The 70173-nt window shown below is 44.1% G+C and overlaps 5 protein-coding genes, 1 non-coding gene and 1 pseudogene across 7 annotated transcripts in view; 5 read left to right on the forward strand and 2 right to left on the reverse strand.

Annotated features, from left to right (window-relative positions):
• The window catches only part of LOC100483632 (zinc finger protein 677-like), a 14978-nt gene extending 8752 nt beyond the window's left edge, over nt 1-6226 (reverse strand). The window contains exons 1-3 of one of the 2 annotated variants that reach the window (XM_011235175.3): nt 6114-6226; nt 5529-5643; nt 1787-1913 (exon numbers count right to left, since the gene is read on the reverse strand). In XM_011235175.3, the coding sequence (XP_011233477.2) occupies nt 1787-1913; nt 5529-5543 (142 nt within the window). In that variant the 5' untranslated portion in view covers nt 5544-5643; nt 6114-6226. Of the gene's footprint in view, nt 1-1786; nt 1914-5528; nt 5644-5865 lie in introns of both variants that reach the window. The other variant, XM_019808292.2, reaches the window with a different exon arrangement.
• A 15814-nt stretch (nt 6227-22040) lies between these two features.
• LOC100484387 (vomeronasal type-1 receptor 4) lies at nt 22041-22952 on the forward strand. Its single transcript, XM_002927586.2, has one exon. It carries the CDS (start codon nt 22041-22043, stop codon nt 22950-22952), a length of 912 nt encoding a protein of 303 aa, XP_002927632.2.
• Nucleotides 22953-27234: 4282 nt separating this feature from the next.
• Nucleotides 27235-27338, forward strand: LOC117795366. Its single transcript, XR_004619334.1, has one exon. It is a non-coding gene; the product is annotated as a U6 spliceosomal RNA (small nuclear RNA).
• Nucleotides 27339-38154: 10816 nt separating this feature from the next.
• LOC100484640 lies at nt 38155-39097 on the forward strand (annotated as a pseudogene).
• A 10335-nt stretch (nt 39098-49432) lies between these two features.
• Nucleotides 49433-52961, reverse strand: FAM90A26 (family with sequence similarity 90 member A26). Its single transcript, XM_034639155.1, has 5 exons — nt 52902-52961; nt 52092-52260; nt 51434-51630; nt 51167-51275; nt 49433-50000 (listed from the first exon to the last, which is right to left on the reverse strand). Exons 2-5 carry the CDS (start codon nt 52209-52211, stop codon nt 49539-49541), a joined length of 888 nt encoding a protein of 295 aa, XP_034495046.1. The 5' UTR covers nt 52212-52260; nt 52902-52961; the 3' UTR covers nt 49433-49538.
• Nucleotides 52962-63540: 10579 nt separating this feature from the next.
• The window catches only part of LOC117795106 (protein FRG2-like-1), a 12345-nt gene continuing 5712 nt past the window's right edge, over nt 63541-70173 (forward strand). Inside the window, exon 1 of the mRNA XM_034637872.1 lies at nt 63541-63572. The gene's annotated coding sequence lies outside the window, so the exon portion shown is untranslated. The remainder of the gene's footprint in view (nt 63573-70173) is intronic.
• The window catches only part of LOC105241266 (vomeronasal type-1 receptor 4-like), a 27858-nt gene continuing 22854 nt past the window's right edge, over nt 65170-70173 (forward strand). Inside the window, 1 exon segment of the mRNA XM_034638971.1 lies at nt 65170-65755. Coding sequence (XP_034494862.1) covers nt 65170-65755 — 586 coding nt within the window.

Genomic DNA, 70173 nt, shown 5'->3' on the forward strand with positions numbered 1-70173 from the left:
TGTATAGTACTGCTGACTAACCATCTCAGAAGACCCACCCCAGGAGCGCCTGGGTGGCTCAGTCATTGGGCGTCTGCCTTCGGCTCAGGGCATGATTCCAGGGTCCAGGGATCAAGCCCCGAATCGGGCTCCCTGCTCCACTGGGAGCCTGCTGCTTCCTCTCCCACTCCCCTTGCTTGTGCTCCCTCTCTTGCTGGCTGTCTCTCTGTCAAATAAATAAATAAAATCTTCAAAAAAAAAAAAAAAAAGACCCACCCATTGCCTGGTTATACTCTTGATGTGTGGCAAAAGCAGGACAGACAAAATGGCTAGGAGGCCTTGAGACAGTCCCATGCAGCCTTGGGGCCCCAAGTGCAATGGGGGAGCAGCCAACGTTTTCCTATCTCCCAAACATAGGAACTGAGAATGAAACCTGGACAGGTCCTGGAGTAAGGACTACAGAGGAACTGATGGATCAGTTGGAATCAGATGGAATCAAGTGTGGAAGGAGAGACCAGAGGAAACGAGGACCCCTATGAAACAGCCCTCCTAATCCCTCTCAAAGCCAAGGGACCAAAAAGGTCACAGCAGCCTGATAATAGTGTTGCAGGTCATGATAAAGACTGCCATTGTCTCTGCCTCAGTTGGAATGCCCTGTCTGCAGAACAGAGTAATGGGGGAGATTTCCTTTGAGTGCTCACAAGTACTTTTCTTTTCTTTTTTTTTTTTTTTAAGATTTTATTTATTTGACAGAGAGAGAGCCAGCCAGCGAGAGGGAACACAAGCAGGAGGAGTGGGAGAAGAAGCAGCAGACTCCAGTGGAGGAGCCTGATGTGGGGCTCGATCCCAGAACGCCGGGATCACACGTGAGCTGAAGGCGGACGCTGAATGACTGAGCCACCCACGTGCCCCTCACAAGTACTTTTCTTTTCTCACAGACCTCTCCTCTTTGGGGAGAGTTTCTCAAACAATATTTGATGAAGCAGTTTCATCTCTGACCATCTCAGCTGTTACCAGTGTTCACATCTTTGATATAGTCCCACCCACTTGGTTTTTACACTATTTTCACCTCGCCCTCCACAGCCCTCGGCTCTGTCCCTTGCTCCAAAATGGAGATAATGTTCAGGTCAGAGAAATTTCTTTTTTTTTTTTTTTTTTTTNTTTTTAAAGATTTTATTTATTTATTCGACAGAGATAGAGACAGCCAGCAAGAGAGGGAACACAAGCAGAGGGAGTGGGAGAGGAAGAAGCAGGCTCTCAGCAGAGGAGCCTGATGTGGGGCTCGATCCCATAACACCGGGATCACGCCCTGAGCCGAAGGCAGACGCTTAACCGCTGTGCCACCCAGGCGCCCCCAGGTCAGAGAAATTTCTGCTTATGAGAAAGGAGAGTTACGTGCTGGGGCTTTTCCAGAATATCATCCCAGCCCTTTGTTCAGCTGAGGATGGAAGATGTTACAGATAGGTCTACATTAATTTTGTCCACTGACTGGCTTAGGAAATATTTCACATATATAGACATCTAGCTTCTCTTCTGGAATTACTGACTCAGATGCATAGGAGTAAAACCAGGGAATCCAATATTTTAAAATTTTGCTACAAGGTTTTGTGATTACTCAAACAGTAAAAGCAACATTAATCTAGTGAGGAGTGGGCAGATCATCTGAAGAAAAGAGGAGACGAAAGTCCAGGTACCACCTCATGAAGCTTTCAATTCAGAGTCAATATAGCTTCAATCACAGTCTAGCAGGGCAGGGGCCCCCAAGAAACTAGGCAGATCCCAACATTTAGAGGGACATTATCCTCACCCAGGGAGACCAGGTTCCTGTAGTTCTCCAACATCACGTCCCTATACAAGGCCCTCTGAGCAGGGTCCAGGCACTCCCACTCCTCCGGAGAGAATTCTATGGCCACATCCCTGAAGGTCAACAGCACCTGTAACGAAAAACACATTTCACTAAGAAACCACAGGGAGAGTTCTTATCTTCACACAAATTATAGAAGAGAGGTGCAAGGACTGATTTGGCTGCAGTGACATATCAGTGTAAGATCATTTTGAGCAAGTCATAGATCCCTAATTTTGTGTTATTATACTTCTCAACCAGAGAACATAAATCCACAGAGTCACTGTGCATGCCACAATTTTGTGAACAAAATATACAAACAAAAAATGCACCACAAGGTGGACTATACAGAAGTGCTAGACAGTACATCTTACACACCAATTATTCCTCTGATGAGCCACACTATGAGCAGTGTCTGTAAAGATTACAAAGTTCACTGTGCCTTTTAAGAAAGTATAAAATCTGGGGCGCCTGGGTGGCACAGCAGTTAAGCGGCTGCCTTCGGCTCAGGGCGTGATCCCGGCGTTATGGGATCGAGCCCCACATCAGGCTCCTCTGCTATGAGCCTGCTTCTTCCTCTCCCACTCCCCCTGCTTGTGTTCCCTCTCTCGCTGGCTGTCTCTATCTCTGCCGAATAAATAAATAAAATCTTAAAAAAAAAGAAAGTATAAAATCTAAGAATGTGATGATGATTATAATGGCAGAAACAAAAAGTTTTTAAACATTTAGGATGTGCTAAATATTACCCAAATGGGTATTATTTTGTGTAATAACATTATAGAAATATCTGTGTCCATCTTACAGAGGAGGCAACTGTCAGAGAGACTCTAAGAAACTAGCCTTGGGTCAGAGAACTAAGAAATGGTAGAGTCGGCACCTGAACCAGGTGTTTGGAATTTAGAATTGAACCTGAAGAATCACAGAGTTAAGTAACAGATGCAGCTTTAAAAGTACTTTGATAGCAGGTTTCCTAAGTGAGAAAACATGAAACAAGTCTGAAGCTAAAAAAACATGGACCTGCAGAAAATGTCACTATATACGCACATACATAGTATGTTACTATTCTTACCACTATTAATTCACTAATGAGTTAGTGTACAAAAGAATTTAAGGCCATGAAAAACTCCTATTAACAATTTTCAAAGGTTAAAATAAATATAAAAGTTATTTATGAAGCAATGCATCTTATATACCATAGGTTTCTGCTCACATACAGCCACACACACATAAACACAATTTCAGTAAAAGTAGTCCTGCCAGATTTTTGGGATGAATTTTTTAAATCTTTTTTTTTTTTTTTTTAAAGATTTTATTTATTTATTCAACAGAGATAGAGACAGCCAGCGAGAGAGGGAACACAAGCAGGGGGAGTGGGAGAGGAAGAAGCAGGCTCACAGCGGAGGAGCCTGATGTGGGGCTCGATCCCATAACGCCGGGATCACGCCCTGAGCCGAAGGCAGACGCTTAACCACTGTGCCACCCAGGCGCCCCTAAATCTTTTTTTTTTTTTTTTAATTCATGTGTATTTCAGTATTTTTGGTCAAATGGACATTTAGAAATTGTTCTTATTTTTAATTAGGTTGTCAACATTACTCTGTACTAGCCCCGTTAAAAAAAATACAAAAATGAAAATAGAAAACTTTACCTTTTCCACTAAATACTTATTTGTAAATCAAAATTTTGTCCATTTAAATGTCCATTTAAGCGTAAGCCTAGGAGAGTTTATCCAATAATAAATCAATGCTTGAAGATTATACAAATTTATTAATGTTCTATATTAATTTAATCAATTAAAATAGAAAAAATATGAAAGCATTAGATCTCTTAAGAAATAATTGGATAACTAAAAATCATGCTGAAAAAAAAATTAGAGGCATCAAGTAAGGAAATTCCAGTAAACACCATGACTGACAGTAAACAACAGAAGCATTTTCACTAAAACTGAGGCTGACACAAGGGATGATGGCCAGGGCTCCCGCTATTCACCACTGCACACAATGCCTGGACACTGGGAACCATGAGGGATACATGTGTCTTTATTCAGAGAACGTTTTCATGAGGATCTAAAGGAACAAGTTATTTCTGTGTTTATTAGCATGAAAACAACTCCAAGATTTGTGTGCAGAATGAAATATCACAATATAACATTAACTGAAGAATCTTAACTAAAATCACCTAATGAGAGGTAAATGCATTTTTATGAGACATACACTTAAAATCTTCCGCAGAATAGGCAATAGCGATTACAAATTTGATGAGTGATGATGGAGGGCATGACAGGGAAGGAGAAGTTTTACTTCTTAGTCCAAAATGTGCAATACTGTGGAGTTTTACCTCAAAACAGATATATGGCATGTAATGTTTAAAACAAAAGAAATGTAATATTTTAGTAACAATTGGTGGAAACAGAATTTGGCTCCAGCCACTCTGATGACAAAGACTAAGTTTTTGCTCCAATGTAATGGCTGAAACATTTTTAGGTAAAACACCTGCTACACAAAAGTCCGTGAAAGAACAAGGGTCTTCATGAGATGGATATGCTGTGAGTGATGTTAAAGAACTTACTGTTAAAACAAATTATATAATAAAACATCCTTTATCATTGAAGTGTTTCAGAACTTTCTGTTCTAATCCAAATCATTAATATTTTAGAGCCAGAAAAATGCTGATTCACTTGTTCAGCTTCAAATGCCTCGTAAAATCAGGGACAACAGGTTTCCCCTTCTCAGTCTTATTTTCCAACTGTTCCTGCCTATTAATATGGCACATTAATGTGTAGTTCTTTTTTTTCCTTCTTCAAGTTTGTATTTAAGTTCTTGTTAGTTTACCTGTAGTGTAATACTGTTTTCAGGAGAATTTAGTGATTCATCGCTTACATGTAACAGTCCGTGCTCAACAGGACAAGTGCCCTCCTTAATACCCATCACCCCATCACCCACCTACCTCCCTCCATCACCCACCTACCTCCCTCCATCACCCCTAAGTTTGTTCTCTACCATTAAGAGGCTCTATGGTTTGCTTCCCTCTCTCTGTTTCTCCCCTTCCCATATGTTCATCTGTTTTGTTTCTTAAATTCCGTATGAGTGAAATCCTAGGATATTTGTCTTTCTCTGCCTTATTTTGCTTAATGCTGTTTTTTTTTTAAGATTTTATTTATTTGACACAGAGCGAGACAGCCCAAGCAGGGGGAGCAGCAGAGGGAGGAGGAGAAGCAGCCCCCCCTCAACCCCTAAGCAAAGAGCCTGACTTGGGACTGGATCCCAGGATCCTGGGATCATGACCTGAGCGAAAGCAGACGCTTATCCAACAGACCCACCCAGGCACCCCGTTAATGCTGTTTTTCATAATGCAGTTCTTCTTAATGCTGCTCTACAAGGAACTGAGTGCATTCACACTCATCTCCTAAAACAATCCCCTTTGCCAACCTCACTGCCACCAAAGTCTCACTCCCAGTTTCTGATTCACGCCTGAGTATGAAACTTCCCCATGACTATCCCCCAACAGGGCCTCTTCACAGGTTCCCTGTCTCTGGGTCATGGCGAGATGGAATGTAAGTGGAAATGAGAGGCACTGAGGCAAGGCTGGGGTGAGTTCAAGCGAACGTTAGGCAGGTCCCTTGAGAACTTGAGAGTACGTTACCAAGTCCAAAAACCCCAGCATTTCAGGAAAGAGAGACAGAAGAAACAACCAAGAATGTGAATTTTACCTGGGAACGAGTCATTTTTGCCTCCTCTTCCTTTCCTCTTCCTCTGGACTTATTTCTCCGATAAGATCAGTCTTGACAAGTGGACGGTGAGTGCTGAACACAGGCTGTTTCATGCCTAGAATGAACAGACCCCCTTCCTGTAATACAACCACGCACACGGGGAGGACCGCAAGTGAAGACAGTCCTCTGCCGCCCACTGCCCCAGGAGGGGCCCGTGAGACAAGCCAGTGAGACGGTTTCTCCCCCTTTTCTTCACAGCTCACCGCGCCGCGGTGAAGTCCACGCGTTCTGCGGCTGCCGCGGCCCTGACCGACCTCCGCACCGACCAGAGCCCCACCTTTATGGATCCCGGACGGAGGAATGGGAGGCAGTGAAGCATCTGAAGCGGCGGTCTCCACGAACCGAGGGGCTAGAAGCGGGCACTGACGCTGCGACCCGGGGCTAGCGGGCCTCGGAACGTCTCACCGCGACGCCGGGACCCATCGTGGGCAGGAAGGCGAGGACCGCAGTTGTAACCTCCACAAGAACCCCGGTTATGGGGCCGCGAAGCACGGGTTTGAAATTGAATACCCGAAATTCACTCACCCGAGCCTTTCCGTCACTCAGCTCAATTCACTTCCCGGTCTGGAGGCAAGCGCGCGCGCCCACGGGAGAGGAGGTTACAGGGGGCGGGACTTGGGCAGGGACGCGTCCGGCGAGAGGCGGGACGTGATGCTTGGTTGACACCAGGCAGGAAGCGCGTGGTGGGGACGGGCCCAAACTTGGGGGGGGCGGAGCCTCGAGTCGCCCCGCCCCCCGCAGTTTGGTCTGTCGGTCCTTTCCCGCAGTGCTTGCTTCTCCGCTTTTTGATCGCCGCAGTGCAGCAGAGCTGCTTCCTGCCTGTTCTAAGTTAATGTTTCTAAATTTAAAGTAAAAGAGTAATGAGGGCCGCTTATATTAAAAGCGGAGATATTCTCAACAAGTTGAGAATGGCTAAATTCAAAATCTTTTGGGGTGAGCAGGTGGAGATGTTGTGTGTGTCTTGTAAGTGATGGAAACTGGAATGTAATCTCTCAGGTGATCCGTCGGGAGGAAGCCTCTCCCTGGACCTGCTTACAACAGGGCAGCTGGCTTCCCCCAGGGCAAGTGGTTCAGGAAAGAAAGAGGGAGTCCAGTATCTTTTATAACCTAACCTCAGAAATGACAGACTGTTATTTCTGCCAGATTCTGTCGGTCACACAGACTCTCCGGTAATTGCCGCCGCTCAGACAACCAGCTGTCCTGCTTTTCCCTGGCCTGACCAGGTTCCTGAGAAACAGGACTTTTCATGCTAAAACTGGGAAAGTTCTGGGCAAACTGGGCCAGTGGAGCACACTAGCTGCTGTGCCACTCACCTTCCCAACGACTCTCCACCCAATCTGCTTTCTCTCCTTCCCTCCTCTTTTTTCCCCATCTCCACCCCTTCTGTGTTCTCTCCTCTCCTTTCCTTTTCTCTTCTTTTTTCATCACTTCCAGGTGTGAAGAGAGAGTAGCAAACACATTCCTGGCCTTGGTCCTAGTGACAACTTTAGCCAAAAAAGAATGAAGAGGTGGGTGTGACCCTCAAGTGTGTAGACCTTTCAGGTAGCATGACAGGGAGTAAAAGCTGACTATGAGAAACAAAGTCCTCAGGAGTTCTTCCAACAGTGAAAACAAGCACAAACCAGGTGAGAATAGACAGGCTCTTCTCACTTTGGGCCATCCTTGTCCCAATACCTGCAGTTGGTACCCCCACCCAGGATGTTCACAGACATGCACTGCTTGTGGGATGGGGTGGGTGGTAAATTATTCCATTACCAACCAACTCATCAACTGATGGAATTAATGAAATAATGTAAGGTGTTTCCCGGAGGCCCCCCAACAGAGTGAGGTGATAAAGGGTCTGCCTACTGTAGCAAACTGACAGAAATTTGAGAAGGAACATACTGTGGGCTTTAAGACTAGATTACAACATCTGTTGGCTAGCAGAAATCTCATCCATTAGACAACAGCCAAAGCTGTGCTTTGTTTGGATGCTGTGAAAATTAATAATGAGAAACCTCATTAAAAAGGAGTTAGGAATTATTGGCAGGGGGAGTTCTCACGCCCTACCCCTCCTAATCAATTGCAGACCCAAGAGGAAAAGACTTGACCTTGCACTTGGATACTACTCTACTACTCTAATCTCCCCAACCTCGGCAACAGCTCAGCCAATGAAAAGCCACCATACTGCAAACTCCCAGTTTACACCAATGAACTGTTAGTTTATCATGGCCTTCCTAACTTAACCCTTTTCTCCTCAAAAAGTGTATCTCTTTTGTTCCCCATTCTTGTTAGGGTTTTGCAGTAGCTTGTTTGTCCCAGATTGCAATTCTCTTTTATTCTCAAATAAACCCATCTTTTGTTGTAAAATAACCAGCAGTTTTTATCTTTAAGGTTAACAGTGCAAAACTTTATCCCTACACGTGTGGGAAATCCAACCCTTCAGGAAGCAAACATGCAGAAAGAAATGTGGTGGCACTGAGAGACAGCTGCCATTACAGGTCATTTTCTCATGGAAGGAGGAAAAAGATGTGGGTGGTAGGGGCAGGATTTGTTGGTGTGGAGTTTAATAAAATCCAGTCTGTTTCTAACTCGAACGCGGTGGAGAAATGTGGAAAGGTGATGAGGCCAAGTGGCCATGAGCCACACTGGGACCATTGTGGACTTTATCTTCGGAAACAGAGTTCACTTAAACTCAACCCACCAGATAGAAAATAAAAATAATGAGGAGAAACCTGACCTTGAATCACCAGGGACCATGGGACCATAGTCTGCCAAATTAATCGGGGTGAAGAATGAAGCAGCACAGACAATAATGGTGACATGTGTGAAGCTGGCATCCCAGTACCAACAAATTCTCTGTACAATAGCCCTGTTTGACCCATGAAAAGAGTAGACGGCTCATGGAGGCTAACAGCAGACTACTGAAGACTACTGATTGTGCAAATGCTTCTTTTCTCAGCCTTATCTCAGAAAAGAGCTAACTGCGGTTTAGCTTCGAGTAAGAAGGATCAGAGTTTACATTTACTCCACTGCCACAATTACTTTTGCTGTCTCAATTTGGTTAGAAGGGATTTGACTTTGATATCGGACCTGAGTGTAATAATAAACTATACTGATGATATAATAAGAATATCAGAAACTGAGGAATAAACTAGGTAGAACTGACCTCATGCATTAGTGGCACCAAAAGAGAGTGTTTGCTAAATCCACCAAAGATCTAGGGACTTGCCCAAATGGTGAAATTGTTAGGAATATTCTGGGCAGAAGCCACCCATGATGTTCCACAGGCGACTAAAAAGAAACTGATATCCTTACCTACCCCTAGAGCTAAACAAGAAGCCCAGTGTTTGGTCTATTTGGATTAGGGAAGATGCACATACTCTATACCTGGGAATATTGCTAACTCCCATCCATGCCACTATCTCAAAGGAGGCCATATTTGAATTAGGACCTAAGAAAGACAGGTCATTTCTGGTTTGCAAAAAGTAGTGTCTCTCAATCTCTGTCTGTCTGTCCTTGGACCCCTGTGATCCATTCAGAAATGATTTTGGAAGCGGCTGCAATGCGTAGTAATGCAGATTGGAATTAATGGCAAAAGCCTTTGAGTGCCACCTAGTGGTGATCACTAAGATCTGGGACCAGAAAATTTTTGGATGCTGGGGCCTGATAACATACGATCTGAGATACAGTTACTAGCTTGCTGCTGGGTGTTAAGATGGCCCCTGGGACTGAAAGACATAAAATAATATTGAGACATGAAATTCTGATAATGTTTTGGACGATGTTGGAGAAACGCTGTAATAAGTGATGCAGTGTCCGTAAGTATCCCATAATAAAAAGGAAACCATTTTTGCAAGAGCATCTACGGAGGGAATGCAAATAGGCAGCCATCATATCCACAGTTGGTAACCTCTTTTCTCGTAGGAACAACTTTTGAACCACCTGAGTTACTGCCAGAGCCTACGGTCACTTGTTTTTGTGGATGGAAAGCTATTCAACAGAATAGGCGTAATGATGGGTTTCTGATAACCAGTAGGCATCTTACGGTGGGTCTGAATTCCCCTGGGAAACTGCCCCACCCTGAGCCTAGGAAGGCAATGGGAAACGTAATGACATACTCAAACTAAATTTCATCTTGGCGTAACTACTATGCATTTAACTCTATTACGGGGGACTCAACATTTTTGAATATAAAACATGTAACATCCCCACATACATACGCATAGATTGGTGGGCCTTTATTTGTATTGCATTGAGTTTATAAATTACTATTGTTAAGAATTTGCACATTTGTGTCATGGTGTCTTCCCACTGACGAAGATGATCTTTATTCAAGTCTTTCTCATATCGCTTCACTCTGACGCTAACTTTCCTTGAGATTTGTCCCACATAGATAATCCAAGATAGTGTCTTCATCTCAAGATCCTTAATTTAATCACATCTGCACAGTCCTATTTGCCTTATAAGGGAACATATTCACAGGTTCCAGGAATTAGAATGTAGATATCGTGTGTGTGTGTGTGTGTGTGTGTGTGTGTGTGTGTGTGTGTGTGTGTGTTGGGGGCATTATTCTTTCTACCATAGGTTCTAAACTTCTCTATTACATCAATTAATAACATGGAAAGTATATATAATAAACATATATATAATGCTTATATAATAAGAATTGAGCACAGTATTTCTTTCAATACCTGCTGTTCCTACTAAATTATAAACCTTATGTGGGCAGAGGCTCACACTGTTCACACTCTCACAGTTATGTGATGGCTCACTGGAGTTTAAAATTCTGGATGGATGACTGAAGAAGTGATTGTAATTGTGGGGAGAAAACACAAAATTAGATCTTTCATACAAGATCGAGAGATTTTTTTTTATTTTTTATTTTTTTTTTAAGATTTTATTTATTTATTTGACAGAGATGGAGACAGCCAGCGAGAAAGGAAACACAAGCAGGGGGAGTGGGAGAGGAAGAAGCAGGCTCATAGTGGAGGAGCTCGATCCCAGAACGCTGGGATCACGCCCTGAGCCGAAGGCAGACGCTTAACCGCTGTGCCACCCAGGCGCCCCGAGATCGAGAGATTTTTAAAAATATTTTTTAAAGATTATTTTAGAGAAAGAGAAAGAGGAAGTGTGTGGGAGGATGGGCAGAGGCAGAGGGAGAGAGAGAATCCTCCAGCAGACTCCCGGCTAAGCATGGAGCCTAACTGAGGGCTGGATCCCAGGACCCTGGGATCATGGCCTGAGCGGAAATCAATAGTCAGCCGCTGAATTGATTGAGCCACCCAGGTGCCGCAAGACTGAGAGAGTTTTGTAACTTCTACAGGTAAAGAAGACACAACAGAACCAGGATAAATGGGTGTGCCAACTGTCAAAGGGGCTGACAGTCAAGAAACATGAAGTCATTAGAGCAGAGGTGTTCAAGAGCCAGCAACCGGGATTCTCTAAAACCACCACATAAATGGAATAGAGGAAAGAGACGACGGAAAAGGATACTAAGGTGTTCACCAAGACAAGGACATATCAGGTAGCCCTGGTCTTAGCGGAGGACCTGGGAAAGAAGCTGGTCCTATGAATGTATGTCTGTATAGGATGAACGTCACGGAGCTTCTGGAGCAGTTCTTAAGTTCCAAACATGCAGCATGGGGGAAGATAACAATTCCACATGTAGTAACAGTGTAATTTTGTCACCAACTATTCCAGAACAGTATGCCCAATCCTTTTGCTTTGTGATGTTTTTGCTGTCCTATTTTTTGTCCATGTTTTTGCCAGACACATAAATAGGAATTATGATGCTTACCAGCATTTGCAATGTCCAGCATAGGGTAACCAAAAAGCCAACGTGCTTGGAAGCTTTCGTTGTAAGCTCTGTCTGCTCTGAGTTCCTGAGGCTGATCGTGATGGCCTGGAAGATACTGGATAGGCAGGTGGTGCCAATGGACACACCGCTGACAACTCTGAACACACTGAGCGAGTTTACATCCGAAAGTACTGGGGGGAAAATGCCTTAACCCAAAGCTTCCACTGTATGGGGAACTCCTTTAGAAAGAATAAACAGGGGCGCCTGGGTGGCGCAGTCGTTAAGCATCTGCCTTCGGCTCAGGGCGTGATCCCGGCATTATGGGATCGAGCCCCACATCAGGCTCCTCTGCTAGGAGTCTGCTTCTTCCTCTCCCACTCCCCCTGCTTGTGTTCCCTCTCTCGCTGGCTGTGTCTCTCTCTGTCAAATAAATAAATAAAATCAAGAAAGAAAGAAGGAAGGAAGGAGGGAAGGGAGGGAGGGAGGGAGGGAGGGAGAGAGAGAGAGAGAAAGAAAGAAAGAAAGAAAGAAAGAAAGAAAGAAAGAAAAGAAAAGAAAAGAAAAGAAAAGAAAAGAAAAGAAAAGAAAAGAAAAGAAAAGAATAAACAAGGAGTTGACTAAAGTCAGGTGCTTGAGAATCAAATCTACAGACCTTAACAGGCATTCACCAAAACAAAGGTATATGTAGTGGTAAAGAAGAAAGAAAATCCCCAGGATTCCAAAAACAGTCTGTGATGAGAAGATCATCCCTGTTGCCAAATTCCTAGTAGCCATTCTGTCATTTCTCACTAAATAATATTTCTATCCAGAGTCCTTTCTGGAGGCGGAAATTCTGAGTTATTATTATCATGGCAACTGAAATCCTATATTCCCCACTTAGAATTTTTTCCCACACACGTAAACTTACCAAGCTATAGCTCCTGTTCTAATGAGATTTTCTAAGTTTGTACATTCTCCCCAAGGAAAACCCCTTTTCCACACGTGAGCACTTAATTACCTGGATTCTTGATAAGCCCCCTTCCCTTACAGACCATCACTCAGACTGAAATAGAAAATTCTCACCTGCTTCTTTCCTGCTGTTATGGCCACACCTGCCAAGGTCGCTCACTGAGGATACTCAGCTTAGTTGTCATGGCAGAGCGAGCAGTCAATTAAATTTAAGATACTTGCAACAGTTGGAGTGCTCTAGCAGGATGGAAGTTATTTGCTTCTGGAGGGAAGCCCTAGGGGTGGAGATTCAGAAGGACAAAATATCATTAACACCCCTCTCTCCTCATACCTCCTGGGGCTAAGGTATTCCTTTAAAAAAAAAAAGTGCCAGTTTCTTGCTTTTCCTTAGCCTACAAAGGGTCAAGATCTACCATTTCACTTTTTCTCCAATGATCGCTTATTTCTATCCAGACATTTCATCTCAGAGAGTCAGGTAGGTGTAAAAGAGACAAACTCTTCTCTATAAAATGTAACCAGACTTACGTTTGGGTTTCATAACCCTCTTTGGGATGGGCTATCACTTGGAGGTATATAAACTGTGCTGGCCTGGGATGGCCACTAAGGAAGGAAAGCCACATTCTGCCAAGGAATGGTCAGAATGGAATTCAGATTTGGAAAATAGTTCCATATAATCCCCACTACTCCTCTCATCCTTTTCCTGGAAGCAGCAGAGAGACATGATGATTCCTTTTTGAAGGATAGTCACATCCAATCACCAAATTGCCCAACCAAGACATAGGACCAGGAGGAAGTAAAGGACGTAAAATCGGTCAGCCCAGTTTTTGGTAGTTTTTGTGGTAAAAGGCATAACATCGGTCAAGGTGCAAATGGACTGGAAAGTCTAAAAGGTGACGCAGATTCATTTCAAGGGCCGCGATGGTGTGGCTGGGGTCAACCTATCTGAATGTGTCAGCAGGGGTGAAGCATGACCAATAAACGGGAGTCCAATGAGTCATTCCGCCAGGAGCGAGCAGGAGCGTCCCAAACCATGAGGCAACCACAACTCGGGGATGCCGTGAGAGCCTCCACACCATCACAGAGCCAGTCTTGATCAGTGCCTTGACAGTGGCTAGTGCCCGCAGAGAACAGGTCCTCCCCATGAGCTTTCAAATGAGTGACCCGGACAACAGATCAATAGCTGAGGTTCATTTCTGTTTTGCAGACCCAAAGAAGGTGTCCTTAATCAGACAGTCTGCAGTGTCCAACATGGAAGACCAAATCGCTAGACCATGGGCAACAACCCAAAACCCTGAGTTCCGACCCCTGTGTAGAATGATTATACTGCTTTCAGTCTTGGCTGGCTCTGAGGCCAAACAGCTATGGCAGCCCAGGAGACACCATTAGGTGTCAGCTCCTGTGACCCATCAGTGAGTTCAGGACAGACATTTAGAAGACACTTGGTGAATCAGAGACCCTATAGAGCCAGCAAGATTTGTTTCCGGCACTGGAAGGGGACATAAAATGTCCACCAAACACAGCCCGTGACTTTTCTTGTAGAGCTGAGAATTTGCTTGGGTGAGTCAGGTTTGCTTTTAAATATACTCTATCCAAATAAACCGGTAAATGTCAGTAAACTTTTTCGGAGTTCTGTGAGCTGCTCTAGCAAATTAACTGAACCCAACGACGGGGTCATTGGAACCTCCAATCTGCAGCTGGTTGGTAAGAAGCACAGGTTGACAACCTGGGCTTGCTACTGGCATCTGAAATGAGGGAGGAGGGCAGTCCCATGGGACTGAGCCCTTACCCTACGGAATCTGATGCTGTCTCTAGGTGTCAGAATTAAGCTGCATTGTAGGACACACTGCTGGTGTCCCAGAGAATTACTTGTTGGTGTGGGGAACCCGCCTGCCATGATGGAATTGGGTACTCAGACCCCTTTTTAAGGATCCGTCCCTAAATAGTATATATTTCCATGTGTCTGGCTACTTTCACTCAACATTAGGTTTATAGGATTCATCCATGTTGAGTACAAATGAATTTCATTCACTTTTTTATTCCTGCCTGTTTGCAGCCGTACTTGACCGTCTAGTCCCTGTCACTTATAAGTGCCTCTCTTCCCACAACCATGTAAGATGGTGGCATGGCACCTGATCCAACAAAGCCATGCAAGTCTGAGTTCCTTCCCTCCCCCAAGCACGCTGAAGCTTCCCTCTGAAGCTGTGGAGGTCAGGCTGTAGGCTAACAGAGACATCAGAGGTCCGTAGGGAGAGATGTCAGTGTGCTGTAGGCAAGGTGCTAGCAAGGCCCATTTCCTTTTGGTTTCTAGCAGCTACAGGCTGCATGCAGCTCAATTGCTTTAACTTACAATGTTGCTTCACCCAAATCTCTCTATCAGCTCTGGGGACTACTTGTCCCTCCCTCCCCCACATCAGGAGAAGAATAAACCATACTTCTAGACCCTTCGTCCTTCTGCCAGGGGAAGACTGATGAACAAAGCACATTCAGGGTGTCTGTTTCAATCCTACCCCACACACAACAGCCTCATTCACAGGTAAGACAGAGGAAGGCCCTACTCACCACCGTCCACATCTAACAGCTGGATGAGAGAATTTGCTGTTGGTCCCGGAGAGCCTTCTTTTTCCCTAACCAGACCCGCAAAGGGACCTTGTCGCTTTCTTTCCAAAGAGTCATGCCTCTCTCATCACACCAGCCTTGTCACCAAGACTGCCAAGCAATGTGAAGGGTGTTAAATGTTATAACTACAAGCCAAAAACAAATTAGCTTGCCAGTTACATGGCTGCTGGCAGAAAGCACGAGACTTCTGGATTGGACACAAAAGTCTTAATCATTTGACAACTGGAAGCAAGAACTTCAGTTCACATCCCCTTCCTCACTCCATGCCCCACAAGGTGAGGCAAAGGGGCCCAGGCAGATGCTGTATGAACGGAAGATCTGTGTCAGCTGAGGAAACTCAGCCCAGATCTTTTGCTATTTATTACAAATAGAACTGCTCAACCTTGCCTCAAAAGGAGGAATAATTTTTCTTATACTGGTCAGGGGATCAATCCAACCCTTGATCCAGGGGAAGACACTAACACCATCTTACAACAATCCTTGACAAGAGAATCTGGAACACAGATGACACAAGATATGAAAAAAAAAAACCCAACCCTGAGAGGCCCATAGAGAACAGTGTCCCAGCAGAGGGCACCTTTCCCTCTAAATATGGGATTAACTGACCCCCTCAAGAAAAAGAGCCATTGAAGATTTTTGACACCAAGATAGGCTTTGGTTGTATGGTAGACAGGAGAGGATGGGAAGAATTAACAGGGATCTTCATGGAAAAAATCAGCTCCATGGAGAGATGTTAATGGAATGAAGCACTGACCGATGAGAACAAGTGGAAACAAAGTATTATAAAACATTTTCATAATGCAAAGTCTTGGCTGCATTGGAAAAAAGTCAATCTCTAAACACACCACACAAATTAATTTTTTTAAAAATATTATTTATTCAGTTGACAGAGAGAGAGAACAAGCAGGGGAAGCAGCTGAGGGAGAGGGGGAAGCAGACTCCCCCCCCCCGCTGAGCAAGGAGTCCGATGTGGGGCTCGATCCCAGGACCCTGAGATCATGACCTGAGCTCAAGGCAGACACTTAACCAACTGAGCCACTTAGGCGCCCCCCAAAAATTAATTCTTGATGATTTGCAGATCTCAATTTTAAAGAGAGATAAAGAAGTTTTTCGAAGAAAACAAGATAATTTATCTGTGCTCTTTGGATAGGAGAAGGTGATTAAACAAGGCAATGTGTTCACTATGAAGGGAAAAAATGACACATTAGATTATTGTATTGAAATTAAGAGCCTCTCTTTATCAAATGACAGGCTTATTTACATAATAATTATATAATCTTTCATCTTTAGTTGCTATTAATTATTATCATTACTATTACTGGGGTAGAAGCTCAGCATGTCTTGTTCAGACTCTATTGCGATGTGCCTGTTTCACAACTGCACTTACGACGCTCACTCGCAGTGAGTGAATAAACAAAGGGACGCCGTGCAAAAGCCTAGATTTACTCATACTTCTGAATAAGAGGAGGGCATTCCATGTTCCTTATTCAGGCAGAGCACAACCTGGGCACACGGCGGCCACTGCTCAGCAGCAGAAAGGGGCTGACAGTCGGAAAACACACAGGAACCACAGTCGTTACCAGCCACGAGCTAGGACTGTAAATAAGAGTAATACAAACTTTGGAACCCCTGGGTGGCTCACCCGTTAAGCGTCTGCCTTCGGCTCAGGTCATGATCCCAGCGTCCTGGGATCGAGCCCCGCGTCGGGCTCCCTGCTCTGCCGGATGCCTGCTTCTTCCTCTCCCACTCCCCCTGCTTGTGTTCCCTCTCTCACTGTCTCTCTCTCTCTGTCAAATAAATAAATAAAATCTTAAAAAAAGGGGCGCCTGGGTGGCACAGTGGTTAAGCATCTGCCTTCGGCTCAGGGCGTGATCCCAGCGTTATGGGATCGAGCCCCACATCAGGCTCCTCCGCTATGAGCCTGCTTCTTCCTCTCCCACTTCCCCTGCTTGTGTTCCCTCTCTCGCTGGCTGTCTCTATCTCTGTCGAATAAAAAAATCTTTTAAAAAAAATCTTAAAAAAAGAGTAATACAAACTTGAAAGATGGAGGAGAGGAAGTAAAAAGACTCGAAGGTGCTCTGTGTGGCTCTGGGCTCAGAAGAGGCTCTGGGGGAGACATCAGTCCCATGACTGTGGTGGACACACTGCTTGTCCTGTTGCAGGATGAACACCACGGAGCCGCTGGCCCAGATCGTGAGCCCCAAAATAACACATCAGGGAGGAACAGCAACGCTGCGTCCGGGTCTCTGGTTTTGCCATGACGAACCGCAGAACAGTATGCGAAATCTTTGTTGTTTGCGGTGCTTTTGTCACTCAGTGTAGCAGTCACATACATAGGAAGAACGGTGTTGACCGGTGTGCAGAGGACCAAACGTAGGAAAATGAAGAAACCAATGCCCTTAACGCACTGCACTCTGGGAGTCTCTGGGGCCCCTGATGATGCCCTGGAAGATGCTGAAGAGGCACGTGCCGCTAATGGACACACCCCTGCCCACGCTGTGAACACAGAAAGAAGTTTGCATCTGGAGTCACTGGAGAAATGTTTCAACCCAACAGCTGCCATTGCCTGGGAGACTCCTTTAGACAGAATGATCAAGGGATTGGATGGAGTCAGGTGCTTGAGAACAAATCTGTGGGTCTTCATATGTACTTAGTGAAGTAAAGGACGACATAATGATAGGGAAGAAAGAAATTTCCCAGAAATCCAAATATGGTCTGTGATAAGATCATTCCTATTGCCAGACCTCTGCAGGTCACTATGTCAGTTCCCAGTGAACTCACTTCAGAGCCAGGGGAACCTGTCTGGGAATGTGGGACATGGGCCACATTTAACAAAAGTAAAATTTAATATTCTCTACTTACTCTTTACACTTTACACTATTGACTTAAAGTTTTTCTTTCATCAAGAGCCTTCCAAGAGTTGAACGTATAACCTTTAATATTAACGTATGAATCATTACTATGAAGTCCATTGTAAACTTCCTTATTCTTCACAAATCTGTAAGACAGGCACTGATATTATTTTTATGGTAAAGGTAAGGACAATTTAGGCGGAGAAAGGTTAGATGATCTAATTCACATCTTCGTTAGTGGCGTAGTGGGGACTCGAACCTGGTGGGAGTGGTAAATGGTGCCCTTCCCCCTCACGCCATACCAAGGAAGCTAGTTATATGTATTCTTTAAATGATCCAGACCTATTTAATGTTACTAATGTATTTTTATACCCATCATTTTATGTTAGATTGGTGGTATTTTATTTTGGTTGTTAAAACATTTCCGTGTATGTGTTACCTTTATTCTATAAGCACATGTCTGTCTGGAATAAAGATTTAAAGGTCATTGAAAAATGTAGATACACTGATTACAATTTAATACTACAGGTACCTGCCCCTTGACAAGCTGGATTTAATGAACTCAAGTTTGTCTCTATATTAGGACGTGTCAAATCAGTAAATAATATTTAGTAAGACTTTTTTGGTGCGTATAAGAACAGTTGGGGGCCTGGGACATTTTATACTGAAAGACTGATATGAAGCTCAGGGACCCAACAAGGGGCTTGATCCTGTGACTCTGAGATCATGACCTGAACCAAAATCAAGAGTGGAATGCTTAATTGATTGAGCCACCCAGGTGTCCCAAACGTGTGTATTTCTGTAGTTAGATTCTGTTAGATTTCCTATACCTAAGGGGCTGGGAGGAAGGGTGAATATTGGCAAACCATATTTTGCAAAAGCCTCCCATATCCACCTGCACTTCCAAATTAATGGTAACTGAGATGTGCAAATAAGTCCATCAGTTTCTAATGTAAATTTTATATTGTTATCACATTCTTTATCTTATTTGTATTTCTTAGAAGATCTTCTCTGTTACTTTGTTTCTATATTTCTGCTTATAACATAAATGATGCTCCAGTCCACTGGTCTGAAGACTAGGAAATAATTCATTTGGGATAGAAAAACTTTTCAGGGGAACAGAGAATACATTCAGACACACATGCTTCAAGGCCAGTGCCACCGGGGTCAGACCTCAGTATTTCCTGCTCCCTCCCTACTAGACCCTTTCTGCCTCCAGGGATCAAGGGAAAGAAAGAACCCTCTAAACACTTGCAAAGGTCTCTTTGGAGATGATAATCAGAAACTTGTCATTGTTTTTGGCAATTAACAATTGGGAAAAAAGTTTTCCACAAATATTCTCAGGTCCCCAAGCCTGTCCTCTCACTGCAGCTACAGGTAAAGAGAAAATTGCGATTCTGCAGGGAGTTGAGGTCATAAAACCACAAACCCATATTTAGTGGTCTGGCAGTTTACCCTCTCTCTCACAGGATATTAGCTGTGATTCCCCGGCATGCTGATCCCCGTCCTGGCAGCCAGACAGACTCCAGTATTTTCTATATCAGTCTATAGGGGCAGAGACTGCAAGCAAAGAGGGGTATCAGATGTCTGGGTAAGTGTTCATATTGGGAAAAAATAATGATTTGTCTGGGTGCCAAAGACACACAGGAAGGAGGAATAATTCTGAGGCTTGAGTTGAGCTGGTAAAGAGAGACGGGGTCCTAGACCTTCACCAATCCCTGATGGCTCCGGATGTGATTTAGTATAACCCTCACTGACAGTGACTGTTGGTGTTCAATCCAAGTGATAATGAAATCTGATTTTTCATGTGAGCCAATGGCTGTAGTTCTAAAACAGATCAGCAGCCAGCCTGCCTTACTAGCTGTGGGTCAGCACAGACTACATTTTCAGGATTAGTAAGGTGCTTATAATACCTCCAGAATTAATAAAAGCTAGAAGAAATCTACAGAATGCTCTAATCTTTTGCAGAAGCAGTGCATCAGAATGGCAGTTACTGGAAGAGAAATGTTCTATCTCAGGTGTGTGAAACGATTAGCGGAGGCATTAATTTTTTCTGTTGAAAACATCCATGATCTGTTGATTTTGGTCAGGCCATTTTCCATCTTCCAACTAGGGGAGGCACATTTAAAGACATGGCAATGTTATAAAATGGATTTCAGATGGCAGTTGGACACAAAAGTATCTTGGGATCTATTCTCTGGTTTAAAAATATTCTCCTATCAGGGGGCCTGGGTGGCTCCAGTTAACATCTACCTTCAGCTCAGGTCATGATCCTGGGGTCCTGGGATCCAGCCCTGCATCGGGCTACCTGCTCAGCGGGGAGTCTGCTTTACCCTCTCCCTCTGCCGCTCCCCCTGCTTGTGCTCGCTCACTCTCTCTCTCTGTCAAATAAACAAAATGTTTGTTCTCTCAATCACAAGCTCTTAAATTTCAATATATAAAATTTACAAGTTTTCACATCTTAGATATTTCATTTTGTATATGTGTCATACTTAAACATGTTTCACAAAGCTTGCCTCACTGTCAGTGGCTTTTTTTTTTTCAGGTTTTTTTTAAGCAATCCTTTTTTTTAAGATTTTATTTATTTGAGAGAGAGAGAGAACGAGCACAAGCAGGGTAGAGGGGCAGAGGGAGAAGCAGACTCCCCACTGAGCAGGGAGCCCGCCACGGGGCTTGATCCCAGGACCCCAGGATCATAACCTGAGCAGAAGGCAGACGCTTAACAGATTGAGTCACCCAGACACCCTGCCAATGTTTCTTCTTCTTTTTTTTTTTTTTTTTAAGATTTTATTTATTTATTTGACAGAGAGAGAGACAGCCAGCGAGAGAGGGAACACAAGCAGGGGGAGTGGGAGAGGAAGAAGCAGGCTCATAGCAGAGGAGCCTGACGTGAGGCTCGATCCCATAACACCAGGATCACGCCCTGAGCCGAAGGCAGACGCTTAACCGCTGTGCCATCCAGGCGCCCCTGCCAATGTTTCTTCTTAACTGATGTTACTAACAACATTTTAGTTTGTGACTTGAAATTAGTAATACTGAGTTTCTACTCTACAGTACTTTATCACATAGTGGTGTTTCAAGACCCACAGTTCAGAGCACGATAAAGTATTACGTGATTTTTGTGATAGGTATCATTTTGCTGACATAAAGGCAAATTAGTGTTTCTGTGGTCAATCCAATATAAAGCCAATAATGCATTCTTTCAATATAATTTGTCACGGAGCAGGTCCATATACAATTATACTACAATCAGCACATCTAGATTTTATGAAGATATTTAAAACTTTTTCATAGTCGGTATTAGCCTATATGATAAACATTTACACATAAATGGAAACTTGTTACAAAAATATAAAATACCAAGTGTAAAATGATATAACAAAGTATGAAAACATCTAAATATACACCTGTATTTTGAAGGTATTTATTTATTTATTTTTAAAGATTTTATTTATTTATTTATCAGAGAGGGAGAATGAGCACGGCAGGCAGAGGGAGAAGCAGGCTCCCTGCTGAGCAAGGAGCCCAATACAGGACTCCTCCATCCCAGGACCCTGGGATCATGACCTGAGCTGAGGACAAACACTTAACCGACTGAGCCACCCAGCTGTCCCTACACCTGTATTTTGAAGAATACACCTAACTTAGTTAGAACAAGATCATTGTTAAAGGCCCAGCCAGGTTCACATCACCCCGTTCCCATCAAAATGATTTGAATTTGATACATCATTAACCTTTCTCTGCCTCAGTGTTCCTTATCTTTTCCATGGAAATGCTAGTACTGACTCTCTCATGAACTTGTGAAGAATCCAGGATGTACACACACGTATACAGTATGAATCGTGCTCTGTAGAAAACACTTAATGTTAAACAGTCGGTACTTGGAAACCTGTTAAAATATGTTAAGTGTAAGTAATTTTTTTTTAAGATTTATTTATTTATTTATTGGGCAGAGAGAGACAACATCGAGAGAGGGAACACCAGCAGGGGGAGTGGGAGAGGAAGAAGCAGGCTCACAGCGGAAGAGCCTGATGTGGGGCTCGATCCCATAACGCCGGCAGACGCCCAACCGCTGTGCCACCCAGGCGCCCCCTAAGTAATTATTTCTAAGTTGGAACTAATGTAGGAGGAAAATGCCGAACTCCAGCTGGCATGGCACCTAGAGCTCACACGTCATGGTCCCATGCAGGAATCTCTGGCTCGGAGGATGAACATCTCTCCCTGGGAACGGACAGAAAGGCTGACAGGGATCTGGCGATGGGAATCACCTTTCTATCACAGAGTACTGTTGGAATTCTGGGGAATTTCTCTCTTCTTTACCATTATCTCTTCCTTTACTTGACAGAATGCAGGGTTAGGTCCACAGATGTGTTTCTCAAGCACCTGACTGTGGCCAATCTCTTAGTTATTTTTTCTAAAGGAATCCCCCAAACGACGGCAGATTTGGGGTTGAAATATTTCCTTAGTGATTTTGCATGCAAACTTGTTTTCTACGTTCACAGAGTGGGCAGGGATGTGGCCATCGGAACCACCTGCTTCCTGAGTGTCTCCCAGGTGATCACGATCAGTCCCGGGGACTCCAGGTGGGCGGGGCTTAGAGTGAAAGCTGCCAAGTACCTGGGCACCTCCAGCTTCCTCTGCTGGGTCCTGAACATAATCCTAAATGTTACACTTATTCTGTCCATGACTGGCAAAAGGAACAACAGAAACATGACAAGCAACAGAGATTATCACTACTGTTACTCCATAGATGGCAGCCTCACAGTACAGTTACTGGTTTTGGCATCAGTGTTCTTCCGTGATGGTTTCTGTTTTGGGCTCATGATCTGGGCCAGCAGCTCCATGGCTTCCATCGAGCACCAGCACAAGCGGCGGGTCCAATATATTCACAGCAACACTCTGACCCCGAGACCCTCCCCTGAGACCGCAGCCATCCGAAGCATCCTTGTCCTGGTGAGCACCTTTATTTCCTTGTGGACACTGTCCTTCTTCTTCCACATTTGTGTGGTGGTGTTTAACAACCCCAGTCCGTGGATGAGGAATGCTTCTGTACTACTCAACGCACGTTTTCCTACTGTCAGCCCCTACATCCTCATGAGCCACAACCCCAGAATGTCCACCCTCCGCTTTCCTTGCAAAGGAACACGAAAGCACTTAAACTTATCCTAAATATGTAAATTGTATGTTTATTCAGATGGTCGTTTATTTATAATTCCCTTCAGGGTATAAGCACAGCTATGAAACAGTCACATGGCAAGAGTAGCAAACAAGAATGACGGAGCTGCTGCTTCCCAGTAACCATTAACATGAATGGCAACTGTAGATGCAACAGAAATTTGTTAACATGTATGCAATTGACATGTATGACGTTTGCAGTGGAGGAGTTCAGATTCTATGTAGTGATTTCAACAGTGGTTCCGGAAACAATTTGCAGATTATAAAGAAGTCATTAAGAATACAACTTTCAGGGACGCCTGGGTGGTTCAGTGGGTTGAGCATCTGCCTTCCGCTCAGGTCATGGTCGCAGGGTCCTGGGATCGAGTCCCACATCCAGCTCCCTGCTCAGTGGGGAGTCTGCTTCTCCCTCTGCCTGCCACCCCTCCACCCCACTTGTGCTCCATCTATCTCTGACAAATAAATAAATAAGATCTTTAGCAACAAGAAAAAGAATACAACTTCCAATCTGATACAATAAATTTTTCAGACACTAAACACTAATGGGATTGTAGGAAGAGAGTGATACAACCAAAACACTGGTTGAGATGGTCATTCCAAGAAGCCAAAAAACCGAAGAACGGAGTAAGTGAAACTGGAGGGTAAATTCCGTTTCAGAGAGTACAGACACTGAAGGAAAAGTCATGGATATTACATCACGTCCATAGAGAGACCCTAGTCATTTGAAGTAAGATGTTATGGAGGGAGATAAGCATATGTAAATGTTTTCATGTAGCAGTGGCCATTTAAACTGCAGTTAGACAAATGAGATCACAAAGTAGTTGTGTTGGTTTGTTTGTTTGTTTTTAAGATTTTATTTATTTGAGAGAGAGAGACAGAGAGAGAGAGAGCAGAGAGCAGGGGCAGAGGAAGAGGGAGAAGCAGACTCCCTGCTGAGCAGGGAGCTCGATGTGGGACTAGATCCCAGGACCCCGGGATCATGACCTGAGCCAAAGACAGATGCTTAACCAACTGAGCCATCCAGGCGCCCCCACAAAGTAGTTTTTTGCAGATTTTTAAAAGATATCATGTAAAGTGTTGCTTATTAAAAATGGCAAGGATGTGGAGAATGGGGAGCCCTCCTACACTGTCAGTGGGAATGCAAGCTCGTGCAGCCACTCTGGAAAACAGTATGGAGGTTCCTCAAAAAGTTAAAAATAGAGCTAATGACCCAGCAATTGCACTACTATGTTATTTACCCAAAGGATACAAACGTAGTGACCCAAAAGGGCACATGCACCCCAGTGTTTATAGCAGCAATGTCCACAATGGCCAAACTATGGAAAGAGCCCAGATGTCCATCGACAGATGAATGGATAAAGAAGATGTGGGGTATGGGGCGCCTGGGTAGCACAGTCGTTAAGCGTCTGCCTTCGGCTCAGGGCGTGATCCTGGCGTTATGGGATCGAGCCCCACATCAGGCTCCTCCGCTGGAAGCCTGCTTCTTCCTCTCCTGCTCCCCCTGCTTGTGTTCCCTCTCTCGCTGGCTGTCTCTCTGTCAAATAAATAAATAAAATCTTAAAAAAAAAAAAAGAAGATGTGGGGTATATACAATGGAATATTACTCAGCCGTCAAAAAATGAACTTACCGTTTACAAAAACATGGATGGAACTAGAGGATATTATGTTAAGCAAGTAAGTCAATCAGAGAAAGACAATTATATGATCTCACTCATACTCAGAATTTAAGAAACAAAACAGAGGATCATAGGGGAAAGGAGGGAAATATCAAATAAGATGAAATCAGAAAGGGAGACAAACAATAAGGGACTCTTAACTATAGGAAACAAACTGAGGGTTGCTGGAGGGGAGGTTGGTGGGGGATGGGTAACTGGGTGATGGGCATTAAGGAAGGCATATGATGTAATGAGCACTGAATGTTATATGCAACTGATGAATTACTGAACTCTATCTCTGAAACTAATAATATACTATGTTAATTACTTGAATTTAAATAAAATTTAAAAATTTTAAATTTAAAAATATAGTTAAAAATAAATATATAAATATCTATTTATATATTAAAAATATTTAAAAGTTTAAATTTAAAAAATTTTTAAAATAAATAAATAAATAGGCGTTCCATTTGGGACAAAATTGTATGGATTTGGGAATCTGTATAAGGTAGGTTTTTTCCATAATGTGAAGATGCCAGTTGGACATGGTGGCAGAAATAGGTCCAAGGTGCCATCCCATGACTCAAAGATAAGGAATAAGGTTAGGGTCCTGTCTTCCATCTCTCAAGAAGTGATGGGAGAATGGTCATTTGGAGGGGTAAACCATGAATCCATTTGATTGATGGTAATTTTTGGCCTGTGGCTATTCAGATGAAAAAAATGGACATTTCTACAATTTTACAAATTATTTTAATATTGGTTTCTACTGTATGTATATCATAAAACTGATATGAAGACTTGAGGTTTTAAATATTAGAAACAAAGAATTTGTTTCATGTAATGGATGTCTATTTAATGTTCTGTCAAAGAAATAGAGAAACACATTTTAAGCTCACAATACACTTAAAAATATTTACAACATATTAGACACTAAACAGTATGCTTGTGTGTGCCACTCCCATCTGTGTATTTGTATTTCAATGTGTATATATATACACACACACACACACACACATCTGTATGTATACACCTGTTCATGATTGTTGTGTTTATATATGTACGTAAGTACAAATTTAAGATCAGTCAAATTATGTTTGTTTTTTATCTATAACATTGGAAAACTGTAAATAGAAAATAATAGCAAACTGCTTTAACATTAAATTCTATTTTATTTGATATGCATATCTAGATGCTAGTTATTGGTTTAAATTTACATGGAATGTATTTCATTTATCTATGTGAATCCTTATATTCTAGGTATCTCTCTTGGAAAAATATCCAAATAAATATATTTTTTAATTTATTTTTTTATTTTTTTACTGATTTAGAAGTAGTCTTTAAGTCTAATGCAGAAGTGGATATATTTTTAGGAATGGATTCAACAAGTTCTTGTGTGCTCTTCATTATACCTGTTGTATTTTCTTACTCCTTCTAAATTAACTTTTATCATTTCAACTATTTAAAATAACTATAGGGGCACCTGGCTGGGTCAGTTGGCAGAGCATTTGACTGTCAATTTCAGGGCTGTGAGTCTGATCCCTACGTTGGGTATGGAGCCTACTTAAATAAATAAATAGGGGCATCTGTGTGGCTCAGTCAGTTAAGAGACTGACTCTTGATTTTGGCCCAGGTCATGATCTTGGGGTTGCGGGATCAAGCCCTAAGTGGGGCTCCGTGCTCAGAGTGGAGTCTGCTTGGGATTCTCTCTCTCTGTCTCCCTCTGCTCCTCCCCCTGCTTGTGAACACTCTTTCTTTCTCAATAAATAAAATCTTAAAAATTAAATAAATTAAAAAATTAACTAAATTAATTAAATAAAAAATTTAAAAATAAAATAAAATCTTTAAAAAATAAAATAACTGCATTTTACTTCTTTCTTTTAGAAGTTGTATAATCAATTGGTTAAACTCCATGGGATGAATTTTTCTTTTTTTGATTTTGATCCTTATATTTTGGCTTTATCTCTTGAAAAAATACCCAACTGAAAACAGTAAAATATGTTTAACTTTAGCAAGAGTAGTGTGTCTGTATTTAATACATTAATGGTTGTAATCTGGATTATAATTATCAATTTATATTGTGGTCGTCATTACACCAGATATATGTTCTTTGTTGTTCTATCATAACTTTCTTTTTTATTTTGGAAATAATTCTGTTACCCCTTTCAAATCGGTGGTTATACATTCAGTGTATTTAATTTTTTTTTTTTAAGATTTTATTTATTTGACTCAGAGAGAGAGAGCACCAGCAGGGGGAGCAGCAGAGGGAGAGGGAGAAGCAGGCTCCCTGCTCATGACCTGAGCCGAAGGCAGACACTTAACCGTTTGAGCCGCCCAGGCGTCCCAGTATAGTTTATTTTTTTTTAAGATTTTATTTATTTATTTATTTATTTATTTATTTATTTATTTATTTATTTATTTATTTGACAGAGAGAGAGGCAGCAAGAGAGGGAACACAAGCAGGGGGAGTGGGAGAGGGAGAAGCAGGCTTCCCGCTGAGCAGGGAGCCCAATGCGGGGCTCGATCCCAGATTGCTGGGATCATGACCTGAGCCGAAGGCAGACACTTAACGACTGAGCCACCCAGGTGCCCCCCAGTATAGTTAATTTTTAACTTAGAAATTATAGCATATGGCAGCACATGTACTAAAACTGGAATAATATGGAGAACATTAGCATGGCCCCCATGCCAGGATGACACACAAATTCATGAAGAGTTCCATTTTTTTTTTAAATTACAGCATACTGTTAAAAACTACTTGAGTACAGTTACTTTATATATTTAAATCACTGGACAGTATGATGGCAACCCAACAAAACAAGTAAGCTCTCCCACCACATTTTCTTGTTCATCTGTATTTTTTAAAGTGTTGACATCATGTGCACAGATAATAAACTCACACCTCAATGAAATTTGACAAACTAAATATGCCTCTATTGAACACCTAGCTTTTTTTTTTTTAAAAAAGATTTTATTTATTTATTTAACAGAGATAGAGACGGCCAGTGAGAGAGGGAACACAGCAGGGGGAGTGGGAGAGGAAGAAGCAGGCTCATAGCGGAGGAGCCTGATGTGGGGCTCGATCCCATAACGCTGGGATCACGCCCTGAGCCGAAGGCAGATGCTTAACCACTGTGCCACCCAGGCGCCCCTTTTTTTAAGATTTTATTTATTTATTTGACAGAGAGAGAGAGACAGTGAGAGAGGGAACACAAGCAGGGGGAGTGGGAGAGGAAGAAGCAGGCTCATAGCGGAGGAGCCTGATGTGGGGCTCGATCCCATAACACCAGGATCATGCCCTGAGCTGAAGGCAGACACTTAACCGCTGTGCCACCCAGACACCCCAAGAACACATAGCTTTTTAAAAAATGCATAGGTGTAGAAGATTGTCAGCATTCCACAGAAACCATACTTTTCCCCCTAAATTCTCGGTACTTCCACTAAATAACCAATATTCTGACATCTAAGAGCATAGAAAGTTTTCAGTCTGTTTTTAGTTTTAGCAAATGAAAGAATACAGCATCCGCTTACTTTCTATTTTTAGTATTCCATGTGTTGTTTGTGAATCTGCCTATATTGACTATCAAAGAATTAATTCAATCATTCCTCTGTTGTAATTCACGTAAGTGGTTTTCATTTTGGGGCAATTAGGATAACACCCACATGTAAATTCCTTTCTCTTTGTGAGACATGTATGTATACCTTTGGGTGTATACATCGTAGTGGAATTTTTTGACCATAGGCTTAATACCTGTCTGGCTTTATTGCACATCGTGAAATATTTTCCAAAATAAACTAATTTTTTAAACTAATTTTCACAGCCAGCTGCAGAGTACGAGATTTCTGGTTTATCCTAATTGTGCCAACACTTGGTATTTTCTGGCATTTTCATTGTAATATTCTTGTTGGTGGTTGTTCCCAGTAAGGATTTTACTTGCCTTTTCTTGATAACTAAGAAAGTTGAATATCTTCTCAGATATTGACTTTGGACAACCTTTTTTTTTTTTTTCCAAAGGGTCCTTTGGTATATTTTTGCCATTTTTTTATTGTGCCCTATTTCTAGTTGGCTTATGGCGGTTCTTCGTACGTGCTGTGTAAAACTGCCTTTTCAGGGTGCACTCTTTGTCTCTAGATCTCATGAAGACCAGCTCTGATTTTTGCTATTACTTGTCATTTCCCATTGTATTGTGTTTTTCATTCAGTGTCAGAAATATTTTCCCATACTAACGACACGGGTGATCTCCTTTGTTTCCTTCTTTAAATTATGTCAACCATTACAGCATTATGTAGAAATCCATTCAGAATCACTTTTCAGTGATGTGTGTAGCAATTGATAGTTTTTCAGTAAGACTAATAAATTTCAATTTATTTAGAAAATATCTGTGTCGTGGCTCCTTATCTTTTCTCTCACCTATTACTGCCTCACCAGATAACAGCACATCTTCATTGGAACTGACATTTTTTGGTGAATTTTTGTGATCATTCTGCCCATCTCTCCCTGCCTCCTGAAGCCATTAGCCATCCCCTGCACCACACATCAAAGTCCTGGAATCTTTAACGGGCCTTTTTGTTCAAAGGACCAATTTTTCTCATATATAAAGGAAGAGGTCAGCCCTGTAGTGAAAATTTCCTCAGGCATCTCGTATTTTTTTAATATGTTTATCAGCTTCCATTAAAAACGGTCTTAACAAGGATAATATTTTGTGTAACAAAAAGCCTTTAATGCAGATGTTTCTTTATTGGAGGCCATGTATCAATTAATTGCTCGACCAATATAATAAAGATAATGGATTTCTCTTAGGCAAAAGTTGGGCAGGTTGGCTTATGACCCACCTTAAGACACTGGGGTTTGTTAAGTTTGTGGATCCTCACCTAGGATGCAAATCTCCAATGTGAACATAACCTCCTGGGGCTGTTTGCAATCCCCTCCACACCCCGGTTTTTTGGAAAGGCAAGGGAAGCAAAAGCAGACAGGCAGCTCTTGCTGTCATTAGGTCTTTCATTGCAGACCCAGGATTCTCCTGCGATCTGCCACCGCCCATGAAACTGACAACCTAATTACTTTGCTACCAAATAGGGTAAAATTTAAGACCCTTCTGTTAGGTTCTGCAGACCCTAGACAGGCAGAGGACCCATGCTTGGGGTAAAGATTCGAGGAAATCTGAGTTCTGGGTTTAACTTTGGGTTTTTGGTGGAAGAGATCAGAAAGGGGATGTGACCGCCCCTTGACGTGAAAGCCGGCCCCAGGCAATGGGAGGCTTCTCACTCCCTCCCTTGTCCTTGGAATGTACACTCTGCCCACGGTTCCTGGTGGGAACTGTTCCAAAGACATAGCGTAAGGTGTCGTTGAGACCAGCTGGGCAGTGCATGTGATTAAAACGCACTGAAACAGCTCTATAAACTTCTAAGATTCTGGCAGGCGGTATGGAGGTCTACTCATCTTACAGCCACCCAAGACAAGCCTCTTAAGTTCCTGTGCTTATTAAACCTGCCACCTACCAAACTGAGTGGCTTGCCACTTTCTTTGGTGTCCCACCACCCTTTGTGGACAGCTGGTTTCAGATTTCTCCTGGGGAGCTCATGAGGTTTTGACCCTACAGAAATGCTGGAAGCACCAGGAATTCTGGAGGCATCTGTGAGGGGCCAATTTGGAGAAAGGTCTGTGCGGAGCCCTGTTCATTTATACCGTGCAGGGTGGTTCTGGGTGTCCAGTTCCTTGAGGCTGGAGTTCAGGCAGGTGATTTAAAGGGGACACTGGATTCAAGTTACACACATCTACCCCGGGGCACCCACCAATCATCATATTGATCCTACCTATCCATCCATCCACCCATGAGAAGGAAGAGAATTAAAGCAGGGGAGGAACCATCAAGCACCCATGCGGGGCACAGCAGGGGGCTGGTGGAAAGCTTAGATTAGTGCTGCAGATTCTGGTCTTAAGAGGGCATAGGCTCTGACTCGGACCTGGCGCTCTTGAGGCTTCTTTTCTTAAAGCTCTTGAACTAACCTCTGCTAGCCTCGAACTGGTCTTCCACAGCCTCCATGCCTCTCTCGGCCTTACAGAATTGAAGGGAGTTAGGGTCTCGCTCTGGATTAGACTTTGGCTTAAGGGAATGTTGTGGCTGGTTGATCTCCTGTATGGACCCCGACCTCTCTCCATACCAGCTCTTCAGGCTCTTTAGGTTTCTCATTCTTACGTTCACTGGACTAGCACTCTTAGCTTCCTTCAAGAACTTTAACTTCACATTCCCAACTTGGCTAACTGTTCGGTACAACATATCTAGCTTGGCGCCTGTCGGCTTTCGACATGCCTTCCTCACTAAGCTGAATTGTGTCTAGCTTTTGATTTAAAGCGAGAAGCATGTGACTCTTCCTTTCACTTGAACACTTGGAGGCCATTATAGTGTTATTACTTGGCTTAATCTCAATATTTTTGTGTCTCAGGGAATAGGGAGGTCTGGGGAGAGGGACAGAGGTGGGGGAACGGCTGGCTGGTGGAGCAGTGAGAACACACACAACGTTTATTGGTTCAGTTTGCCGTCTTATACGGGTGTGCTTTGTGGCGCCCAAAACAATGACAATAGTAACATCAAAGATGGCGGATCACCATCACAAATATAAAAATGAAAAAAGTTTAAACCATTGTGAGAATTACCAAAACGTGACACAGGGACACAAAGTGAGTAAATACTGTTCGAAAAATGGCCCCGGTAGACTTGTTCAATGCAGGCTCGCCACAGACCTTCAATTCGCAAAAAATGCGGTATCTGTGAAGCCCAACGAAGCAAAGTATAACAAAGCAGGTATGCCTGGATTCGTCTTGTATTTCCGATGTAAAAAACTGTCGTGTACTTAGCGGTGCTTACAACATCCAGGTATAGTCTCACAGTTCCCAACTCAGAAGTTTAGCAGGCATGGCTGGGTACTCTACTTAGGACCTCACAAATCAAAAAGCACATGGCAGCTCACGTGGGCTCTTCTCTCTGACACTAGACAAGAATTCCGGTTCCAGGATCCCTCAGTTATAGGCACAAATCATTTCCTGCTCATGGTTTCCATGTGCCCCTAATCACCTGTCTCCAAAGACAACCACAGCATGGGAAGACACCCTCAGGCCTCCCTTAGGCCTCGAATCTCCAACTTACTTCTTGATCTAAGAACTTGGGTGGTTACATCGGGACCACTGAGATAATCCCTATTTTAAGGTCACTTTATTACCTACACGCACAACTTTAATGACATCTGCAAAGTCCCTCTTGCAATGCAACATAACATAAAACTCACAGTAACAACAGTGGGTGGGGACAGATCTGCCACATTATGAGACCAGTGATTTTTCTCAATGAAAACATACTTTTCAAAGCAGTTTCAGTATCTCTACAAAATAGTACAACTTTACCTCTTCAGATTGTGTCTAATAAGGGAAAAAAATCAAAGGAAAAAGAATGCTTAGAAATTCAAATTTTGCCTTGCTCTGTTTTATATTTTAACAAAGCGCGCATTATGCTTTAGCAATACTGGACCAAAGGGATTTTCATTGTTAACTTTGAGGTACTAAGGGTCTCCAAGACACAGGTAAAGCCAGATAAGGGACATTCTGGCACCACTTTCCATCATGAGTACGGAATACCCATTAAAGGCCCTCCTGCCCAACCCGCCACAGTCACACCCTTCGCCTCACATCTTAAAAGAAGGACAAGATGGCTGTTGCATGCAGCACACCCCAAATCCACCATGCAGTTCTCCACTACATATTCAATTTTATGACTAAGTTTTTTTTTTGCCTTGTGAATTGAAGTTAGAATCTTTCCAAGATTAAGCTGTGAGTCAAATGCAAAGGAGGGAATTAATGAATGGGGGAGTGAATTAATGATATCCATTCTGCCCCCCATGACCTCCGTCACTCCAGGCTCCAACCTTCCCCTCCCTTTTCCTTTCCCCACTCCCTCTCGCTTGACCTTTACCATCCCCTAAAACTCTGTAGGACCCCACCACCATCCAACCCTTCAAAACTCCTATATCATCTCTCTCTCCGGAAAAAAAAAGTCTTTAAAAAAAGGGCACGTGGGTGGCTCAGTCAGTTAAGCATCTGCCTTCAGTTCAGTTCAGGACCCCAGGGTCCTAGGATTGAGTCCTGGCCCTCTGCCCCTCCCCCTGCTTATCCATGCACTCTCTCTCAAAAAGAAATTTTTAAAAATCTTAAAAAAAAACCCCAAAACTCCTATATCTTGCACTTTCTGACCTCAAATTCCAGAAACCACAGATGAGGCCTCCCTGGGTGGCTCAGTCAGCTGAGCAGCCAACTCTTGATTTTGGCTCAGGTCACGGTCTCAGGGTCTTGGGATAGAGCCCCACCTTGGGCTCCAAGCTCTGCAGGGAGTCTGCTTGAGGATTCTCTCTCCCCCTTTCCCTCTGCCCCTCCCTGTGCTCACTCAGGGGCTCTCTCTCTCTCTCTCTCTCTCTCTCTCTCTCAAACAAACAACAAATCTTTTGAAAACAGAGAAAGAAACCACAGGCAAGCTCTCTTCTACGTCCACTGTCCTTGTGTTTGCCCTCCAGTGCCACCTTTCCCTAGACATAAATCAGCCCTCCAGCTCCAGACATCCCAGCCTGTTTCCACTGAATTTGGTGTTCCTGGACCCCAGCACTCCCAGCCCCCAACTGATGAGGGAACAGAAGGCAGGCTGAGGACAAAGCAGAAACTGACACCCCCGCACCCCCCCCCACATAGGTGACATTCCTCAGGCACTCCTGGCTGCCCTAAAGGAAAAAGAAATAGTTAACCTATAGAGACCACAGTCCTGCAAGACTTGAGTGTCCCTCAGTTTACAAATGTCTTAGCAATCTACAAGAACACAGCATTTCTATCAGTAACCTAGCTTCCAGAAGGGAATGCAAATACAATTAAATGTCTTTATAACCTGCAGGCCACAGACAGATACTTCCAGGAAATCAGAAGTTCCCAACTATCTTCATGTTGATGCCTTTCCAGAGGGGTAAACAACCTTAACTTGACAATGGCAAGGCCTCCGGGATCCTGTGAGTCTTCTTTAACATATGAAAGTACTTTCGCAACCTCCCTCTTTCCTTACCTCCCCCAACCCCACAGTATACAATCAGCCACCCCTCACAACCCGGGGCAGCAGCTCTTTCTGCCCACGGGTCCTGTCCCCGTGCTTTCATAAACCACCAATTTTGCACCAAAGACGCCTCAAGAATTCTTTCTTGGTCTCGGGTCCGCACTCCACCCACTGAACCTCACGGATAGTCCAAAACTACATCACAATCGGTGGCTTCCTTCTCTTTCCCATCAGCCTCACACACCATCTCAACCCTGAAATCCCCGCCCCTTTCCCTGACTCATTTAGTGCATTATGGGCAGTGGCCTCCCAAGCTCCCCTTGTCGCCCTTCCCCGATTTTGCCTCCTTGTACCTTTCTTGTGCCTTTCATTACCACTGCCCCCCAGTTCTACCTCCCCTTTCAGTCTTCACCCCTGCTTAGGCTTACTAACCAGCCCCAGGACCCGCATGCCCTACTTATGATACCCCTTCAACCATCACATTCTTTACCCTCTCAAAGAGGTAAAGTACCTTTTACCCGCTCTCTCTCCTTAACCCCCTGCTCCCATTACCGGCCCATCCCCATTAACCCCTTCCTTCCCATGACCCCCCTAACCACTTATCTAACACAGCACACACGCTATCTTCCTACCCTTAACTTCCTTGCACACTTTGCCCCTTACCTACTGAAACCCACAGTCTAACCGCTCTGTGACTTTAATACCCCTGTGTCTTTTAAACCCCTTTCCTCTGTTCCTCAAATTCTGTCTCCCCACATCCCCACGCTCTCTGCATGCATCTATACCCCCATCCCGTGTCCTCACTGCAGGTCACTCTATCACACATTCCCGTTCTCTGTCATGCACACAGGGCAGCACAGCCCCAACACCCCAACTTTACCACAACGTGCCTCGACCTGAAGTGGCCATTAACACAGCATCTTTTTTTTATTTTTAAAGATTTATTTATTTATTTGACAGAGATAGAGACAGCCCGCGAGAGAGGGAACACAAACAGGGGGAGCGGGAGAGGAAGAAGCAGCCTCATAGCGGAGGAGCCTGATGTGGGGCTCGATCCCATAACGCTGGGATCACGCCCTGAGCCGAAGGAAGACGCTTAACCGCTGTGACACCCAGGCGCCCCAACACAGCATCTTTGAAATGTCGTGTTTTGTAAATATATCACAGGGATGGAAGGACGTAAAATGGGCAAAATGTGCCCCCTTTTCGGGCATCAGAGTTCTGGAGATACCACTGTCCTCCCACATGTGAACCCGTTGTTAAGACTTATTGGGGCTTATTAGGACTGTGTGTGTCCTAGCGTGTAGGGATCTGACTGTGACAGTGAGTTTGTCACAGAAAGCACACATGAGTGTGAATGTGTTTAAGAACGTAAGTGTGCCCTATAAATCAATTAAAAAAAAGTAAATGTACATTTGAGTGTGTGGATATGGATGTGTGTCCATTTACAGTTGTAAATCTGTGTGTGTGTACAGGGATTGTCATCACTATGGCTCTAATCCCCGATTTGTACACGGAGGAAATTGGATACTGGAATAATGTCCAAGAATGGATTTGTTTCTTAGAAAAAAAAAAAAGCAAAGGATGAATTAAGCATGGAGCTTCCTGTTACTATTCAGTGGCCTTGAACTGAAGTAATATCAACTCATTTCACAGAGAAGAGAATTGTACAATCAGCCTGATTAACCCCCTGACCTTAGTGTTTTGCTCTGTAACTGACACCTAGAAATCTCTAACAACCTCTCCATGGGTGTTGTTCTGTTTAGACTTCCTATTAGGAGTTTTATTAGACTTCTTCTATGGAAGAAGAAAACTCCCATATCACCTACACTACCAAATTAATGGAAGGTGACTTCTGAAAAAAAAAATCCAACGTTCTCTAATATAAATGATTGTCATTATGTTCTTTTTAAAAACAGCATTGCTTTAAAAATCCTTCTAAGGCAACGTTGTCTGGTTAACATTCTCAACTCATCACTTAAACGGGAGAACAGAGCGGCGGTCTGAAAATTAGTTCAGGCTCACTTTGGGGATGAACAACTTCTCAGGGGAGTAGAGAATCCAATGAGACCCCTAAGCCTCACTGCCGGTCCCACACGTGTCAGACCTCAGTATTTCCTGCTCCTTCCCTGGGAAACCCTGTCTGGGTCCCACACATGTCAGACCTCAGTATTTCTTGCTTCCTCCCTGGGAAACCCTGTCTGCCTCCGCAGATCAAGGAGATAATGACTAGAAACCTGTCAAACCTGTTGTTGTTTTTGGTAACTAGAGGCTGGGAGAGGGGAAAAAAAAAAGTTTTTCACAAATATTCTCAGTTCCCCAAGCCTGTCTTCTCACGTGGCCACAGGTAAAAAGATAATTCTGCAGGGAGGTGAGGTCACAGAACTGCAAATCCTTATCTCATTGTCTGGCCACCTCCCTCCCTGTCACACAAACACTGGTGGTCGTAACCAGCACACTGAGCCCACTGTCCTAGCGGCTGGAGGGATTCAAGTATTTCCTATTTCAATCTGAGAGGCAGAGTCTGCAAGGGCAGTGGGTATCAGGAGTCCTGGAAAGTGACTGTATATAAAAAAGAGATTCTTCTGGGCCAATGCCAAAGCCACACGGGAAGGAGGAATAATTGTGAGGCATGAGCTGAGTTAGTAAAGGGAGATGGGTTTCTAGACCTACAGCAGCCCCTGATGGCTCCTGATATGATTCAGTGTAATCCTGACAGTGACTGTTGGCGTTTAATCCAAGTGATAAGGACACCTGACTTTACTATGTTTAGTCAGCCACTGTCTAGTACATAGTTTTTGACGTAGTGTTCAATGATTCATCAGTTAAGTATAACACCCAGTGCTCATCACAGCGCGTGCCTGACTTTGAAGTGCTTAAGGACGGTCATAGTAAAATCAACCTGCCTTCCAGGAATCATAGACTACATTTTCAGGATTAGTATCAGTGTGGCTTTAATACCTCCATGCTTGTAATAAGGATTCGGATAAATTCACAAGAATCCTCTAAGCCTGTGCAGAAACAACGCATTCAAAAGGCAATTGCTAGAATAGAAATGATTTCTCTAATTCTGGGTGTCTGAAGAGCTTTATGAGACAATAGCTGTTTCCTGCTATGTCCTTGGTCTACCGATTTCGGGGAGACTGTTTTCCACCTTCAAATCAAGGGGGAAGCAATTGAGAACATAGTAACATCACAAAATGGGTTTCGGATAGCAACTATTAGCCAGAAAAGATCTTGTGACATATTCCCTGGTTTAAAATTATTTTCATATTAATGCCAAATTCTACAATTTCAATTTATAAAATACACCTACTTTCAAGCTTTGAAATTATTTTGTATGTATTATATTTTGATTTTTCACAAATCTTATTGCTTATACTTTTTCTTAAGTGATGTTCAACAGATTAGCTTAAGATTTGAAATTAGTAGTATTGAGTTGCTATTCTACACTAACTTATCACATATTGGCATTTCAAGCCTCATAATTTAGGGTACGACATGGCATTCAGTGATTCCTATGGTAGGTGTCATAAAAGCAAAATAGTGGGTGCGTTGCCAATACAGTAGAAAGCTAATAGTGCACCCTTTGAACACAATTTGTCATGGAGCAGGTCCCTAGAATTATACTCTAATCAGTGAGCCTACATTTTATGGAGATATTTAAATATTAATTCATTATTGTAAGTGGTCAATACAATAAATTTTTAAACATAAATGAAAAATTGTTAGAACAAATTACTACTACTTATCTAAAATAAGGTTACAAGGAATGAGAATGTCTAAATATACACCTGTATTTTGAAGAATACATCTAGCTAGCTTTGTTCAACAGCACTGTGTTTAAATGCATTGCCATTATGCCTGACCAGTCAGGTTCAAATCTCCCCATTCCCATAAAAACAATCTGAATTTGACAAATCACTGAACTTTCTCAGGCTCAGTGCTCCTTATCTTTTCCATGAAAATGCCAATACTGACTGTCATCAATTTATGGAGAATACAGGATGGCCAGGTACGCGGCCTTTAGAGTAATGATCTAGCTTATGTAAAAAGCTCTTCAAGTGTTACAAATTCAGCCCTTGGAAACTTGTTGAAAGCAAATATTCTTCTTTTTTTAAGATTTTTTTTTTTTTAATTTATGTAACAGTGAGACAGCCAGCGAGTGAGGAGAACACAGCAGGGGAGCGGGAGAGGAAGAAGCAGGCTCCCAGTGGAGGAGCCCGATATGGGACTCGATCCGGTAACGCCGGGATCACGCCCTGAGCCAAAGGCAGATGCCTAACGACTGCGCTAACCAGGCGCCCCTGAAAGCAAATATTCTGAATAAATGTTTCCAAGTGGGAGCTACAGTAACTGGAGAATAATGGATTTTAGCCGACATGACACGTGCGCCTGACGCCTCAGGTTCCCATGCAGGAATCTGGCTCAGGAGAAGAATTTCACTCCCTGGGATTTTACAGAATGACCACCAGGGGTTTGGTGTTGGGAATGATCTTTTTATTACAAACAATAGTTGGAAATTCTGGGGAATTTCTCTGCTTCTTATCATTATCTTTTCCTTTATCTGACAGTCTACAAGCTTAGGTCCACAGATTTGATTCTGGAACACCCGACTGTAGCCAACCTCTTGGTTATTTTTTCTAAAGAAATTCCTCAGACAATGGCCGCTTCCGGGTTGAAACATTCCCTCGATGATTCTGCATGCAAACTTGTTTTCTACGTTCACAGAGTGGGCAGGGATGTGGCCACTGGAACCACCTGCCTCCTGAGTGTCTTCCAGGTGATCACGATCAGCCCTGGGGACTCCGGGTGGGCGGGGCTTAAAGTAAAAGCTCCCAGTACCTGGGCGCCTCCAACGTCTTCCGCTGGATCACGACTACAGTGCCAAGTATTTTGGCTCCTTTTCATGGGACTGACAAAAGGAATAGCACAGACAGCATGAGGACAGCCGATCACGACTACTGCCACGCGGTGTGTTACAGCAAAACCACAGAGTCACTCTATGCGCCACCGCTATGACTCCATGACGGTTTCTGCTCGGGGCTCACGGTCCAGTCCAGCCGCTCCATGGTTTCCATCCTGCACAGGCACAGGCAGTGAGCCCAATTCATTCACAGGAACACTGTTTCCCCGAGATCCTCCCCTGAGACCACAGTCACCAGAAGCATCTCACCAGAAGCATCCTTGTCCCGGCATGCTTCTTTCTTTCTTTTGGACACTGTCCTCTATCTCCCACGTGTGTTTGTCAGTTACTGACGCCCCCAGTCCGTGGCTGAGGAACACTCCTACACTACTTGCCACGTGTTTTCCTACTGTCGGTCCCTACGTGCTCATGAGCCGTGACCCCAGAATGTCCACCCTCTGCTATGCCTGGAGAAGGAAACGAAACTCTCTACACTTTTAATGAATATGTAAGTTACATGCACCTTCGCAATGGTTAGTTGTTCATTTATTTTTTTTTTATTTTAAAGATTTTATTTATTTATTTGACACAGAGACAGCCAGTGAGAGAGAGACAAGCAGGGGGAGTGGGAGAGGAAGAAGCAGGCTCCCAGCAGAGGAGCCTGATGTGGGGCTCAATCCCATAACGCCGGGATCACGCCCTGAGCCGAAGGCAGACGCTTAACCGCTGTGCCACCCAGGCGCCCCTAGTTGTTCATTTATTAACGCCTTTCAATGTATAAGCACATTTGGAAATATTCACATTAGGAGAGAGGGGTAAACAAGACAAATGGAGCTTCTGCTCGTAAACAAACAAGATCCAGAGCAATTATAAACGAAATGTGGTGTATTTATCAAGTTAAGGTAAGGTAGTTCTTCCTTATCCAAGGTCTCACTCTCTGCTGTGAGTTCCCTGCAGTCAACGGCAGCCCGTGAGCAGAAAATCCTCCTTCTGACATTGTCAGAGGGTCAACGGCAGCCAACTGCTACATCACAAGCCTACCTCATTCACCGCACTTCATCTCATCACGGGCCTTTTATCATCTCACGTCATCATCATCAGAAGGGTGAGTACAGCACAGGAAGATATTTTGAGAGAGAGGGACCCCATTCACACTTTTATTACAGTATATTGTCATAATTGTTTATTTTATTAGTACTTATTGTTGTTAATCTCTTACCATGCCTGATTCAAAAGTTAAACTTTATCATACATATGTATGTATACAGAAAACCAAGTCTGTATCGGGTTCAGTACTATCTGCAGTTTCACGCATCCACTGGGGGTTTAGAATGTATCTCCCGTGGATGAGGGGAGACAATTGTATATTTATATGTATATGTTGTCAGATTAATATTTTCCCATCAAATAATATTGGATAATTACACATTCAGGAACATTAAAATAATTCTTATTCCAGTAATTGCAAACTGCTTTTTTCTTGAAATTCTTTCTTATCTGATATTTATCTCACCACGCTGTTAGGACTTAACTGGACACTCAGGTAGTCAGGGCCAGGGTCCCCAACAAGAAAACAGGGAGCTGGGTCAGCTAAGACAAAACCACACTAGCATCCTGTTTTCAGCTTAGACAAGATGACGACAGCATCCTGTCTAGCAACCTCTGCAGAAGTGACTTCGGCGAAACATCCTGGAACAAAACAATTAACCATGAAACATTGGTCACTATCACAAGTTGAGGCAGTTAGTCTCCAGATGTCAGCCCAAAAGACCATCAACACGTGCACAATAACCCGACAGGTAAACGGGTGCGCGGTCAGAGCCCTGACTGGCCCACCTTAGCAGCCAAACCACAGGGGCCCACTCTCAGAATGCTCAAGATAGTTCTGTAAAAGAGCTTATTAAAACCCCTAGATTTGAATGCCAAAATGTCAACCCTCCCTCTCTAGGAGCTTTGTACTATCGCTCAATAAACTTTGCTTTGCTGCCCACCACCCTTCATCTGGTCTACCTCTTCATTCTCCCAAACAGCGTGACCAAGAACCGCGGGTACTAGGGAATAAAAATCCTGTAACACTAATTAATTTGGAAGTGTAGGTGATATGGAAATTTTTTAGCAACACAATTTATGAATATTGACCTTTCCCCCACCTGGTTGGGACAAAATGTCTAAGCAGAACCATATCCATGAAAGATAGAAATGGAAAAGAGTCTTACAAATAAAAGCACTGGAATCAAACGGTTGAATGGACAGATTCTAGAAGCCTGGGATAAGCAATGCTGCTTGCTCATTTAAATAGCATGGGGCGGTTACCACATTTTTCTATACCTATTTTTGCTGAATGTGCAGTAATCACCTGTGATTGCTTTTGTAATTAAGAAACACAAAAGGAGTTCAAATTGTTTTTCCCTAAAAAGTAAACACACAATTTGATGTCCGCTATCAAGCTCTCCTCATAACCAAGTCAGAGATTAGAGGCATGAGGGTAGACGACCCTTATTGCACACACACGCAAACACATTTGCACATAAACAACACGAGTGTATGCACAACATATATTCAGATACAACCACATACCCTCGTATCTCACACACTCTCATGTATTCCTCCATAACTCCCACCAAATACACCCACCCTGACCACACCCACCACCATTCACATTCATAAAACCACTTTCATCCAATCAACCTGCAAGTGTGTATCTTGACAGTATGGGCATACACGGGAAAGGAGGGTGTATTGTAAGGTATTGGCTCATGAGATTAATGGAGAGTGAGAAATCCCAAAATCTGTAGTTGGTAATCCGGAGACACTACCTGTCCAAGTCTGAATGCAGGAGAAAACCTATGTCCCGGCTCAAAGACAGGCAGAAGACGAATTTGCCTTTACTCGGTATCTTCGTTCTATTCAGGCCTTCAAGGAATTGGAAGAGACCAACCCACACTGGGGAAGGCAATCTGGTTTAGTCTATGGATTCAAATGTTAATCTCACCCACAAACACCCTCGGAGACACACACAGAATGATGTTTAACTAAGTATGGGGGCACCCCATGCCCCAGGCAGGCCGACACATAAAACTCACCATCACACCATTTAACGAGACAGCTGTCCTGCCACTCAGAGAGCGAGCAGTATGGTGAGGGGGTGGCGCAGGCAGAGAGGAGGCGGCTGGGTCTCTGACAACTCCCTAGAACACCTGTCACATCTGAATGGCAACCTCCAGGCATCCTATTACGTGAGATGAGAAACCTTCTACTTGTTTTAGTCATTTTCCAGGTGCTATTTCCTCCTCAAACCCTAACTACCCGTGCTCCTGACCAACCCCCTCCTCGGGTTCGATCACCTTCCTAGAGCTGTTCACAGAGCTCAGGAAAACCGTTTACTCATGAGATTAGGGGTTTATTATAAGAGGATAGAACTCACGAACAGCCAGATGGGAGAGGGGCCCAGGGCCAGGTATGGGCAACAGGCAGGGAGCTTCCATGCCCTCTCTAGGCCTGGGAAAGTGCCCCAGTCCTGGGAACGCCAGGATTCTGGTGAAGCAAAGGCAAGCCCTTCTCCTACCATGAGGCAGATGGGTCCAACTGTTCAAGCACAATTGAGAGGAGGCTTGAATTACTCTTTCTGGCATCAGCGACAGGAATAGGGGCAAGGGGTGGGCTTGCGACAGCAGGCAGGCCATTTAATACACCGCAGTGCTCTTGTTTTCCTAGACCAAAGCCCCATCTTCTTCCTATAGGAAGCCTTCCTCTGGCTGGACTTTCTTTTTCGCTGCCGATTTCTAAACAAGTTGATTCTGACAGTGTTTGCCAGCTCGTCCATTGCTTCTGGGGACAAACGGAGCCTGGAGTTTCATTCAATCACACCACCATCTGTTTCTTGGGGTTTTGTTTGTTTGCTGCAAAAAGCTTTATTGTTTCCACTTGGGAAACGGCTCCTGGGAGAGGCTGAGGCACAAGCCCTGGTATCAGGGGCTTGTCAGAGGGGCCCCCTCGAAGGCTGCTGGTCTCCAGAGGCTCCTAGTCGTGCTTGAGAGTGAGCCTATCGAAGAGATACTCGCCCAGCCCAGCCTGGGGGCCGGCCAGCCTGCGGAGGTTAGTCAGGGGGTCGCCCACCTTCTTGATGAGTTTCACCTCCTCATCTAGAAAGTGGTTCTCCAGGAAGTCACAGAGCTGAGTGACGAAGACGAGAAAACATTGCCATTTATCCATCCACAGTATGACAGATGGGGAAACAGGACTCAAAGGGAAATCTGCCCGACTCAATGTGGATGAAGGGAGTACTTACATGGGGGTCTCTGTGGGCAGAACCCAGGGCAGGCAGATCCAAAAGGGCCTGGTTCGGTTCTTCTCCAGAACCACAGTGGCCCATTTCATCGGAACTCAGCTGTGCCCTGTGTTTACGTACTGCGGATCTAACCAGAGCAGGATGGAGTGGTTGCCCAGAGACTGCAATGCTTACAAAAAGTAAAAGATGAACTATCTGGCCATTTACAGTAAAAAAAAAAACAGTCATTTCTGACATGGATTCACATCTTGTCACGTACATGGAAAGCTATAAAATTTCAGAAATATAATAGCACAGAAAAACCCACTTTAGAGTAAATATTAAGCAAGGATGATACAAGATTGGTCTCAGCTGGAAGAGGAAACCAGTATTCATTCAGAGCCACGAGGTGTTGTATTGAAAAGAGGGAGAACAGGGGTGCCTGGGTAGCGCAGTCGTTAAGTGTCTGCCTTTGGCTCAGGGTGTGATCCCGGCGTTCCGGGATCGAGTCCCACATCAGGCTCCTTGGCTGGGAGCCTGCTTCTTCCTCTCCCACTCCCCCTGCTTGTGTTCCCTCTCTCGCTGGCTGTCTCTCTGTCAAGTAAATAAATAAAGTCTTTAAAAAAAAAAAGGGAGAATAGAGAGAGGAGGGCTTGTATTGCAATTTGGTTAAAACTACAATCTTTTTTTTTTTTAAAGATTTTTAAAATTTACTTGTCAGAGAGAGAAACAGACTGAGACAGAGAACGCACAAGCAGGAGGAGCGGCAGGCAGAGGGAGAGGCAGGCTCCCCACTGAGCAAGGAACCTGAGATGGGGCTCGATCCCAGGACCCCGGGATCATGACCTGAGCCAAAGGCAGATGCTTAACCTACTGAGCCACCCAGGCTCCCCGAAACTACAATCTTTTATGTTAAAATATTTTCCTTGATGACATCAACACTGAAGTTAGAGATTGGGGACACCGCAGGTCTAAACATTTTTTAGGGGGCGTTCTGGGATCGAGCCCCACATCAGGCTCCTCTGCTATGAGCCTGCTTCTTCCTCTCCAACTTCCCCTGCTTGTGTTCCCTCTCTGCTGGCTATCTCTATCTCTGTCAAATAAATAAATAATCTTTTAAAAATAAATAAAGAAACAAACATTTTTTAGAAACCCATTAATTTCACTTGCTGGGTGCTCATAATTGAAGGGAACACAGTTCCCGGGTGGCTGCCTTGTTAGGCTCCAGGAGAAGGCTGGATCCTAGGAAGTACGTGCAGAGCTCAGACAGTTCTGGTAAATGGCGTTAAGGTCTTCCCGTTAATTCATTATTTCACCCCACCGTAGGAATTACTATTGTGCTAAAGGAAATTGTCCATGAATTCCCCAAACGGATCATCCAAATTACAGATCCACCATTTATATCTATGGAGATCCCTAGGGATTTTTTTTCTTTAGAAAGAAGTGTCAGGGGCGCCTGGGTGGCACAGTTGGTTAAGCATCTGACTCTTGATTTTGGCTCAGGTCACGATCTCAGGGTCCTGACACTGAGCCCTGCAGCAGGCATCACACTGAGCAGGGGAGCCTGCTTGTCCTTCTCCTTCCGCCTCTGCACCTCCCCCCCACTACTGGTGCTCTCCCTCTCTCCTCTCTCTCTCTCTCAAATAAATAAATAAAATCTTTTAAAAAGATATACAGAATGAGTTTACATCGGTCTTGACTTTTAAGCCTTGCAAATTTGAAATCTGGCATCCCAAATGCTAAATGTGCCCACTAGAAACATCTCTCATACTGGATATTCCTCATCATTATAAATGTATCCCCATCCCAGAAATTTTCTCCTATTTTCTCTAATTGCATTTTGCCCCTCTCGTCTGCAGGAATTACTACTTCATTTATTTCAGTACGAATCATAATCATAATACAGGCACCTTTGTTGTGCCCAAATACTAAAATTTAGATCAGTGAAAACTATTAATATATGGGGATATTTCCAAACACCAAGAATTACAGTTTCACAATGAGATTTAAAAACACACTCAAAATTGGAACTACGTCTTGAACATTTCCTATGACAATGAATATTTTCCACGCTATCAAATTTTAATTAGTATATGGTTACCCGATTTATAACAAATAAACGTTTTAAAACTATCATCTGTTGTTACCTTATCTCCTTTTTACTGTTTCTCTCAATGGTTAAACCTCTTCCAGACATCTATTTAAGTTAAATTCTAGGCCCAATAACTAGGTTCAAACTCAGTCTCAAGAGTTGACTAGATGTTTTATACAACAGTCTCATAAAATGGGAATGGTGAGATTTCATGGATTAATTTGTGGTTTTATACATTGGTGTAATGATACCATATCAATTTATAATATAAACAAATGTTTATAAAATAAACAGTTAAATGATATCTAATGTATGTGGTTAAATTATTGTTATTATTTTAGACCTTTTCATTTGTGTAAACTTTTTTTTTGTAGCTGCCAAAACCCGGGAACAAACCATAAACTTCTTGATTTTAAAGTTATCCAAGGAGAGTTTTCTTAATGTTCTAGATTCTTGTCATTCAAGGGGTGATCCATGGACCCGTAACTTTGGCATCACCGGAACTTGTTAAAACGTGGACCCTCAGGGCCCTCCGCAGACTTCCTGAAACAGAGTCTGCATTGTAGGAAGACCCCACTAGAATCTTGTGCATATTAAAATATTAAATGTGCATTTTCAACTACCCCTGACTTCTGCCACATGAGAAATGTAGGTCATGTTGTCTTTATGCGTGAGTTTCTCTCCGGACAGTACGTACATGTGTGTGTATTGCTTCTTACACCTGCCACCTGCCCATCTAGGGTAATGTGCCTCTTTCTTTGGTCTCTCTCTGCCCTCCGTGTAGGGGGGCTGGTTTCAGATCTCACCTGGGAAGCTCTCCAGCTCGTAAACCAACACCTGATGTGTCCTCTCGCTTTCCACTAGCACCTGTATGTCTACACTGGGAATCAGGGCTGTGAGGAAGATGGAATGACCTAAAGTCTGTGACACACTTAGTTCAGCTCCCAACATGAACATGCACTGGCAGCAAGAATAATGGGCTAATGTCCCTAAAGGAACAGCGTGTTCAGGAATACTCTGGAAAAGAAATCAAATATCATATGTACGTTTTAAGCAGTTATTCACATGTAGAAATAAAAAAAAATTTAAATATAGAAAGGGGGACAAAGATCCTCTTTCAAACGTATTCACTCCCAGGTTGGTCCAACTGACCAGCTGGGTAATAGAGGCAAAGAATATCAAATGCTCGAAATTACACTGCAAACACAAAATGCATACCAGGTGGGTCTCTGAGTCGAGATTCAACAGTGGGGTTTTTTAGTACTTGTCTCTAGACCACCTGCCTCAAAAACACCCAGGACGCCAACGCAGATCACAGGTTAATCAAAGCACCACTGGTGACAGGAGGGCTCACGTTTCCACCTGCTCTTAGCACATTTCTCCGACATGCTGAGGAGCTTGGGGACTCGCTGAGACTCAGAAGCTTATGTCTGTAGCATATTGTTCTGGGAGCCCTGGGAGTGTTATTGCTGTTTCCAAGAAAGCCTCATTAAAGTAACCTGGGGAGCCCCAAGTTGAAGAACCGGCACTGGGCTAGTCTCTTGATTTCCCTCCATCTTCTCCCGGGTTCGGGGCCCTCGACCAGGAGGCAGCCTGGACAGTCCTATCAGACTGCTCGTTAGGGTAGGGCCCTGGCAAGACGGAGACGCTCTCCTGAAACAATCTCACAGGGAGAGAAGGGACATCTGGTTTGCTCCCCCGGTGACATCCCACTCTGAAGAGACTGTGAACGTTGAAATGACATGGCATCACTTATGTCCAGAGGTTTTCAAGTGGAGCCGGGAGGCCATTCAGGAGGTGGGTCTTCTGCCCGTCCTCACCGGGTGGAACCACGACCTTGGAATGGGGCCAACCCACAAATACCGCAAGGGCTATGCACGAACACACCTGCAAGTTTTTCCAGTAACTGACTTTTGCTCAGTGAGGAGACTTAGCAACCGGTTCTGTTAAGCCAAGTTTCAGCTTCTGCCATCAACACCCATCAAAACCCTTGACAAGCAACCTACTCAAGCATTCCTTTTGTCCTTAAAAGCCCCTGACTTCTGCTCACCAGTGAGACACTCTTTGGGTTGCCACCCACATCTCTCTATCCCGCATCGCAATTCCTTGATCCCAAATAAACGTTTTTGCTTAGGTATTGTCTCCTGACAATTTTAGGCCGACAAGCGCCATTTGCTCTTTTTGATTCAGGACCGAGTTTTCCCCAAGACTGAAAGAGAGGACAGGTTCACGGAGTGTCCTCTTTTCGCTCTCCCTACGGCTTCTTAATCTTGGCCGCATGTTACAAATAACCACAAAAGGGGACACTTGGGTGGCTCAGTCGGTTAAGCGTCTGACTCTTGATTTCAGCTCAGGTCATGTTCTCAGGGTTGTGGGATCGAGTCCCGCATAGGGCTCCGTGCTCAGTGGGGAATCTGCTTGGGATTCTCTCTCCCTCTCCCTCTGCCCCTCCCCGTTTGCTGTCTCTCTCCCTAAAATCTTTAAAAAAAAAACAACCCCCCCAAATAACCACAGGGGGTTTGACACCCAACATCCACACAGGTAAGGAAACAGTTTCCACCTCCTGTGTCTCCTTTACTGTCACATGGAGCACTTCGGACACTTTTGCCACCCAACCCCCCCACCCCCCCCAACAAGCAAGCCTCCGATCCTAGCTGGGTGTCCAAGAACTCAACTCAATTCTGCCACCGTCTACCCCGAGACGTATCAGGTCCCACAAGACCCCCGCCCCCCCCTACACACAACTTCGGACGCCTTTGTCACCTGGGCTTCTGAGCAACCAGCTATAGATCAGAGGTTCCTACAACCCCCTCCTTGAGTTTGATTAATTTACAAGAGCAGCTCACAGAACTCAGGGAAATGCTCACGTTTATCAGTCTGTCAAAGAACTGGAGTGTGTCAGTCTCCCAGTGTGGATGTGTTTGCCAGCCTGGAAGCTCTCCAAACGCCCCGCTCCTGGGATCTCAAGGAGGGTTCCTCTCGTGGGCACGATCGACCATTGACTCCATTTCCAGCCCCTGCCCTGTCTGGAGAAGGGGGATGGGGGTGGGTCTGAGAGTTCCCAAGCTTCTAATCAGGGCTTGGTCTTCCTGCTGACCAGCCCCACCCAGGAGCCCACCCAGAGCTGCCTCATTAGCACAAGAGATGCTCCCGGTGCCCGTATTAGTTAAGAAATTGCAGGAATTTTAGGAGCTCTGTGTCAGGAACCAGGGGCAGAGACCTATACATATATATTTTTTTTTCTACTATCTCATGCCACGTTTCAAACCAAACCCAACAAATGAATATCCCTGGAGGGTAGAAACCAGTCGTTATGGTAGTTAAAGCTCACCAGGTGATTCTGATGTGCAGACTGAGAACCAGTTTATTTCCATGCTGGTCACACTTCAACCTGCATTTGAAACACCTGGAATTATTACTAAGAGCCCCAGATACTGGTTCAGTAGGGCTGGCTTGTGCCCGACAGTCTGTATTTCTAAGTTACAGGTCCTTGGATTAGACTGTATGAACCTCCTCTTTACTCAGGTAAAACTGGATGAAGAAAACAATTGACCTGAGGTGAGAAGGAAGAATAAAAAAAGCTGTAATATATGTTCTGTTTCAGAGAATTTTATTAATCCTGAAAGAAAGTAACCAACCATAACATTGCAATGGTTTTTTAATAACAAAATGTAAAGGTTAAAAGAATATTATTCCCCGTTCCCCAAGGCAAAGAGAATTCCCACTGAAACACTCCATCAATGTGGAAAGTTCTATACCCAGGAGAGGGCAGCACTTCTCCACAATCCGCTCCCAGTTACCCAAATTTTCGTCATTTACACTCGCACAGATGAATTTCATGGCTTTCTATTGACATTAGGGTATAACATGGCTTCCCCGCGTTGACTCAGTTTCTTAAACAAGATCTGATTTACAAAGGACTACGCATGACAATTTCATAAGCTCCATTTTAAACACAACTGAAATGTACAAACTTTAAAGGCAGTGTGTGTCTGGTGACCCCCAGTGTCACCTGGAGCCCCAGCACGCCCACAGGCACCTCGGTAGCTGCCTGACTCACAGGACACAGAGAAGAGGTCCTTCTACCTCTTTTCCTGTCTTTCAGCTGCTTCCAGTGAGGAGACCCTGGACGCCCAGTCTTCCCTCCACGGAGCCACCCTCAGGCATTCTCTCCAGCGAGGGAAGAGACCAGAAGGTCCTGTCACTGGGACCCTGGGAACCGGGCTCTCTGATGCCTCTGAGACACGAGGACTCTGACCAGCAGGTGTAGCCTTCTCTGGAGGGAGGCGGGAGCAGCTGAAAACCTGGGGCTCTGCCGTCCGTGCCCCATCCCATGCCCCACGCTTGCCCCAGCCAGCCTGGAACACGCCTGGGCGGGGCAGGTTAGGGACAGCACAGGCCTGGACTGCGCTCAGACACGGTGAGTTGGGTGGAGCCTGGGGGCCAAAGCTGGGCATCAGGGCTGGTGTCTCCCCGGTCACTTGGGCTATCTGTCTGGATCCAACAGAAGTGTGCTGGGGAGAAGCTGAAGAGCGTGGACAGCCCCCAGGCCGCGTCACCAAGAACTCAGCTTGGGAGGGGGGTTAGAAGAGGCCGAATCTTGCTCTCTTGGGAGGGTTCAGGCAAGTCTGGAGAGCGACCTGGGGAGACGTCTTACCCGGGGCCTGGATTCCGAGTTTGGAGTTTGGGCCACAGTTTCCCGTGACAGGCTGCGGGTGGGGCCTCGAGGCCACACGAGGACGCTTGGCTTGTGCCTGGGCCAGTGTCTTCCTGGCAGACTGGGGAACATCAGGGGAGAAGACTTCAGGCCTGCTGGCTGTGGACTTGGCAGTGAGCAGTGGGTCCTGGCAGGAGCTCCTTAGAGCCTGGCAGGGCGAGTCCGCCCCACGTCTTCGGGCTGGTTCACAAGCACACATTTCCGGGGCTTTATTGAGAGGCAGTGTGGACCACATGTCAGGTGTCACGACTGGTGGCTGACCTGCGCAGACAGGGCCCAGGACAGAGCGCTTTGTATTTGTTTGGACGGGCAGTGGCCTGGTGGGGCGCTGTGGGAAGGAGCCGCATATTAGACCCTCAGGAGTCAAACGGTCAACGGTACTGCACACAGGACTGGCGCTCAGCCAGATCACGACAGAAACCGTGGACATCAGAAGCACCCGGGGACAAAGCTGTACCAGCAGACTAAGACAATAAATAGTGGGAAACAACTAATACGCATCTTAGGATTCTCTCTACATCAGAAGGAAAAAAAGGAGCAACCCAATTTAAACAGCACGCGCGAAACTAAATGTCACAGAAAGAGACGTGTCGACAGTCATCGCCCATTTGCAGAGACAGGCTCCTCAGAAGTGGTCGGGAGACAATTACAACACCCGTCTGATTTCTGTTGCCTATTGGCTATGACAACTACAACTTTCCTTATGCCGTTTGTTGTTAAGATCCAGGGAGCAGGGGCACCTGGGTGGCTCAGTCATTAAGTGTCTACTTTCGGCCCAGGGCGTGATTCTGGGATCCTGGGATCTTAGGATCGAGCCCCACATCGGGCTCCCTGCTCTGCTGGGAGCCTGCTTCTTCCTCTCCCACTCCCCCTGCTTGTGTTCCCTCTCTTGCTGCCGCTCTCTCTGTCAAATAAATAAATAAAATCTTAAAAAAAAAAAAAAAAGATCCAGGGAGCCCCTGGGGCACCTGGGTGGCTGAGGCAGCTAGGCAACTGCCTTCAGCTCAGGTCATGATCTCAGGGTCCTGGGATCGGGCCCTGCATAGGGCTCTCTGCTCAGGGGGGAGTCTGCTTCTCCCTCTGCACCCCCCACCCCCGCTTGTGCTCTCTCTCAAATAAATAAAATCTTTAAAAAAAAAAAAAAGATGCAGGGAGCATACAACGTGCAGAGTGTAAATGGCAACCATCCTTTCGAAGGATAATTTCGGAGTATTTACAAAATTTTTGAAAGATGCCTCGTCTTGATACAGGATCACAGAAGGCATCTGAAAGAACCTTCGACTGGGCACAGAAATGCCTCCACAAACATTTGCCAGCTGACTTGCACAAAATAGAAAAAATACATATTTCAAATAAAGAAACTGGAATAGGGAAAATACATGGGACTCCTACGTGGCTCCCGCGGGCCAGCCTGGGTTTGGGGGGAATCCCGCCCACCCAATGGAGCGAAACGCAGATGGAGGCACAGAGCAGCACAGCAGGAACGAGACTCACCCTCAGGTGGGCACCCACGTCCACGGGATCCTTCCAGCAGCTCAGCTGCATCCGTGGCGGTCTCAAGGGTGGTCTCAGTGGCAGAGCCTCCCTCTTCCGCTCTTCTTGCCTGCAGAACAAATCGTGTGAACTGTCTGGACACCCCTGACCTTCCTGCCCACACAGTGACTGGGAACCAAGAACACTCCTGGAGCCCAGACCTCGCCCTTGTTTTGGGGTGAGAAGGCTCCACTGCCCGCGAATCATTCTGACCGCCTGGTTCCTCACCTCTGCCTTGGTTCCTTCCTGCTGTCAGTCCTGGGGAAGGACCCTGGGATCTGTAAGTCCTGAGGCCTCCTGGGTTCCCGGTTTTCATTCTTTTTGGAGCCCAAGGGTTGGGGGGCAAGGGCGCGCCCCCAGCACTTCATGGGGCATCTCCTGCTGCTGGCCAGGTGCCCGAAGGCCCCGCAGTTCTTGCACTTGACCTGTGGACGGAGGGAGAGCGTGCTCAGTGAGTCAGCAGAAATCAGGGGCGGCCTTCAAAGGTTAATGTCAGGACAGACACTTGGAGTTGGATATTTGTTGGGGGGAGAGGACAGAGACCCAGGACCCGTGGCCAGGAAATTCAAGACGTTATGGCCCTGCCCGGAGCCCATTTTAGAGAAAGTGATCCGAGAGGAAGGCATTTAGCGTCTAAAGGTGATGTCTATGAAGTGGACTCGAGAATTGCACAGACACCAAGCTGAACGGGATGCTACATAGGGAATAAGGTTGCGGCTCAGAGGATCCGAATGGGCCAATCCCCCAGGTTAGGACATCAGAAGCAGGCCAGGCTTGGATAAGTCAGAAGCCCTGAGCTACAGACACACAGGTTTCTGTGTTTAAACTCAGTCTTGGGGGGCCATGCAGATGCTCCGGTTCCTGAAACACTCAAGCCTCCACTTACCCTGGTATTCTCCTCTCCTGGGGAGGGATTCCTATGCCCCACCGGTCCCCTCTGTAGCTTCTTCACGTTCTGAGCTATTGGGGGTTTTGGGGGCCGCTGGTACGTGCAATCCCCTGCCATATCCTTGGGCTTCTGGACTTTCTCCCTCAGGAACGGATTGTTGGATTCCCTACTCACAAGAAAAGAACAACGACAAAAAAATTATGTAGACACAGAGACAGAAGTCCCTCATACCCCACTTCTCTGTCTGGATAAGATGGGGGGCTCACGGATCACTAAGTGACCCCCACAGTGATGTGGTCTCTCACGAACTGATGTCCCACTCTGTGCCATTTTGTGATTTTTCCATCATTACTTACTCCCAGGATAGGACACTGCCTGAGAAAAGGCCACTTGGTCTATAAACGGTGAAATTAGATTTGCAACCTGAACGCCTGTACAGGTCCTCCCTGAAAACGTCAGTGTAACGCAGGCCCGCGTGCGGGGTTTTTGTCCAGCCGCTCCCTCCAAGCTTAAAGCATCTCCCCGTATTTATCAAAACCAGTAAGCAGGCCAATTAAGTAGTGATTCTTTCCCTTCGGATTTCCAGAAAACGCAGTTTTCATCGAACAACATATTCCTGAGAAAACCTGCCACTTCCTCCGACAGAGGTTTGCCGGGATTTGATGTGAGGCTGATGCACACGTGTGCATCTTCACGCGTGACCCCGTCACCATGACAACAAAGCCGCGGGGACACGCAACACCTGCGCCCCATAGGGAATCCCCGCCCCCCAGACCTGCCCGCGTTACTCCTTGACATTCGTCCCACCTCTCCTCTTGGTCTTCGTGTCTCCGCGAAGCTGCGCGAGGCCGGTCCCCTGAAGGCTGGCATCTCTTACTGGAGACACAGCGGGTACGAGGGTCCTCTCCGGGCATCAGAGGGAACCGCAGCATTACCTCCACGGCGGCAACGACGACCCACTTCTCTGTCATCAAGTCCAGCTGACAGAGAGGAAGGAAGATCAAGATACAGTCAGGGTTCTGCACGCAGGAGGAAGCCCCCGGATCATGGAAGATAATCAACTCCCAGTTTTGCGGCTCTTGAACGCAAAGCTCACCAGGGAGTAAACGCCCTTTCCTCCAATTCAGCAGTGACTTTGCCGGTGACCTCCACGAGGGGGAGCTAGGTGTCTAGGGACTGGAGGTGGTCCCCAGGTGGAAACTGAGGCCGCCGCAGTCGCCTCTGCCTTGCCCATCTGACCACTGCACGTCCCTGTAATGGGCCAGCGCCCAGATACTCACGTTGCTAATCTCGGGCTTTCACCCCGGGTCGTGGTCATGGGGGGAGAAGCTGCCTCGGCTCTAGACTGGGGGGCCGCCTCCTTCCTCCGCCTGTCACCTGCCCAGCCTCACCCGCACTTACGTCTCTCTGCGGAATGCCAAGGTGCTTTAAGAATTCTTTCCCCTGTTCCATCGAAAGCCTGGTGGGGTCCATCGGGGTTGGCCTGTCCCAGGGACTTGGCTGCCCTGTGGGGGATAGAAAATGAAACCCCTGAAATCTGCACATCGCTGGACTGCCCCATGCCCAACACTGCCAGCTCCCACCTCGGAGCCCGCCGCCGTCTCCCCTTTTACTTTTTGTTCGAATGACACCAATACAGTCTTCTACTAGTAACATAGTACCAATGTGAATGAGAAACAAGGCGATGACTTTTTTTTTTAATTCCTCCACTAGACTCAACACGTTTTATATACACACGAAATACAGATTCCATATTTAGGGACCTTGTACTGTATACCATAAAACACCTGGAAAAAGTGATCACGTAATTGGGTTCAAAAAGAAAACTCAATATATTAAAAAACTGGAGATCTTACACTCTGTAGTCCCCCTTTGTCATAATTGAACAAAAGTAAATATAACTACACTATTTAACTTCTTTATAAGATTAAGTATGTTCAAACTATTCGCTACCTTTCCAGAAATTCTGAAATCAAATTCCTTAAAATAAAAAATGAAATTCAAATGGAAATTATAGGAAATAAAAGATAAAGCACTTTTGCCAAAACTTAGGAGCAGGGCAAAACCTGGTTTAGGGGGAAATTCCTTAATCTAAATGGCCATGGAATATACAAACACAAAATTTATAGGAAGTTTTCATCTTAAGATATTGTAGTGGGGGGAAAAAAAGAAACCAGAGCAGGAAAACAAAAGATTGTGACGGGGGGCAGGGCACCAGGGTGGCTCAGTTGGTTAAGCACGAAATTCTTGATCTCAGGGTGGTGAATTCAAGCCCCACATTGGGGCAGAGTTTACATACATGCATACATACATACATACATAGGATCTAATGGGAAAATAGAGAGTAATAGGAAAACATTATTTCTTCAAAAACAGCAATAGAACACATTACCACAGACTGTCATAAAAAGATAATAACATTGGGGCGCCTGGGTGGCACAGCGGTTAAGCGTCTGCCTTCGGCTCAGGGCGTGATCCCGGCGTTGTGGGATCGAGCCCCACATCAGGCTCCTCTGCTATGAGCCTGCTTCTTCCTCTCCCACTCCCCCTGCTTGTGTTCCCTCTCTCGCTGGCTGTCTCTATCTCTGTCGAATAAATAAATAAAATCTTTAAAAAAAAAAGATAATAACATTTATCATAATAGATTATATTAGAAGAAATGCCGTATCTAATCTTGGGGCAAACATATTTGAAAATCTAGTAGAAAGTACATTTTCTTCTTCAAATTTTTTTTTCGAGTGAACTCTGCGCCCAGTGTGGGACTGGAACTCCCCACCTCGAGATGAAGAGTCACACACTCTACCCACTGAGTCAGCCAGGCGCCCCTCCTTCAAAATGTAAATGACCAAAACTGAGTAGCAAGGAAGTAGTTCCCAAGGACAAATTAAGGTAGAATAATTCTTGCCTCTCCATTGGACTGGGAGCTTCATAGCCGAGGTGCTGCTGTTTCATTTCCAGGTTCACCATCAAGGTTCTGAATTTCAACCAGCTCCAAACAAGTTCTCATGAACACATTGGCATAAAAGATAAATTAATAAATCACTTACGGTTTTTAAAAGCCCTGGGTCTGGGTGATCTTTTTCTGCAACGATCTAAAAGTTAACTTTATCTACAAATTAACATTTTTGAAATAGTTTTTGAATCAGGCTCTGCCTGAAGAAATTCTATTAAACAATGAGCAAGTCTTTACTTCAACATCTAAAATGGCCCCCTCTCCCTATTTTCTTCTGTTTCTGTGAGGGGTAAACAGAGGCCCCAAATAGTCACAGAAACTAACTTGTGGTTTTGTGTCTCTCGGTGGCCTCTCAGATATGGGCCAACTCCACTGGACACAGAGGTGTTTCTGGAAACACTGAGAAGGCCTGGTCTTCTGCTGGGCTTTTATACAGCTCGGAATCCCCAGGAAATCCCCTCCCACTAATGCAATCAGCCTAATCTAATCTCGTGTGAGCTCATCTTTGAGTGTGAGCTCATCTTTGCCTGCTTGCCCAGGATTGGAAAGGATTTGCTTTATTGGAAGAAATATGTTACTGTTTACATCCTCAGCATTTTTATTGTATCTCATGTGTATGGATCCGAAGCAGTGCCCTATAATTTGGTCTTTGCCATTCCCAGGGATTTTTAAAAGATACACATATAACTATATATATTTTTAACACTCTACACAATGCTGAAAATGTTTATGCAATGTTGCCAGTGGGAGAGGTTGTGCATGCATGGGGGCATGGGCTGTGTGGGAAATCTCTGAACCTCTGATCAGTATTGTTGTGAGCCAAAAACTGCCCCAGAGAATAAAATCTATTTTTAAAAAAATATTTACGAGTATGCCAACATACCGGCTGATTCATTCCACATCTGGCTACGGATGGGGCAGCTTGGTCTCCCCAAGGTAAGGAGCTCATTGACAACCAGGGCCTTGAAAACCGAGGTGAAGGATGGTTCTGTTTATCCACGGAATTAGAGCCCACCTCCCATGCTGAGACTGCCAGCAGGGCCAGGGCCAGAGTCCGTCATAGTGCAGACAGGATGCTGCTCTCCAACCCCCAGGAGACCTGGAAGCACAGGCAACCCAGGCCTGGTCAGGGAGGGAGACACTCTGTCATGGAGAAGGATCCTGGGGAGGATTTGGGTATTAGGATGGAGTGGATGAAGAAGGAGATGGGTGGAACTCAAGCGAGTTCTCAGGGAGGTGTTCCCTGGGTGGGGTCTGCATTCAGGTGGGTTTCTCCGCCCACATGCCTCCTGACTCTTGCCTAGGACTGGGGAGAGGGAAGGCTCTTCCGCACCTGGGAGTCCTTCTGCAGGGGGTGGGGTGGCATGGGTGAAGGGTATATGGATGACTGCATTTCTCAAAACTCAGGTGTGATTTCTAAGATAATCTCACCTGAAGACAAAGCTCGGAGAATTAGGAGGAGAAAGAGAAGGGGTAGGAGGAAGGAATGACTAGCTTTGGGGTAAATGTCCCATCCTGGATGGAATACTGTGTTCTCGCTTCCTCTACAAACAATGTATTTTTAGGCCTTGAAAACCTTTACTTCTCTACCTCTGATGTTCCTGCCTAATGAGGTTTTTAAACCACTTTCCCTTTGATTTTCATTCAAGTGAAGGTCAGTTCCCTCAAAAAATAAAAATAGATTATTTTTGTGGTTTTATGCATTCTAATGTGAAAAGCATTTAGAGTGGTTTCCAGTAAATAGTAAATGGTAAAATTCTTTGTTTTTGCTCTTCTCAAAACCACTTTAAACCCTATTATTTCTCTAAAATTTCTTGATTACAAAATCATTCGTTCATCTTTCCTCAGTCTCTTAATTGCCAGTCACTCAGAGTGTGAACCACAGATTGGCAATATTGGACTCATCAGAAATCTTCTGAAAATGGAAAATCTTGGGCCCCACCCAGCCTCTCCTACATAAATGTCTGCCATTTAACAAAATCTCCAGGTAATTATTTTGTACGTGAAAATTTGAAAAGTGCATTTCTAAATCACCCTGCTCTCCCCTGAGAAATAGACAACACTTACTATGTAAGATTTTTTTTAAAAAAAATAGCTCTTGGATACACATGTAGGTGGGTAATAGGTAGATAGATGATAGACAGTCTGTGTTGCTCCCGTGCCTGTCTTTTTGTTCTCCCAAAGTATCGTACTTACAGTTTAAGGAATCTCATGTTACCCTCTTTCCATCAGTGTCTAAGACTGAATTAAAGAATGTTATTTTCCCCCAAAAAAGTTATTTTTTGAATTAATCAGATCGCTCATGTCTACTGAAACAGTTCATAAAACTCTCGTTTTGTCTTGGGACAAATTAAGACGTCTTCTCTGGAGTCATTGCCAACAGTGTTTTCATTTCAGGAAATGTTGCCCTTCGGATTTTTATGTCTATATGAAATTGAAAGTGGAAATGCCTGGACTCTAACCTTAAGCTGAGGTGGAAACGCTGTGTTTGGATTTCATCCTTGAGCGCTCTGCTGTGCACAGATAGGTCTGGAGTCTGGGACAGAAGCCTTTTCTACCCCTGTTCTCGCAGCTTCAGGCCTGCTCTCACTGCTTCTTAGAAGGACGCTGTTGTGGGTAGTAAGGAGGGCACGTATTGCATGGTGCACTGGGTGTTATACGCAAGTAATGAATCATGGAACTTTACATCAATATCTAGGGATGTACTGTATGGTGACTAACATAATATAATAAAAAATTATTATAAAAAAAAGGACACTGTTGTGATCTGTCCCAAGATCCCCCTGCCTCGGTTGTCTCCCCACTGTCGTATAATTGATTGTAAAGTGGGAGAAGGAAAATTGTGGTCGCTGAGAGGAGAGCTGTTTTACTTATTATTCTCCATTTTACCCAACTTCTGATTTTTTCAAGAAGCGATTCCTCTCTAGGCAGTTGGGAGACAGAAGGAGGTGCTCCACGCCACCCAGGATCCAGCAGGGTCTGAGTCCAGCTTCAACTCAGCCACAGGCACAAGTCTCCTCAGGAAAAAAAAAAAAATAGCAGTTTTCTGTCGTGAGAAGCACGTACCTTCGGGGAGAGGTGCACTAACAGGGCAGACTGAAGACAGAAGTCACAGGCCTGCCTCCCAGGGGATGGAACCGTCATGAAGGAGTCTCAAGTCTGGAGCCTGGAGCAGAAAGAAGTGGACCCTCCCCTCACCCATCCTGGACCCACCTGATCCCTCCACCTTCTCCAGTCCTGCAGATTCTCCACCTCCCCTCTTGTCATAGCGTGCATAATATTTTCTTTTCTTTTTTTAAAAAAGATTTTATTTATTTATTTGACAGAGATACGACAGCCAGCGAGAGAGGGAACACAAGCAGGGGGAGTGGGAGAGGAAGAAGCAGGCTCCTAGCAGAGGAGCCTGATGTGGGGCTCGATCCCATAACGCCGGGATCACGCCCTGAGCCGAAGGCAGACGCCTAACCGCTGTGCCACCCAGGCGCCCCGCATAATATTTTCTATCGACTCTATTTTATTCCGCATGCAACCCATACATCACAGCGGTCTACCTTCGCTCCATGGAAATCTTGCTTTATGATCCCACCCTTTGCACAACCTTAAAGGTCAGAAGATGCAGAAGGAGTTTTTTCTGACAATTCTCAGGGATCAATCCTCTCACGATTTTCTCTGTTTCCACCTTAGAGTTCCCCATAAAACCCATCTTTGCCTTTTATCGACACAGACAGACAACTCAGCCCGCCAGCATCAACCCGAAACAATCCACGTGAAGACAAAATGAATTAGTTAGCCACGTGGCCTTTATTAAAGACTCTGGAAGTGCGACGGTGGGTGAGGAGTACTGGCGCTCCCACCAGCAAGTTGGGTAATGGGTTCTCACAACAGTTGCTTCACTCCCAATGGCCTCCTTGGCTCATGGCTCTGCCAGGGGAGTCCTTGGTTCTTCTCCCCCAGCCATTCGGTGCCCTGGCTCATGGCCCCGTCTCCTGTGTTATGGGCACTGTCTTGCCCTGACATTTTGCACTGGTCTATTTATTATTTATTTTTTTAAACATTTTATTTATTTATTTACTTATCTATCTATCTATCAATCAGAGAGAGAGCACAAGCAGGGGGAGAGGCAGGCAGAGGGAGAAGCAGGCTCGCCACCAAGCAAGGAGCCTGATCCCAGGACCCCGGGATCATGACCTGAGCCGAAGGCAGATGCTTAACTGATTGAGCCCCCCAGGCATCCCTGGTCTTCCATTTTTAGAAAAAATTTTCTCCCTAGGTTTTTCTGTCAACTACTCACTAAATTCTTCCTGACTTAAGGAATGAGTGTGTTTTTTGCATTGTCCAAACACTTAAGACAGCAATTTTTATAGGTTGCTATATATGTGTGTGTGTGTGTGTGTGTGTGTATACATATATATATCTCATATATATAACTTTTTACAACCTCTGATAACTATCAAGAATGTGATGGGTCTTCGATTTACCCTGCATGCAAACTAACAGGGTCAGCACTGAGTCATTGCTACCAGGAAGACACTAACCCTCCTGGGTCGGTAACAAGGACTTTATTACTCACAGCACAGCAAGGAACATGAACTTCACTTTCCCAGGAGTTTTCCGCTGTCGCTCAAGGCCCATGGGCCATGCGGAAAGGCTCAGGCCGATCTTGCACAAGCAGCGTGTTTATTTATTTTTTTTAAAGATTTTATTTATTTATTCGACAGAGATAGAGACAGCCAGCGAGAGAGGGAACACAAGCAGGGGGAGTGGGAGAGGAAGAAGCAGGCTCATAGCGGAGGAGCCTGATGTGGGGCTCGATCCCATAACACTGGGATCACGCCCTGAGCCGAAGGCAGACGCTTAACCGCTGTGCCACCCAGGCGCCCCACAAGCAGCGTGTTTAAATCACAGCTGAGGAAACATCAATATTTGAAAGGGGGCCCCTAAGGCACCTGAATACCCTTAATTTTTTTTTTTAAGAGAGGGAGAGAGAGGCGGGGAGGTGCAGAAGGTGAGCGAGCAAGAGACTCTTAAGCAGGCTCCATGCCTAGAACAAAGTCCAATGCAGGGCTCGATCTCACGACCCTAGATCACGACCTGACAGGAAATCCAGAGCTGATGCTTAAGTGACTGAGCCACCCAGGCACCCCATACACTTAACTTTTGAGGGAGGCTTTATATATATTTTCCTGCACAGCAAATAAATCTGCTCCTTGCCCCCAAAGGAGATACTATATCTTCCAAGTTTATTTGCTATACGGTCTAGAATGAAAGCTGTCATTGTTTCCTCCAAGAAGATATCACAAGTATGGGACACCCAGAGAGCTTTTCAACAACGCCCATCCCTCATTTCTACATTCTCTTGGCTTCTGGTCAACTTTGCCATGAGTACACCATCCCTTCGGTCACTCTGACTAATCTCACCGACAGGGCCTGAGATTAAATCCATTCCATGTTTCTCATGATGTCTTTAAAGCATGATCAGTCCACTGATGTCCTTCAGGATTCTGGACACATTCAGCCTTACAAATTCTGTAAAAAATCAGGGTTTAACTTTGAAGGCCAGATAACTATCCTAAATTTAACATCTTGGCATTTCCACTTGATCTAAGAAAGTAATTCCACCTACAGCCTGGTATGTCAGTGATTGCATAGACTCTGCCTGTGCCAGAAAGGACAGCATCCAGGACACGTGCAATATCAGCCCACCAATACGCCAACTTTTCCACTTTGTGCCTTAACCTGGAGTAGCAATGCTCACATCAGTTTTTATTCATTGCATATCATGATATCCTTGTGAGTGGTTGCAAAGTGGGGAGTCTGAGAGGTGGATTCATAAAGAGGCACGAATTACTACCATTCCTCCATATATAAAGATGATGGCTGGATACACACACATGCTGTGTGAATGTAATTGTTGAGCGTTGATGGCTTAGCAAGGGCATACGATTCTAGCTGGGTTTGTACATGTGGCTGGGTGGGAGTTCGTGATAGAATACGTATGTATGTGAGTATGTGAGTATATGTGAGTGTACGTTTGATTTATATGGGATTGTGTGCACGTATTTGCGATGTGTGCATTTGCATGTGTGCTCACAGGCAGGTGTGGTAGAGGTTGCCCACCATAATGGCTCTCATCCCAGGCTTGGAAATTGAGAGGCACTGGAGAGCGGACCTGGATAAAAGGTAGATTTGTTTGTAGGGAAAACCAAAGGGTTCATTTAACTCCTATTTTATATTTCTTCATGTATTACAAAAGCAACCAGTGCTTATTACTGAAAATTCATCAAAAAGTAAGTGTGGAAGACTGTGGAAACCATCCAGCGCATTTGAACTGTGTACTTAGAATTTGCTTATTTCATAGGAAAGGAACCATCTGGTACTTATTCTGGACTTCCACGTGAATTGGCGTTGAGTGCTTGTCTCTGAGTTCCACCTTTCACTTTGAAAATCCTCAGGTATCAGCTTTTCACTTAAAATGTGATGATAGTTCACTTCGGTGGTCTGAAGATTTAGGAAGAAATCACTTTTGGGTGGAAGAACTTGTTAGCAAAGCAGATCCACAGAGACACCCACTCGCTGCCAGTCCCTCACCTGTCAGAGCTCTGAAATTCTCTGCTCCCCTCCACGTGAGACCTGTCTGACCTCAGAAGCAGGAAACAGCCTCTACCAGTCATCTCAATGGTCCCTTTGTAGAGATTAACTAGAAACTTATAATTGGTTTTGGTAATTGCCAACTTCAGAAAAAAAAGTTCTTCATAAATGTTCTCAGGTCCCCAGCCGGCACTGTCACTGCCTGGAAAGGTGAAATGATAATTGTTCTTCCGAGGGAAGGTGAGGTCACAATCACTGCTCCATATCACAGGGTCCTGTGGCTGCCTCCCTCCCACAGGCACGAGCTCTCGTGACCATGTACTGTGAGCTCACCATCCAGATGAAGGGATGTTTCTAAGACACTCTTTTCCATTTCAGTCTGAGAGGCAAAGTCTATAAGGTATGGTCGCCTATTGGGAGTAAACGTGGGTAAGCGATGGTATACAAAAAAGAGATTGTTCTGGGTTTGAAACTGATCCAGTGCCGAAGCCACACAGCCATGAGCTGAGCTAGTGAAGAGAGATGGGGTCCTAGACTTTGCACCAATTCCTGCCAGCTCCTGGTGGATTTAACGTAAGCCACAATGACAGTGATTGTTGGTATTTAATCCAGTGAAAAGGAATCCTGATTTTTAAGGTAATTAGGACCTGTAGTTCTGAAACCAATTGTTTTCAGCCTCCCTTACAGGAATTTGTAGGATTACTAGAGGTGTGCCTGAAATACTTTCATGTTTATAATAAGGACTAGGATAAATAAATCTGTAGGAATCATGTAATCTTGTGAAGAAATAGAATGTCCCAATGACAACTTCTAGAATAGAAAGGTTTTCTCTGAGTATGACGTGCTTCACGGAGACAGTTGTATCTCTACTGAAAACATGACGGTCTGTTGATTATGGTGCGATTTTCTCTCGAAGCTCCTGGAAGCAGCATTTCAGGAAAAGATAATTTTGTAATAATGGGTTTCAGAGAGCAGCTGTCAGGCTCAAATATATCCTGTGATATTTTCTCTAATATCAATTGTAAATTCTATAACATCAACTAAGAAGCTCACAATATTCCTGTATTATTATAGTTTTCAATTGGCATATGTCATATTTTAATATATTTCAGAAAACGTACCACATGGCTAATAGTTTATCATTATTATCAGTATTAATAGTAAGTGTGATCCAAAATTACTAATACTTTACTTTTTACCTTACATTATTTTAGCCCATATTAGAATTCAATGTCCCATACTTCAGGGTCAGACATGAGATTATAATAGGTATCCTTATACTTTTGTCCCTGGAATGAAGGCAAATGCCCAAATTGTTTTTTTCTTTTTCCATCCTAGTATTGAGCCATTCTTGCATTCATTAAATTCAACTTGTCTTGGGACAGGTTCCTATATAATATAAAACTGCAATCAGAGCCTCTACATTTTCTTAAATTTCTGAAGCTTATTCATTCTGATATGGGCTTACAGAAGAAATCTTTACACATCATGAAAAGTTATTACAACACAAATTATAAAGTAACATACTATCTAACTAAAATAAAGTGGCAAAGCTAAAACCATAACCACATATATAGATTATTCAAAGAACACAGCCGCTATCTGGCTTGCTCAGCATAGCACAGAGGTTAGAGGCACTGTCTGCGAACAACTCAGCCAGATTCAAGTCTACACTTTGCCCTAAGTAGGGTATGAATTTAGGCAAATCACCTATTCTGTCTCCCTGTGTTCTCCTTGTCTTTAAAATGAAAGTAATGGTAGTGATGACTCATAGTTTTGCTTAAAAAGTATGGGGTGTTTAGCTGGCTCCTTCAGTTAAGTGTCTGACTCTTGATATCACCTCAGGTCTCTATCTCAGGGTCATGAATTCAACCCCTGCATTGGGCTCCACACTGAGGATGGAGACTACTTTTTAAAAAGAGAAAAGAAAGAAAAAAGTAAGTTATTACATCTATGAACTTCATAGCAATGATTCATACATTGTTAAATGCCCTTTAGAGGTTATATTTAACTCTTGAAAGTCCCTTAAAATTAATATTTCTCTTGTTAAACTTTATTGATATATAATTGGTATACTAAAAATCCCACATATTTAATGTATACATTTTGATGAGTTTGGAAATCTGCATACCTCTGTGATACCATCACCACAATCAAGGTACTAAAATAGCCATCACTTCCAAAAAACTCCTTCTGTTCCTGTGTGTGTGTGTGTGTGTGTGTTTGTGGTCAGAACACTTAAAATATATCTTCCTTTCATAATTTACAGTTAACAATACTGTATAACTAACTATAGTCACTATATCGTACAACAGATTTCTACAACTCATTCATCTTGTATAACTGACATTTTATCTACATTGAACAATTCCCCCTTCCTTCAGCCCCTGGCAAGCACTATTCTATTCTCTGCTTCAATGAGTTTGACTTTCAGATTCCTCATATAAGTGAAACCATACAGTATCTTTCCTTCTGTGACTGGCTCCTCCATGTAAGAGTTCCTTCTTTTTGAAGCTTGAATAGTATTCCATTATATGTACCTACCACGTTTTCCTTAGCCATTCACGGTCAGTGGCCATTTGAATTGTTTTCACATCGTGGCCATTGTGAATGATGCTATAATGAACATGGGCATGCAGATATCTCTTTGAGACCTTGATTTCAATTCTTTTGGATATATACCAAGAAGTGGGATTGCTGGATGATGAGATAATTCTATTTTTTTTTTTGAGGAACCTCTATACTGTTTTCCATAGTGGCTGCAATATTCTGCATTTCTACCAACAGTGTATAAGGACTCCAATATTTCCACATCTTCACTGACACTTGCTCTCTTTTGGATTTTTTGGACACTAGTGATTCTAACGTGTGAGATAACATCTCATTGTGGGTTTGACCTGCATTTCCCTGATGATTAGTAGAGTTGAGCACCTTTTCATATACTAATTGACCGTTCATATGTTCTTTGGAGCAATGTCTGTTCAAGAACTTTGCCCATTTGTTAATTGGGTTATTTCTTCCGAGTTGTTACGAGATTCTTAATATTTTGTATATTAACCCCTTGTCAGATGAACGCTTTGCAAATATTTTCTCCCAGTCCATAGATTGCCTTTTCACTTTGGTGATTATTTCCCTTGCTCTGCAGAAGCTATTTAGTTTCATATAGTGCCACTTATCTTTTTTTGGTTTGGTTCCCTCTTCTGTTGGTGTCAGATCCAGGAAATCATTGCCAAGACCAATGCCAAGAAGATTTTCCTCTATGTTTTCCTAAAAGGGTTTTACAGTTTCACATCTTACGTTTAAGTCTTTAATCCACTTTGAGCTGATTGTTTATGTATGGTGTGAGATAGGGGTCCAATTTCACCCTTTTACACGTGGATATCCAGTTTTCCCAACACTATTTCTAAGGGGAAACTAATGATAAGTAGAGAATATTGGATTTGAGTTGACATGATGCATGAAGCCCACATGTCATATTCCCATGCAGAATCCTCTGGTTCTGAAATCAAATCTCAGTGGCTGGAAACTGGCAGGATGGCCTCCAGGGATTTGGTCATAGGAGTGATCTTCTTAGTCCAGACCATGATTGGAACCTTGGGGAATTTCTCTCTTCTTTACTATTATCTCTTCCTTTCCTTCACTGGGTGCAGATTGAGGCCCGCAGATATGATTGTTAAACACCTGATTGTGGCTAACTCCTTATCCCTCCTCTGTAAAGGAGTCCCCCAGACAATGGCAGCTTTTGGGTGGAACAATTTTCCAAGTGATTTCGGATGCAAACTTCTTTTCCATCTTCACAGAATAGGCAGGGGTGTGTCCATAGGCAGCACGTGTCTCCTGAGCGTCTTCCGGGCCATCACAATCAGCCCCAGGAACTCAAGCTGGGCAAAACTTAAAAGGAAAGCTCTCAAGCACATTGACCTCTCTATATTCCTGTGCTGGACCCTCTACATGCTGGCCAACATCCTTTCTCCTGTCTACGTAACTGGCAAATGGAGTAACAGGAGCATCTCCATGAAAAAGGATTTGGGATACTGTTCTGGGACAAGTAATAACAAAATCACACAATTGGTACAAGCAGCACTGTTATCCTTCCCTGATGCTTTATGTTTAGGACTCACGATCTGGGAAGTTAACGTGTGAGATGGCCATTAAAGAAAGTGAAGAAGAAAATGTTCTCGGGGGGCGCCTGGGTGGCACAGCGGTCGGGCATCTGCCTTCGGCTCAGGGCGTGATCCCGGCTTTATGGGATTGAGCCCCACATCAGGCTCCTCCGCTATGAGCCTGCTTCTTCCTCTACCACTCCCCCTGCTTGTGTTCCCTCTCTCGCTGGCTGTCTCTATCTCTGTCGAATAAATAAATAAAATCTTTAAAAAAAAAAAAAAGAAACAAAATGTTCTCGGGGTGCCTGGGTGGCTCAGTTAAGTGTCTGCCTTCAGCTGAGGTCATGATCCCAGGATCCTGGGATCGAGCCCCCCATTGGGGTCCCTGCTCAGCAGGGAGCCTGCTTCTCCTTCTCCCTCTGACCTTCCCCCTGCTTTCTGTCAAATAAATACAGATAACACTGTACCACTTTACAGATAGTGAAAGTACCTCAGGACAGAACATTCCCAATTCCTCCCTCCCATCCCTTATAATATTGCTGTCATTTATTTCGCTTATCCATAAGCTGTAATCACCTAGTATGTTGTTGCTATTTTGAGTTTGAACAGTTATCTATTAAATCAGTTAAGAATAAAATAAATAAATAAATAAAATATTTTAAAAAAGAAAAGGAAAGAAGATGTTCTCAAGTAATAATGAAGTAGCCTGGGGTGAAGGTGGAGTTTGCAAATTCAGGTTCAGTTAGGAACATTTTGGGCTAAATTATAAAACTTGTAGGTTACATCCTTAGAGAGATGATAGTTTTTAAAATATGATGACATGGAGGGATATTAGCATATTAAAACATTTTAATGTAGAAATAGACAAAGGGAGCTGGGTTCGGACAAAGGAGAGCACAAAAACTTGTTTTCACTGATTAAAACAAAATGAGATGAGTGGTGACAATTTTTTTAAAAATGCATCAGGCAACCAACTGATTAGGAGAAGATATTTGCAAATGATATATCAAATAAGGGGTTAATACCCAAAATATATAAAGAACTCACACAACTCAACCAAAAAAAAATCTGATTTAAAAATCCACAGGGGACCTGAATAGACATTTTTCTAAAAATGACATCCAGATGGCCAACAGACACATGGAAAGATGTTCCTCATCACTTACCTTCATGGAAATGCAGATCAAAACCACAATGAGATATCACCTCACACCATTCAGAAGGGCTAGGATCAAAAATACAAGAAAGACCAAGTGTTGGCAAGGAGGTAGAGAAAAGGGAACCCTTGTGCACCGTTGGTAGAAATGTCATTGGTGCAGCCACTCTAGAAAACAGTATGGAGATTCCTCAAAATATTAAAAATGGAAATATGATACAACCCAGCAATTCTACTTTTGAGTATTTCCCTGAGGAAAATGAAGACACTAATTTAAAAAGATACACCCACACTTATGTCCACTGATGGGCAAATAGATAGAGATATGATATATATACATGATGGACTTTTTTTTTTTTAAAGATTTTTATTTATTTATTTGACAGAGATAGAGACAGCCAGCAAGAGAGGGAACACAAGCAGGGGGAGTGGGAGAGGAAGAAGCAGGCTCATAGCAGAGGAGCCCTGATGCGGGGCTTGATCCCATAACGCCGGGATCACGCCCTGAGCCGAAGGCAGACACTTAACCGCTGTGCCACCCAGGTGCCCCATGATGGACTTTTATTCAACCGTAGCAAAGAATGAAATCATGTCATTTGTGACAACAAGACTAGACCTAGAGGGCATTATGCTGTGTGAAATAAGTCAGAGAGGGAAAGACAAATACCATATGATTTCACTTATTTGCAGAATCTAAAAACAAAACAAATGAACAAGCAGCAACAACAAAAAGGAAACAGACTCACAAATACAGAGAATGAACTAGTGGTTGCCAGTGGGGGTGGGGGTAGGGGGATAGATGAAACAGATGAAGGGGACTAAAAAGCACACACTTCCAGTTATAAAAGAAATTACAAGGATGAAAAGTACGGTATAGGGAATACAGTCACTAATATTGTTAATAACTTTGTGTGGTGATGGATGGTAACTATACCTATTATGGTGAACTTATCCTAATGCACACAGTTGTCAATCACTATGTTGTACACCTGAAACTAATATAATATTATGTGTCAGCTCCACTTCAATTAAAAAATCTAAAAAGTTTCTAAGAACACATGCCATCTGGGATAAAATTACATGAACTTTTGGAAGGTAGATTTCTCTTTCAAGTGTGAAGATGCCAGTTGGCCACGCTGGAATGAAGGAGATTTGGGGGAGCACTCTCAAATCTCTAAAGTGAGGAAGTAAGTGGAGTCTTCCACTTTATTGAAAGTCACTTCAATGGATAAAGAAAATGTGGTGCGTATACACACACAATGGAATATTATCCAGCCATACAAAAGAAGGAAATCCTGCCATTTGCAACAACACGGATGAATCTTGAGGGCATTCTGCTAAGTGAGATAAGTCAGAGAGAGAAAGACAAATACATGATATATATGATATTGCTTATATGTGGAATCTAAATAAAACCAGACTGCCAGAGAGTAGAATGTCATTGTCAGGGATGGGTGGCAGGGGAAATGGGGAGATGTTTGCCAAAGGATACAAGCTTCCAGTTATAAGATGAACAGGTTCTTGGGTTCTAATGTACAGCATGGTAACTTAACAATGGATCCACATGGATGGATCTCATCTCGGATTTCTTGAGAGGTGGGTGACTTGTGATAACAGACCTAGGACAAATCTGTTCTTGGATGGGTGAATGGACATCAACCTGGTAGGACGTTGCAGAAAAAACACCATTCAAATAAAATATGCTTTGCTGTCAATGAAGAGTAAAAAGACAACTCAAAAAAAAAAAAAAGACATAGGACCTATGGAAACATTTCACAGTAAAAGAAATGCAAATGGTCACTTCCCATATAAAGAGGTATCTATCTTCAATGGTGGTCAGAGAAAAGTAAGTTTCAAAATATGTTTGTTGTGTGATCATCAGCTTGTTAAGTTAAAAGGTTGCTGGTGTGCCTGGGTGGCTCTGTTGGTCAAGTGTCTGACTCTTGATTTTGGCTGATGTCTTGATCTCAGGGTCATGAGTTCTAGCCCCACATTGGGCTCCATGCTGGGTGTGGAGCCTACTTTAGATAGATAGATGATAGATAGATGATAGATAGATAGATAGATGATAGATAGATAGATAGATAGATAGATGATAGATAGATGATAGATAGATAGATGATAGATAGATAGAAGTTTGCTGATATGGCTTCTTTCTGAGGTTAGTAGAAACACACCATTTCATACACGCATGTAGGGAATATCAATGGTCAGTGACTTTTTGAGAGACAATTAGGGAATCTTCTCAAAACCTGAAAGATGCATATTCTTGCATATGATTCCACCCGCTGGAAGACACTTGAACATGTGCTCGGAAATGCCCCCACAGTTGTTACTGGTGGACATGCAAATAATAGCACAAAAAAGAAGAAAAATACATATATATTGGGACCCCTTTGGTTATCCTGGACTTTGAAGATAATCCCCTTACGGGGGCGCCTGGGTGGCTTAGTCTGTTAAGCATCTCCCCTTGGCTCAGGTCACGATCCTGGAGTCCTGGGAGCGAGTCCCGCATCGGGCTCCCTGCTCAGCGGAGAGCCTGCTTCTCCCTCATCCCCTCGCCCCATTCATTCTCTCTCTGTCAAATAAATACATAAAATCTTAAAAAAAAAAAAAGATAATCCCCTTACATGAGAGACACAGGAGTAAAGCAAATCAGGAGTCCTGTGAAAGGCAAACAGAACAGGGCAAAAGAGGGGGCAACGCCCTCAGAGTCACAAGGTTCTGTCATTTCCTTCCTTGTTGTTGCTTCTCTGGAAGTCTCCTGGGAATCATCCTCTTCACCTCTTCTTGCTTACAGAAGAAACCGGGTTAAGTGTCTGGACCTGCCCCACCTTCCTGTCCCTATCTAGGCACTGGGAAGCAAGGGCAGAGTCCTTACTAATTTTTTGGGCGAGAGAGGTATTGAAGGTCCTATGACCTTTGTCAAGGATTCTTCTTCCCTCATGTCAGATCCAGGCCCCAACTCCGGGCAGCCCCCCATGGTTTCCCGAGGTACAAGGAAGAGATGATGCACTTCCATTTAGACTCTTTTGCTATTCGGCCTGCTGTATGCAGTTTCAAGATTTCCCTATACATTTCCTCCCAGATGACCCTCCATGACTACAATCAATGAATGAATATTTGTCTTTCCCAAGCATTTAAGAAAATTTAACATATATTTTATAATTTTATTTTATATTTATATATAAATTTAAAAAAAATATATTATATATAATATACAATATATAAAATCTATATATATATTATATTTATACATAGTCTATAATTTAAATATGT

This window comes from Ailuropoda melanoleuca, chromosome 12, assembly GCF_002007445.2.
Source record: "Ailuropoda melanoleuca isolate Jingjing chromosome 12, ASM200744v2, whole genome shotgun sequence".
NCBI lineage: Eukaryota > Metazoa > Chordata > Mammalia > Carnivora > Ursidae > Ailuropoda > Ailuropoda melanoleuca.

Coding starts and splice junctions, on each gene's coding strand:
- FAM90A26 (XM_034639155.1), bottom strand. CDS start 52,211: ATGGCAGGGGATTGCACGTACCAGCGGCCCCCAAAACCCCCAATAGCT. Junction 51,276..51,433: donor AGGAAGGAACCAAGGCAGAG/GTGAGGAACCAG, acceptor TTTGTTCTGCAG/GCAAGAAGAGCGGAAGAGGG. Junction 50,001..51,166: donor ACGTGGGTGCCCACCTGAGG/GTGAGTCTCGTT, acceptor TCCTTCCCACAG/CGCCCCACCAGGCCACTGCC.
- LOC100484387 (XM_002927586.2), top strand. CDS start 22,041: ATGGGAATCACCTTTCTATCACAGAGTACTGTTGGAATTCTGGGGAAT.